Genomic DNA, 72089 nt, shown 5'->3' with positions numbered 1-72089 from the left:
CCCTTGTTAAGGTCAACGTCATCATGAACTTTAACCAGTACCAGGACATTTCTGCCAAAAAGCTGGGTGCCTCTGCCAGGAGGCTGAAACTTGGCCGCAAGTTGATCTTCCAGCAAGGCAATAACACCAAGGACACATCAAAATCCACATTGACCACAAAATCATTTTTCAGTCTCCGGATTTGAACCCCATTGAAAACCTGTGGTTTGAATTGAAGAGGGCAGTCCATAAGCGCAGATGAAGTACATCAAGGATCTGGATAGATTCTGTATGGAAGAATGGTCTAAGATTACTCCCAGCGTGTCCTCCAATCTCATAAAACATTTTAGAAAAAGTCTCAGTGCCGTTATCCTCGCAAGGTGAGGTATCGAAAGGTATTGAAAACAGGAGTGACAATAATTTTGACCCCTATCTTTTTGAGAGAAAAATATATTACACGTTAAACAAAATCTCTTTCTCTGAGCAATTGTATTAACATAATATAATTTCCCCCATTTTTGAAGCATACAATATATCATTTATTTTATACAGTCTTTTTTGCTTATCTATCAAGGGTGCCAATAATTTTGGGCCTGACTGAATGTTTATGTACGTATGCCTATGTCTAGAGATATGGACTCACCTGTCCTCCAGTATGTAGGATAGGAATGTATAGGAATGTGTGTTTATGGCCCTATTAGCTCGTAGCTGTGTGTTAGACCAGCACAGGTCAGAGGCTAGGGTCCATGCACTAAAAGAAACAGAACATGGAGAAAACAAGACAAATCTGACAACAAATCATAAGAAAAAACAACATAACAAAAATCTACAATGATCAACATGAAAAATGAAATCATAATGATATTTAAACAACATTCCTAAATCATAATGCAAGAAAAAGTACAAATGTGAACATATTTCTAAACTATACAGTAAGGTGCAGCCCCTTGTGCCAGAAATCACTGAGCTGTATTTACTATGTTTAACCACAGGGAGGCATTGCAGAGCAAAAATAGGAGTGAATGGAAATAGCCTTAATCAATGGTCCAGAGTGAGATATTCCCTATTCCTTTGAAGGTTTATGTTTCTGCTGGGGTATGAACATCTGCTTCTGGATAACTTCTCTCTCACTCAGTCAATAGGCCTATTCACTACAATAAAGCTCTAGTTCCTCTCTGCCCCTAACAGATCAAGGATCAGCCTTCCGCAACCCAGTGCTAACCTTCACCATTATGAGCCAAACAACTAAACTGGCCCTGGATCATTGCTTAAAGATATACACTACACACAAACACATATTATGTAACTGTTCTACATAGCCTACATAAAAATCTGGTCTAAGTTGACTCATCCTCAGCCAGCCGAGACATACACTCCCCCAGGGTTAGCAGAGATATAAAGCCATATGAACATATTCTATATGCTTTGAAGAGTGTTGAGTGCGTCTGTGTGCATACACCAGTGGACACATTCCAGCCTACTGTATTTTGGTGTACGGCTGAGGAGCACACATTCCATTCTGGTATCCTCTTTCTTTGGCTCTCTCTGTCATTCTCTCGCTCCCTCTCTGTCCCCCTCTTCTATCTGTGTATACCATATCAAGCATGCAAGCATGCTTGTGTCTTGGCTTGTGAGTGTCTAATAATAGCCTAAACAATGTATATGATACAAGCAGCAAAGCCATGAATGGGGCTAGTGGGAGTCTGGTCATATCAGATTAGCAAATACAGTACACCAAGTACAGTGTGTGGTTTGTTTGTTTGTTTGTGTGTTTGTGTTTGTGTGTGTGTGTGTGTGTAAAGGTTGGAGTTGGCATACAATACATACGTTAGGTTACTGTCCCTTTTCGCACCCAGCCTTGACCCCTTCCATTTACTTACGGCACAAAGCAATCAATGCTTCAGTAACCCTACAGATCTCTTTACTTATTCAACTCTGTCATCAGGAGATATTCAGAAATCTCTGTCTTCCTCCATAACTATCATTCCTTGGCTATCTTATCTTTAGTGTCTGTCTACCCCTCACTTCTGTCTCCCTTCCTCCTTATCTTCCTTTCCTCTATCCCTCTCTTTCTTTTCCTCTCTCTCTACCTCTGTCCTTCCTTTTCCCTCCCTCCCTCCCTCTCTCCCCCTCCTGCAGATGGAGAGGGCCTCACCCCTGCAGATGGAGAGGGCCTCTGAGTTGCCGCACTGCTCTATGAGCTGGTTGCAGCTCTCCACCATGGTCTCCAGCTGGACCTTGTCACACGAGACACCCAGGAACCTCGCCAGCTGCCCCACCAACGTCCCCAGGTCCTGGAGAGAGAGCGGGGGGGAGCAGGAGAGGAGAGGAGAGGAGAGGAGAGGAGAGGAGAGGAGAGGGAGAGAGAGAGAGAAAGAGGAGGAGAGGGAAATGAGTCAAAGACACAAGAGAAATTCAAATAAAATAGTAATTATATTTAGTCACCTCCAAAATGATTGCCATTTTACATGCGTTACTAAATTTGTACACCCCAGTGAAACAGGAAGCCATGGAAGGCCACAATACAGTTCCTTAAAGGGGCAATCAGCAGTTGCTACATCCATTTTTGGACTTCTGAATTCGTAATATGTACCCATTGATTATTGAAGAATATAACTTATAAATGCCTTATGAGCTTAGTTCAACTGTCATACCCCATCAGAAACCAATATATAAACTTGTTTTACTCCATTTGTAAACAAATAAAATGTATACAAACACTATATAGCTTCGAAACATGATTAAAACTATAATTTTGATATCATGGATGGTCAGTCCTTGCATCCATAGCTTTGTCTATGAATTTGAGAGTGGTTCCATTTCTCCAGCCCCATCCCTCAGCTTTTTACCAAAACCAGGGGGCAGGGAAACCGCTTTGTTATTGTTTCTACTGTTGATTGCGCTTTAAGCTGAGGCTAAATTTAAAAAGTTGAATGTTAATGCAGATTTATAAAAATATATGTCTTTATGTCACGATCGTTGAGAGACGGGGTATGCGTACATGTTTATTAAGACGAATAAACACTTGACAAATTAACAAAACAACGAAAACGTGAAGTCCTATGGGCTATACACACAACAAGCCTAACAGAAACACAAGTCAAGATCTCACAACTAAGGTAGGCAACCAGGCTACCTAAGTATGATCCCCAATCAGAGACAACGAGCGACAGCTGCCTCTGATTGGGAATCACACCCGGCCAAACCCAGACATACACATACTAGATCTCCAACATAGAAATACAATCACATAGATCTCAACAGAAACTCACACCCTGACCCAACCAACAAGAGTTCTCTAGATCAGGGCATGACACTTTAGGGGTGCCAATAATTTTGACACCTACGTATCTATTTGAGAAAACATATTATTACTTGTTAAACAAAATATATTTCTCTGAGCAATATAAAATAATAAAACATTTGTATAAAACATTTCAAATTTTTTGGAGTATACAATATAGCTCAGTACTTGTATTATTTATTTTATACAGTCTTTTTTGCTCATCTTTATCAAGGGTGCCAATAATTTATGAGGTGACTACCAAATTATCTCTTATCACTCCCAAATGACATATGAGCTAGAAGTTGATAATGCCTTAATAATAAAGTGTTTAGGGCGGGTTCTATTCCATACACAACCCAGTCACACCACTTTGACAAGTTAGTCGGGCTGTATTTATAGGTGGGAGTGGGGTAAGTTGAGCCAAAATATAACAAAAATATAAGACATTATTGCTGGGATATGAGGTAACAGTGTTAAAAAAGTACAAAGTGTTTGTTAGGTGTTAAGCCTGTGTTAAAATATGCTTAAAATGACTAAAAGACTAAAAGCGATTGTGTTGAATTGTGTTTGGGAAATAAAGATAGACATGTTTTTAAAAAGGTAGTGGTCATATTTCATTCAGTACAGACATTTGTAGGCGGCTTAACATATCCTCTCCCACTTGTCCGGGTATGAGGTAAGTTGAGCCAAGATACTACTTTTTTTGGACAAGCTATGTTTTCAAAACTGTAATGTTTACATGTATTCTGATTATATCCAGGGATACACAAAATCCTGAAATCTATGTAGAAATCTTTGTTAGAAAGAATACTATATTTCCCTTGACGGAGTGAATGCTGAATGTAAAAAGTGGCTCAACTTACTCCACTCTCCCGTACTTCTCAGACAGAGTGGGGGTTGAACTCTGATTCAGAACATCTGATTATGTCATCTAAGACACGTGTACAGATCCTTCTATGCGTTATCTAGCGTTTATACATTGGAGTTTCATTGACTTGCAATAAAGAGGCTGAATTGATGTCTGCCTATGTGGAAGGGGATAAACTTTGACCAGTTCCTTTTTCTTTCTATAGAAACAGATGTTGTCTGTCACTTATATAAGACACTTGCTCAGCAAATACCCTTGACATACATGTTACAGTTTTTCTCAATCGTGTACAAGCCATTTTTGGATCTCTGTTGAAACGTATCTACAGCAGAACAGCAATGATCAAATGCTCAAATACATTTACAGAACTTCTGGTCATTTTCTTGCCTTAGTACCTGACTTGCATATCTTAGACCAACTTTTGTCATCAGCGAATACAAAAGTCACTGTTAAGTGTTTTGTTCGTAGAATATAACACATTGTTTTCGTTAGAAGCACACTGTGCTTATTTTTTATTTTTTTATTTTTATCAGGAATAATATTTCTGTATGACATTTGTTTGGTGTACTATGCATAAGAGGAGAGTAATAGCCCATAATTTGGCACCTTTGGATAGTTGTACTTCCAATTTCATCATGATTTATTGACTGCAAAGAAAATGTATTGATCTACTTGGATTTTTAATAGACAGACTAACTTTCTGTTTTGTCTGCTTGGACTCAATAGATATGTATGGTTGCGTTAATCATTTTGCAGGCAGTCGTGTTCTTTTGATCAATCTGAAATGTTTACAGTATAATATCATTTTGATGTATGTATTTATGCTTTGAGAAGGCAACTACATTTTGAAAAAAATGCATTTACTGTTTTGCAAAAGGCCACAGAGTTCTCTCTCTTTTGAACTTTATTTTGGAAATCGACAACATTGTTCCAAAACAAATGCTTGTACGCGATTGAGAAAAACTGTAACCTGTTTACTTTCCAAGAAAGGTAGGCTTCATGAGCTACTTGCCCCCAACAGTGAATAAGATCACGTCTTGGAAGGCTTGCTAGTGTATATACTGTATAAATGTTCATGTTTTCAAATGATCCCTAATAAGAACACGCTGTGTGTCTGTTCGTGTGTTGTGTGTGTGTGTATGCAAGCATGAGAGCATGCGTGTGTGTGTGTGTGTGTGTGTGTGTGTGTGAGTGTGTGTTTCTGTGCAATGCAGCCCTGAAGGGACCTTTGGAACAGCAAACAACACTATTGATTTGTCCTTCATTCTGCCCTAGTGAGAGTACAGTTACAGTTATGTTCCATAGACCGGAACTCTGGTTACCACGTAGCTCTGAGGGTGGTACGATTATCATAGGGGTTAGGTGGTATGGGTAAAGTTAGAGTGACATTGGTTTGGGATAGGATAGAGCAGGACCACCCAAAGTAGGGCCAAACTTGGCCTGCTAGAGGCTTCCAGAATTATCTTATGTATAATGGTGGGTTTTTGCAGCTCACTACTCACTGCACCATACCCACATTTTTGGGCACCTCTAGGATAGAGGGTGGAGGTTCTGGTAAGGTTTGGTGTTAGTTAGATCTATGGTAAACATTAGATATAGATGGGTGATGGAGGGAGAGAGAGAGGGGGAGGAAGGGAGGGAAAACAGTTTTTTACCTTGTACATGTCTTCATATTTCAGGAAGAGGACGTTTGAGTCCATGCGATGCTCCCAGAATTCCTGCACATGCTCAAACCAGGAACCATATCCCACTATGAGACAGAGAGAAAAGGGAGGGAGAGAGAGAGAGAGAGAGAGAGAGAGGTGGAGAGAGTTTAGTGAGTTTCCCCAGGTGACTAGGCTTTCTCTTCCCTCTTCACGCAACCTTGCCTGACCAATTACTTATTGACTAAATACTGCCAGGCCTCCCTGTTAGCCACCCATTCCTCATAGTCCCAATTAAGAAAGGTAGTCCAGTGTTGACAGAGGACACATGTTGAATAGTGACACCCCCTGCACACCGGGGCGGGTGAACCCTGAACTCTGACACTCACGCTTGTCATTCATGAAGCGTCTGCAGAACTCCTGGAAGGTTCCGCGGTAGCTCATGGTTCTGAGGGAGCGGTGGAACTGGTAGTAAGACACCACAAGATCTTTAGGGTTCCTCGCCATGTAGATCACCTACAGGAGAACCACATAGAACCACATGGACAATTAGGATTGAATACATGGAAACATTATACAAACATTATACAAACTAATTGAAGTGTACTCTAACCTTGGACTCTCCATTATGCATGGCTGTAGGCAGGAAGCGGTAGGGCAGGTGGCTTTTGATCAGACGAGGAGACGTCAATTCCTGGGAAAACATAGAGGAAACGTCATCACAACATTGGGAACAGAGACGGTATAAAACAAGAAGCAGAAAAACACCTAATCCATATGGTGCTGCATGTGGTGGGCTGAGTGTTTTGGTTAACTGTACCTGTCTGTTTTACAAGAAAGTGATTCAGGTTCAGGAAGTAGTAATACTCAGTGCTGTAGGCCTACCTGTATGATCTCAGGCCAGACTGAGGGTACTCCAGAAGAGTAGTAATACTCAGTGCTGTAGGCCTACCTGTATGATCTCTAGACCAGGCTGAGGGTACTCCAGAACAGGAAGCTGCTCATCAATGTTCATAAGACCAATCTCATCTGGGTCTGCCCCCTGACTCACCAGATACACCACCTCCTGAAGGAGACTGGTACCTGGGAGAGGGATAGAGGAGGGGGAGAGAAAGGTAGAAAGCAGAAAGAGAGAATCAAGAGGAAAGGGTAAATGGGTAGTTGTTTGTCAAAATGTAAAATTACACCAATGAGGCCCAAACTACACCATTATACTGCTATGTTTAGCAAACATTTACCAACATCACACCCCAAATGATCTACACTGAACAAAAAGTTAGTGAGTTACAGTTCATATAAGGAAATCTGTCAATTGAAATAAATAAATTAGACCCTACTCTATGGATTTCACAAATGGGAATACAGATATGCATCTGTTGCTCACAGATACCTTTAAAAAAAAGTAGGGGCATGGATCAGAAAACCAGTCAGTATCTGGTGTGTGACCACCATTTGCCTCATGCAGCGCAACACATCTTCACATAGAGTTGATCAGGCTGTTGATTGTGGCCTGTGGAATGTTGTCCCACTCCTCTTCAATGGCTGTGTGAAGTTGCTGGATATTGGCGGGAACTAGAACACGCTGTCGTACACGTCGATCTAGAGCATCCCAAACATGCTCAATGGGTGACATGTCTGGTGAGTACGCAGGCCATTGATGAACTGGGACATTTTCAGCTTCCAGGAATTGTGGTTGTGAGGCCGGTTTGATGTACTGCCAAATTCTCTAAAACGACGTTGGAGGCAGCTTATGGTAGAGAAATTAACATTAAATTATCTGGCAACAGCTCTGGTGGACATTCCTGCAGTCAGCATGCCAATTGCACGCTCCCTCAAAACTTGAGACATCTGTGGCATTGTGTTGTGTGACAGAACTGCACATTTTAGAGTGACCTTTTATTGTCCCCAGCACAAGGTGCACCTGTGTAATGATCATGCTGTTTACTCAGCTTCTTGATATGCCACCCCTGTCAGGTGGATGGATTATCTTGCCAAAGGATAAATGCTCACTAACAGGGATGTACATTTGTGCGCAAAATGAGAGAAATAAGCTTTTTGTGCATATGAAAATGTCTGAGATATTTTATTTCAGCTCATGAAACAAGGGACCAACACTTAACATGTTGCGTTTATATTTCTGTGCAGTATAATTTTATACCGAATGCTGCAATGCTAGTTTGGCCATTTTAGCTAGGCTAAACTTAGCTACGTAGCTAGCTAAGCTAGCACCAAAGCTAGCACAGTATCTGGATCTTTCCCTTGTCCTTGTCAACTGCAGTTTCAGATGAGTAGCACTCAGTGAGTCAGGGTTAAACCTGGTGAAAAAGTAGCTAGTAATCTTAATGGAGGTACCAACGCCAAATAGGAGAAAAGTGCAAGACATAAGATTTGTTTTGCAGAGAACTGTAAATGAATGAATGGCTAAATAGCTAGCTAGCTAACTACACTGTACAATTCATAAGACTGGTAATATGTACTCAGCTAGTTAGCTATACATATAAATCGATAATTTAGCTAATAAAAGCAGAATCTAATTAATATTAATAAGCTAAACCCATCATTGTTCAGGTCAGCCATTTTTGTCATATGATAATGGTATTTGGTCATATGATTATGGCACGGTTCAAAGACAGTCAATAGAGAGTGAGAGAGAGAGCACCACCCATGTTGAGGCAGGGAGAGGACGAACAGGTCATCAGGTGAGAATTTGGAATTTGAGTTATAAGGCAGTCTGGTAAAGCACTTTGCACAGCAATTTACATCGCACACAGATTGGAATTATCAGTTCAACTCCTCATCTTTGCTGACTAAGCCCAAGTGCTATAACAAAACAGTTGTTGTGTAGTTCTGATTTCCTATGGTTGTCATGGCAGGGGTCAGAGACATTTAGTGGAGAGAGGAAGAGATAGCACCGCCCATGTTGAGGCAGGGAGAGGATGAACAGGTCATCAGGTGATTAATTGGAATGTACTGGTGAGGAAACAATGATGAACACACACATTTGAATATTTAAATGTAGTCCTATAAGGCATGCCTTGTAGATGTATTATTGTTTATGTTTATTCCAGTAATGTAAAGTACTTAAGTAAAAATACTTGAAAGTATACTTAAGTAGTTTTTTGGGTATCTGTACTTTACTTTACTATTTATATTTTTGACTACTTTATACTTTTACTTCACTACATTCCTAAATAAAATTATGTACTTTTTACTCCATACATTTTCCCTGACACCCAAAAGTACTTTTTACATTTTGAATGCTTAGCAGGACAGGAAAATTGTCTAATTCACACACTTATCAAGAGAACATCCCTGGTCATCCCTATTGCCTGTGATCTGGCGGACTCACTAAACACATGCTTTGTTTGTAAATTATGTCTGAGGGTTGGCGCGTGCCCCTGGCTATCTGTAAATTGACAATGCAAATAGTCTGGGTAGCCATGATTAGCTGTTCAGGAGTCTTATGGCTTGGGGGTAGAAGCTGTTAAGAAGCCTTTTGGACCTGGACTTGGCGCTCCGGTACCGCTTGCCGTGCGGTAGCAGAGAGAACAGTCTATGATTAGGGTGGCTGGAGTGACAATTTTTAGGGCCTTCCTCTGACACTGCCTGATATAGAGGTCCTGGATGGCAGGAATCTTGGCCCCAGTGATGTACTGGGCCGTACGCACTACCCTCTGTAGTGCCTTGTGGTCAGAGGCCGAGCAGTTGCCAAACCAGGCAGTGATGCAACCAGTCAGGATGCTCTCGATTGTGCAGCTGTATAACTTTTTGAGGATCTGAGGACCCATGCCAAATCTTTTCAGTTTCTTGAGGGGAAATAGGCTTTGTCGTGCCCTCTTCACGACTGTCTTGGTGTGTTTGGACCATGATAGTTTACATGAGTATTTTATATTTCATAAATGTGCAAACATTTCTATAAACCTGTTTTCGCTTTGTCATTATGGGGTATTGTGTGTAGATTGCTGAGGATTGTTTTTTATTTAATCAATTTTAGAATAAGGCTGTAACGTAACAAAATGTGGAAAAAGTCAAGGGGTCTGAATACTTTCCGAAGGCACTGTAAGTATATTTTAGCAATTACATTTACTTTTGATACTTAAGTATATTTAAAACCAAATACTTTTAGACTTTTACTCAAGTAGAATTTTACTGGGCGACTTTCACTTTTACTTGAGTCATTTTCTATTAAAGTATCTTTACTTTTACTCAAGTATGACAATTGGGTACTTTTTCCACCTCTGGTTTAATCATATTTAGGTAATTGAAAGGCCTTCTATTTTGGCAATAGAAAGTAAGACAGTGTTTGTTGTCATGTTTGTTGTAGGGGACTGAGCCACAAGTCAGGGACCAGTTGAGCACAGATGACAGAGACAGAGCCACAGAACAAATAGAAGTTATCGACATCAGCACCAGCACAAAGCCAAATCAACCACATCCCAAGTTTATTGTAATCCAGAAGCGAGCTGACAGTTTTGTCATTTCAAGAGAAGTAGTTTCAAGACTTCCCCAGGCTGCATTACATTGCCTCTTTAAAAGGGGGTTTTATGCTTCCATGGCACCAAAGTTTTTCTCAATAAGAGGTCACTCAGACCCTGAATTTGTCAGCACAGGCTTTAGAAATTGGAAGTTTTCAGCTCATGCTAAAAGACTGCACAACAATCAAACCCTGTGGACTCACAATTATCTACTGCTATAGCCAGACAAGAAGAGGAAGCAAGACATTGTCTACTGAAGATTGTAGGTTCAGTGAAGTACTTAGCAAGACAGGCTGAGGCCTTAAGAGGCCATGAGGAAGAACATGGAAAAAAGACAAGGCAGAAGATGACACAGTTCTTCAGAGCTGGTTGAAGAGGCGCAACCATGATTACACTAGCCCTAAGATACAGAATGAGATTCTTAACTTAATGAGCAATGACATAATTTGAAAAATAGCCAATATCATCTGATCTCTTCTGATTGCTCAGTTTTCCTTAGTAATTGACGGACAATTGGCTGTCGGACATGCGAACAGTGAGTATTGTGGGCGGTTTCCTGATTTTTCATATCATCATACCGTCCTTCTGTCATTCCAGGATTTAAGGTATTACCAGTTTAGTACACAATGGGGCGCCAAAAAACGTAAAAAAAATACCATTGGGCATCTGTTACCAGAATTCTAACAAAATTAGCACAAGTAAAAGCGAATTTCCATGGAGGCTGCTAGCTAAATATGCTAATGAGCACAAACAAAAATAAACAAATTGCAAAGACAGGGAATCCAGCTCATAAAGTTATACATATATAGGTAGGAGATACCTAATGTAATTTTTGGTGAGTTTGGACATTTACAAGTGATTGTGAACAAGAGACATTGTGCAAATGAACAAAGTTTTGATGCATGCTTGTCTGCTCTGAAGGAGCATGTGTACAGGCTGTGTCTGTCTGGAATCGCTAGGGCAACGGGCCTGCCTGCTCTGCTCAGAGAAGATGGGGGAGGAGCAGACACCGAGAACAGAGGAGAAAAAACACAGAGGAGAAAAAATGGAAGGAAATCAAAATAGCAGTGGCAGCTGTACAGATAACTCATCCAAAGGGCTTTGACTTCTTAAAAATGCCAGAAAGCTTACACAATATGATGCCCCATCACCTTATTAATTCAGTAACTTACTTAGATAACTAGCAAGTTACATTTAGGGGTCATTTTTCACAGCAGGAAATGTACAAAATCAGCAGGGGATCAAATACTCTTTTCCCTCACTGTATATATATATATATATATATATATATATATATATATATATATATATATATATATATATATATAATTGCGAGAAAAAAAAACATATGGGGTATTGGAAGTGATGCAGACAATTACATTGATGGAAGTTACAATCAATCTGAAATATTAAAGCCCCTAAAAAAAAAAAAAAAAAAAACACGTGACTGGCTCAACCATTCTGGGGAACTATGATAAGCTTCATAATGTAAAATAATGTGACAGGTGAAATGAAGAATGCAATCTGCTTTATCTCCTAATGTATTGCACAAGTTGACTGCAGGTATTTACTTAAAAAGTAGCTACAAATATAAACATTTATTGAAAAACTTCAAAGAAATAGTTTAGATGGTGTTGATGGTATTGAAAAACCACCCAGTGGCTAATTCCAAATACCCCGGTATATGGCATATACGGTATACTGTCTAAGCCTACTGTCCATATTTTACCAGGACTTGGAAAATGTATCTGACAACAAAAGCTTTGAGGACATCGGGGAATTGCACATCTCCCGCCAAAAGGCCACCAAAAATTCTGAAATTTCCATCCCCAACTATATCATTTTCCGTCTAGATAGAACTGCCAAAGGGGGTGGAGTTGCAATCTACTGTAGAGATAGCCTGCAGAGCTCTATCATACTATCCAGGTCTGTGCCCAAACAGTTTGAGCTTCTACTTCTAAAAATCCACCTTTCCAGAAATAAGTCTCTCACTGTTGCCGCTTGCTACAGACCCCCCTCAGCCCCCAGCTGTGCCCTGGACACCATATGTGAATTGATTGCCCCCCATTTATCCTCAGAGTTTGTACTGCTTGGTGACCTAAATTGGGATATGCTTAATACCCCAGCCATCCTACAATCCAAGCTAGATGCCCTCAACCTCACGCAAATTATCAAAGAACCTACCAGGTACAACCCTAAATCCGTAAACATGGGTACCCTCATAGATATCATCCTGACTAACATACCCTCTAAATACACCTCAGCTGTCTTCAACCAGGATCTCAGCGATCACTGCCTTATTGCCTGCGTCCGTAACGGGTCCGCGGTCAAACGACCACCCCTCATCACTGTCAAACGCTCCCTAAAACACTTTACCCAAGGTACCCAAGACTTCTCAACAGCTTCTACCCACAAGCCATAAGACTCCTGAACAGCTAATCATGGCTACCCGGACTATTTGCACTGCCCCCCCCACCCCATCCTTTTTACGCTGCTGCTACTCTGTTAAGTATTTATGCATAGTCACTTTAACTCTACCCACATGTACATATTACCTCAACTACCTCAACTAGCCGGTGCCCCGCACATTGACTCTGCACCGTTACCCCCCTGTATATATAGCCTCCCTACTGTCACTTTATTTTACTTCTGCTCTTTGTTTTCTCAACACTTTTTTTTGTTGTTGTTTTATTCTTACTTTTTTTGTTTAAAATAAACGCACTGTTGGTTAAGGGCTGTAAGTAAGCATTTCACTGTAATGTCTGCACTTGTTGTATTCGGCGCATGTGACCAATAAAATTTGATTTGATTTGATTTGATTTGATTTAGCGAGCATGCCTTCCTAATTGACCTGGCCCAGGTATCCTGGATGGATATAGATCTCATTCCGTCAGTAGAGGATGCCTGGTTGTTCCTTAAAAGTAATTTCCTCTCAATCTTAAATAAACATGCCCCATTCAAAAATACAGAACTAAGAACCGATATAGCCCCTGGTTCTCCTCAGACTTGACTGCCCTTGACCAGCACAAAAACATCCTGTGGCGTACAGCATTAGCATCAAATAGCCCCCGCGATATGCAACTTTTCAGGGAAGTTAGGAACCAATATACACAAGCAGTCAGGAAAGCAAAGGCTAACTTTTTCAAACAGAAATTTGCATCCTGTAGCACTAACTCCAAAAAGTTTTGGGACACTATAAAGTCCATGGAGAATAAGAGCACTTCCTCCCAGCTGCCCACTGCACTGAGGCTAGGAAACACTATCACCACCGATAAATCTACAATAATCGAGAATTTCAACAAGCATTTTGCTACAGCTGGCCATGCTTTCCATCTGGCTACCACTAACCCGGCCACCAACTCTGCACCCTCTGCTGCAACTTGCCCATGCCCCCCGCTTCTCCTTCACACAAATTCAGACAGCTGATGTTTTGAAAGCGCTGCAAAATCTGGACCCCTACAAATCAGCTGGGCTAGACAATCTGGACCCTTTCTTTCTAAAACTAGCCGCCGAAATTGTCGCAACCCCTATTACTAGTCTGTTCAACCTCTCTTTCATAACGTCTGAGATCCCCAGAGATTGGAAAGCTGCCGCGGTCATCCCCCTCTTCAAAGGGGGTGACACTCTAGATCCAAACTGCTACAGACCTATATCCATCCTGCCCTGCCTTTCGAAAGTATTTGAAAGCCAAGTTAACAAACAGATCACCGACCATTTCGAATACCACCGTACCTTCTCCGCTATGCAATCCGGTTTCCGAGCTGGTCACGGGTGCACTTCAGCCACGCTCAAGGTCATAAACGATATTATAACCGCGATTGATAATAGACAGTACTGTGCAGCCGTCTTCATCGACCTGGCCAAGGCTTTCGACTCTGTCAACCACCGCATTCTTATTGGCAGACTAAATAGCCTTGGTTTCTCAAATGACTGCCTCGCCTGGTTCACCAACTACTTCTCAGATAGAGTTCAGTGTGTCAAATCGGAGGGCCTGTTGTCTGGACCTATGGCAGTCTCTATGGGGGTGCCACAGGGTTCAATTCTTGGGCCGACACTTTTCTCCGTGTATATCAATGATGTCGCTCTTGCTGCTGGTGACTCTCAGATCCACCTCTACGCAGACGACACCATTTTGTATACATCTGGCCCTTCATTGGACACTGTGTTAACAAACCTCCAAACGAGCTTCAATGCCATACAACAATCCTTCAGTAGCCTCCAACTGCTCTTAAACACTAGTAAAACGAAATGCATGCTTTTCAATCGAACGCTGCTGGCACCCGCCCACCCGACTAGAATCACCACTCTCGACGGGTCTGACCTAGAGTATGTGGACAACTACAAATACCTAGGTGTCTGGTTAGACTGTAAACTCAACTTCCAGACTCACATAAAGAATCTCCAATCCAAAGTTAAATCTAGAATCGGCTTCCTATTTCGCAACAAAGCCTCCTTCACTCATGCTGCCAAACATGCCCTCGTAAAACTGACTATCCTACCGATCCTTGACTTCGGCGATGTCATTTACAAAATAGCCTCCAACACTCTACTCAGCAAATTGGATGTAGTCTATCACAGTGCCATCCGTTTTGTCTCCAAAGCCCCATACACTACCCACCACTGTGACCTGTACGCTCTTGTTGGCTGGTCCTCACTACATGTTCGTCGTCAAACCCACTGGCTCCAGGCCATCTATAAATCACTGCTAGGCAAATCCCCGCCTTATCTTAGCTCATTGGTCACCATAGCAGCACCCACCCGTAGTCTGCGCTCCAGCAGGTATATCTCACTGGTCATTCCCAAAGCCAACACCTCCTTTGGCCGCCATTCCTTCCAGTTCTCTGCTGCCAATGACTGGAACGAATTGCAAAAATCTCTGAAGCTGGAGACTCTTATCTCCCTCAATAACTTTAAGCATCAGTTGTCAGAGCACCTTACCGATCACTGCACCTGTACACAGCCCATCTGAAATTAGCCCACCCAACTACCTCATCCCTATATTGTTATTTATTTTGCTCTTTTTGCACCCCAGTATCTCTATTTGCACATAATCTCTTGCACATCTAGCATTCCAGTGTTAATACTATTGTAATTATTCTGCACTATAGCCTATTTATTGCCTTACCTCCATAACTTGCTACATTTGCACACACTGTATATATATTTTCTGTTGTATTTTTGACTTTATGTTTTTTTACCCCATATGTAACTCTGTGTTGTTTTTATTGCACTGCTTTGCTTTATCTTGGCCAGGTCGCAGTTGTAAATGAGAACCTGTTCTCAACTGGTTTACCTGGTTAAATAAAGGTTAAATAAATAAAATAAAATAAAATAAATTCTCTTTGATGGGCTCGAACCTGTTGCAACATGGACATGATTGAGGAGGATTCGTGGCTAGGTGCGCTTGCACGTGGAAGGACTGTGCTCTCCTTGGTTTACCACATTGGGATGGAGATGCCTACACTAAGAGGCAGAGCTTTCCCAGCTACTGTTTGTGTGAGTGACTTTGACCCTATGAAAGTGGAACAGAAGGAGGCCTTGGGGATACAGCAGCGACCGTGGGACTGCTGTGTGCATGCGGACCGCACATGGTACTGCGAGAACATCCTCTTGGACTTCCGTGGTTTGAAGAAACAGTTAACATCAAAATAGAAATAATGAATGTATGTGAAAAGGTGGACTGAATGTTGCTTTTAAATGTTTTTGCATTGGAATGTTCTGTTAATGGCATTTTGTTCTAGGAAGAAACTAAAAACGTGCATATTTGATAGACTCAGGTAACGTTAGCTGTGTCCAGGATTTTTGTTTTGCATAAAATGTATCTCTGCAATTCTACTATTCAAGTATTGAATTCTGAAATAAGTAGGCCCATACCTACAGTGAGGGAGAAAAGTATTTGATCCCCTGCTGATTTTGTACGTTTGCCCACTGACAAAGAAATGATCAGTCTATAATTTTAATAGTAGGTTTATTTGAACAGTGAGAGACAGAATAACAACAACAAAATCCAGAAAAACGCATGTCAAAAATGTTATAAATTGATTTGCATTTTAATGAGGGAAATAAGTATTTGACCCCTTCTCAATCAGAAAGATTTCTGGCTCCCAGGTGTCTTTTATACAGGTAACGAGCTGAGATTAGGAGCACACTCTTAAAGGGAGTGCTCCTAATCTCAGCTTGTTACCTGTATAAAAGACACCTGTCCACAGAAGCAATCAATCAATCAGATTCCAAACTCTCCACCATGGCCAAGACCAAAGAGCTCTCCAAGGATGTCAGGGACAAGATTGTAGACCTACACAAGGCTGGAATGGGCTACAAGACCATCGCCAAGCAGCTTGGTGAGAAGGTGACAACAATTGGTGCGATTATTCGCAAATGGAAGAAACACAAAATAACTGTCAATCTCCCTCGGCCTGGGGCTCCATGCAAGATCTCACCTCGTGGAGTTGCAATGATCATTAGAAAGGTGAGGAATCAGCCCAGAACTACACGGGAGGATCTTGTCAATGATCTCAAGGCAGCTGGGACCATAGTCACCAAGAAAACAATTGGTAACACACTACGCCGTGAAGGACTGAAATCCTGCAGCGCCCGCAAGGTCCCCCTGCTCAAGAAAGCATATATACAGGGCCGTCTGAAGTTTGCCAATGAACATCTGAATGATTCAGAGGAGAACTGGGTGAAAGTGTTGTGGTCAGATGAGACCTAAATCGAGCTCTTTGGCATCAACTCAACTCGCCGTGTTTGGAGGAGGAATGCTGCCTATGACCCCAAGAACACCATCCCCACCGTCAAACATGGAGGTGGAAACATTATGCTTCTGGGTGTTTTTCTGCTAAGGGGACAGGACAACTTCACAGCATCAAAGGGACGATGGACGGGGCCATGTACCGTCACATCTTGGGTGAGAACCTCCTTCCCTCAGCCAGGGCATTGAAAATGGGTTGTGGATGGGTATTCCAGCACGACAATGACCCAAAACACATGGCCAAGGCAACATAGGAGTGGCTCAAGAAGAAGCACATTAAGGTCCTGGAGTGGCCTAGCCAGTCTCCAGACCTTAATCCCATAGAAAATCTGTGGAGGGAGCTGAAGGTTCGAGTTCCCAAAACGTCAGGCTCGAAACCTTAATGACTTGGAGAAGATCTGCAAAGAGGAGTGGGACAAAATCCCTCCTGAGATGTGTGCAAACCTGGTGGCCAACTACAAGAAACATCTGACCTCTGTGATTGCCAACAAGGGTTTTGCCACCAAGTACTTAGTCATGTTTTGCAGAGGGGTCAAATACTTATTTCCCTCATTAAAATGCAAATCAATTTATAACATTTTTGACATGCGTTTTCCTGGATTTTTTTGTTGTTATTCTGTCTCTCACTGTTCAAATAAACCTACCATTAAAATTATAGACTGATCATTTCTTTGTCAGTGGGCAAATGTACAAAATCAGCAGGGGATCAAATACTTTTTTCCCCTTACTGTACATACAGTGTATTTTATGTTAGAGAAACTAGGACGTTTCTTAGTGGGAGGGGACGTATGTAAGGATAGGATTGGATGTTCATCATTGATTAGTAATGCCTGACCTGTCTATAAATTCCTGTCTGTCACATGAGCTGATTGAGATGGTGGTTGCTTCTGGAGAATAAAGACACGTTTTACATTGCTCCTGTATGCTGCCTCTGTCTAGTCTTAACTTTCCTATAGTTGACGTTCCACTCTACAAACCCTGTAAATGGCGTGTTAGGGATGGATCAACATTTACATAATGGTTACCTGGAGGAAAATGGGGCAGGGTCATGCTTTTTCAATTTCAGTCAAGGGGAGGGTTTAGTATTTTTAAAATCTAGTCCAGGGTACGGTCATGTAATTTGTAATTGATGAAATTTCAATACTTCTGTGTTTTAGAATTAGTTGCTTATTAGGCTATATATCGATGTGTGCCCAATGCCGCCCTTCATCTCTGATTCTCCGCAGGGAGGGTAACATCAAGTGCTCCTATAGGCTATTTTGTGTGGTCTCAATCAAATGATCCATAGCCTATAGGCTACAAAGTGCATGCTCAGAGAAGCATAGAGCAAAGTTATATTTCTAAGATACACTATATATACAAAAGTATGTGGACACCCCTTCAAATTAGTGGATTCGGCTATTTCAGCCACACCTGTTGCTGTATGTGGTCCTCTGTAGCTCAGCTGGTAGAGCACGGCGCTTGTAACGCCAAGGTAGTGGGTTCGATCCCCGGGACCACCCATAAAAAAATGTATGCACGCATGACTGTAAGTCGCTTTGGATAAAAGCGTCTGCTAAATGGCATATTATTATTATTATTATTAAAATCAAGCACACCACCATGCAATCTCCATAGACAAACATTGGCAGTAGAATGGCCTTACTGAAGAGCTCAGTGACTTTCAACGCGGCACAGTCATAAGATGCCACCTTTCCAACAAGTCAGTTCAGTCAAATTTCTGCCCTGCTAGAGCTGCCCCTGTCAACTGTAAGTGCTGTTATTTGAAGTGGAAACGTCTAGGAGCAACAACGGCTCAGCCGCGAAGTGGTAGGCCACACAAGCTCACAGAACAGGACCGCCAAGTGCTGAAGCGCGTAGCGCGTACAAATCGTCTGTCCTCGGTTGCAACACTCACTACTGAGTTTCAAACTGCCTCTGGAAGCAACGTCAGCACAATAACTGTTAATCGGGAGCTTCATGAAATGGGTTTCGATGGCCGAGCAGCCGCACACAAGCCTAAGATCACCATGCGCAATGCCAAGCGTCAGCTGGAGTGGTGTAAAGCTCGCCTCCATTGGACTCTGGAGCAGTGGAAACGCGTTCTCTGGAGTGATGAATCACGCTTCACCATCTGGCAGTCCAACGGACAAATCTGGGTTTGGCGGATGCCAGGAGAACGTTACCTGCCCCAATGCATAGTGCCAACTGTAAAGTTTGATGGAGAAGGAATAATGGTCTGGGGCTGTTTTTCATGGTTCGGGTTAGGCCCCTTAGTTCCAGTGATGTGAAATCTTAACGCCACAGCATACAATGACATTCTAGACGATTCTGTGCTTCCAACTTTGAGGCAACAGTTTGGAGAGGGCCCTCGTGAACAAAGTGAGGTCCATACAAAAACCTTCTGGCCCGCAGCCCTGTGCTCTATCAAAATTCCTGTGTTGCCATGTAATGCTTACAAGAAGAAGAACAATTTCTAAAACTGCATATCTAAGACTCTGGTCTGTCCAAGAAGTGAGGGTAAACGGTAGACATGTTCTCTGCTATCCACTTCGTTTTAATTCTTATTTTGGGTATAGGGGAGGGTCACCTGTTTTTTTTTCAAGCATTCAGGGAGGGTATAGGTAATATATTTAGCTGAAGGGAGGGCCAATCATTTGCATTTCAGAGAGGTCTGATTTTATCCATGAAACCCTTATTATAAATAACATTCACTCCCTTACAGTAATAATATTGTAGGGAACAACAGCACTGATCACTGACTGCCAGCCTGCACCTGTTTCCAGGCTTAGAGAGCACAACAACCCATACTGCGCCCACCTCTCCTCTTCTCTCCTCCCAATCTCACTCCTGCAATCATACTTTACTCGTGCAGATGCATATATAGGCACTGCTGGAATCCTGTGTGGACTGTGAGGAAGAGACATTAAAGGAATAATTGCTATCTACAGTATGTCTCTGAAAGATTTGACTCCCACAATGAACTTGAGGGAAGATGGCTATTTACGCCCACCGAGTCACGTGACCAGGAGGACCCACCCGTGCCGAGAGTTCTGCTCCAGCACAGGTTGTCAACACACAAGTGCGTCACGCGCAAGCACGGCGCGTCAGCCCGGCCGCAGCAGCACAGCACTGCGCAAAGCAAGCTGGTTCTGACCGAAAGGGACGGATGTAAACATTAACCAGAGGCCTGAAAATACAATACATTGTGTATCCGCCGAAAACAAATGTCAACAGCGAATGGATGCGAAGTGCGCAGGCGTTTAACGCAACTCGAAGGTTCCCATATGATAAGTTATTAATTTCAGCAGCACATAACTCAGAATTAAAAGTCATTCAATGAGCTGCCATGACTGTCACGAAATCAGACTGTTATCTATTTGTGAATGTTCCTGATACACCCAGTATTTAGCCTGCTGCAGGCTATGTTTGGAGAGAGGTAAACATTAACGCCCTTCCCTACAGGCCAGTGCATCTCACAATGTTTAGATGCAACTCTGAACACCATGCAAGGATAAACTCATAAGGACTCAACTGGAGACGTTTGCGTTTATTACACACGACACGATAAGACGAAAGAAATGTAAAGCAACTATAGACCTACACCTAAGAACGTGCATCCTCAAGCCTACAGCATACTGCATCTCAGAGTACTGAGGGTACTGCACTAACGTATTGCATAGCGACAACACATGCCAATATTGTTTACCTGACTTGGGATACGTGACAATCCATATGTCGCTACTTCTGAGGGAGAAGTTCGCGATCTCCTCCATCTTTCCTCTGCAGAAGGGTGGAAGTCGCACTCCATCAAACTCGAAGTATTTGCTCTCAAACTCTATCGGGGTGCTTGGCGTGTCTGCTTCGCTCTCTGCCATCCTCAAAACGGGCGCCAAACGAAAATATATTTACAATCAATTAAAAGGTTATAACTAAATTTGTTTTGATAGCGATAATATGTCTTGAGTCGGGATATTTGGCTTGGCTAGGACGTGATCCGCGAGCGAAGTACGCCTTGACCTTCAGCCAATCACCTCGTAGCAAAGTGATGTAATGCGATGCGCTCATGTGATGCGCGCGCCTTCTCCTCAGCATCAGCACCAGTTCGCTGTTGCGGGCCACGCGCGTGCTCACTAGTCTTTGTAGCCGGAAGACGAATGCTTCCAAGCGTAGGCTGCATTAAGCATTGATGATGGTGCAGGTAGGCCTGTTGTTGTTTTTGGAATTTAAAATCAACAGATTCTACGTGAATGGCATTCTTCAGTAGCCCATGGAATCGTTCTTGTTTGATCCGGGTGTTAGACTGCTGTTAAATGAGCCGACGCCGCAAAACGCTGCCAAGCCATCCGCGCTTCAGTCGCCTCCTGAACTTTTCTGCGCGAATACACAACACTTTACGGTATCGCGAGTTTTCTGTTAGGAAAGCTGAGTCGGATGCACAGATAGAGACAAATCATACCAAGCAAACAGTTTGAAGCACACTTATTCAATCTTCCACAATAAAAATTAGAACAAATCATTTATTTCATTTTCGGGCCTTATCAAAAAATTTCTTTGATATCACGAGTAGAGCAATAGGCTGCAGTAGCCTACCTGGGGTGCTGTTTACCAAATGGTAAATTGTGAAAGCAAGATGTGTTTACAGCAATTATGTACTACAGTTGAAGTCGGAAGTTTACATACACCTTAGCCAAATACATTTAAACTCAGTTTTTCACAATTCCTGACATTTAATCCTAGTAAAAATTCCCTGTCTTAGGTCAGTTAGGATCACCACTTTATTTTAAGAATGTGAAATGTCAGAATAATAGTAGAGAGAATTATTTATTTCAGCTTTTATTTCTTTCATCACATTCCCAGTGGGTCAGGAGTTTACATACACTCAATTAGTATTTGGTAGCATTGGCTTTAAATTGTTTAACTTGGGTCAAACTTTTCGATTAGCCTTCCACAAGCTTCCCACAATAAGTTGGGTGAATTTTGGCCCATTCGTCCTGACAGAGCTGGTGTAACTGAGTCAGGTTTGTAGGCCTCCTTACTCGCACCCGCTTTTTCAGTTCTGCCCACAAATGTTCTATAGGATTGAGGTCAAGGCTTTGTGATGGCCACTCCAATACCTTGACTTTGTTGTGCTTAAGCCATTTTGCCACAACTTTGGAAGTATGCTTGGTGTCATTGTCCATTTAGAAGACCCATTTGCGACCAAGCTTTAACTTCCTGACTGATGTCTTGAGATGTTGCTTCAATATATCCACATATTCCTTCCTCATGATGCCATCTATTTTGTGAAGTGCACCAGTCCCTCCTGCAGCAAAGCACCCCCACAGCATGATACTGCCACCCCCGTGCTTCATGGTTAGGATGGTGTTCTTCGGTTTGCAAGGACCCCCTTTTTCCTCCAAACATAACGATGGTCATTATGGCCAAACAGTTCTATTTTTGTTTCATCAGACCAGAGGACATTTCTCCAAAGAGTACGATCTTTGTCCCCATGTGCAGTTGCAACCGTAGTCTGGCTTTTTTATGGAGGTTTTGGAGCAGTGGCTTCTTCCTTGCTGAGCGGCCTTTCAGGTTATGTCGATATAGGACTCGTTTTACTGTGGATATAGATACTTTTGTACCTGTTTCCTCCAGCATCTTCACAAGGTCCTCTATTGTTGTTCTGGGATTGATTTGCACTTTTCGCATCAAAGTACGTTCATCTCTAGGAGACAGAATGCGTCTCCTTCCTGAGCGGTATGACGGCTGTGTGGTCCCATGGTGTTTATACTTGCGTACTTGTCACGCCCTGACCTATAGACTCTAGTTGGTTTGGTCAGGGTGTGAATATATGTGTGGGTTTTCTATGTGGGGATTCTATGTTTCTATTTCTATGTTTGGCCGGGTGTGATTCCCAATCAGAGGCAGCTGTCGCTCGTTGTCTCTGATTGGGGATCATACTTAGGCAGACAGTTTTCCTGCTTGTGTTGTGGGATCTTGTTTTGTGCTCAGTGAGTTTGGCGCGCGTGTGTAGCCTTCCGACGTCACGTTTCGTTGCCTGTTGTTGTTTTGTATGTTTATTCGGGTTAATAAACATGGATGCATTTCACGCTGCGCCTTGGTCTGACCCGTCCTTCAACGACCGTGACAGTACTATTGTTTGCACAGGTGAATGTGGTACCTTCAGGCGTTTGGAAATTGTTCCCAAGGATGAACCAGACTTGTGGAGGTCTACAAATTTTTTTCTGAGGTCTTGGCTGATTTCTTTTGATTTTCCCATGATGTCACGCAAAGAGACACTGAGTTTGAAGGTAGGCCTTGAAATACATCCACAGGTACACCTCCAATTGACTCAAATTATGTCAATTAGCCTATTAGAAGCTTCTAAAGCCATGACATCATTTTCTGGAATTTTCCAAGCTGTTTAAAGGCACAGTGAACTTCGTGTATGTAAACTTCTGACCCACTGGAATTGTGATACAGTGAATTATAAGTGAAATAATCTGTCTGTAAACAATTGTTGGAAAAATTACTTGTGTCATGCACAAAGTAGATGTCCTAACCGACTTGACAAAACTATAGTTTGTTAACAAGAAATTTGTGGAGTGGTTGAAAAACGAGTTTTAATGACTCCAACCTAAGTGCATGTAAACTTCCGACTTCAACTGTGTATAAACCCTGGATTGCTGATGCGATGTATTGGCCAACAAGAGGCTTTGAAGCCACCGGTCGGCTATGTTGGAACTCCCCAGAAGGAGCAGTCCTCATAGGAATGAATGGAATTCTACAGTTATTTAAATAAAATGTTTCAAGGACAAAATTACATGTATTTAAGTATTTTGTTGTTGTAGTGGGGACAGTATCATATGAACTTTCTAAACATTATACTTTAAGGAAACGTTTTGTATATATACAGTGGGGAGAACAAGTGTTTGATACACTGCCGATTTTGCAGGTTTTCCTACTTACAAAGCATGTAGAGGTCTGTAATTTTTATCATAGGTACACTTCAACTGTGAGAGACGGGATCTAAAACAAAAATCCAGAAAATCACATTGTATGATTTTTAAGTAATTAATTTGCATTTTATTGCATGACATAAGTATTTGATACATCAGAAAAGCAGAACTTAATATTTGGTACAGAAACCTTTGTTTGCAATTACAGAGATCATACGTTTCCTGTAGGTCTTGACCAGGTTTGCACACACTGCAGCAGGGATTTTGGCCCACTCCTCCATACAGACCTTCTCCAGATCCTTCAGGTTTCGGGGCTGTCGCTGGGCAATACGGACTTTCAGCTCCCTCCAAAGATTTTCTATTGGGTTCAGGTCTGGAGACTGGCTAGGCCACTCCAGGACCTTGAGATGCTTCTTACGGGGCCACTTCTTAGTTGCCCTGGCTGTGTGTTTCGGGTCGTTGTCATGCCGGAAGACCCAGCCACGACCCATCTTCAATGCTCTTACTGAGGGAAGGAGGTTGTTGGCCAAGATCTCACGATACATGGCCCCATCCATCCTCCCCTCAATACGGTGCAGTCGTCCTGTCCCCTTTGCAGAAAAGCATCCCCAAAGAATGATGTTTCCACCTCCACGGTTGGGATGGTGTTCTTGGGGTTGTACTCATCCTTCTTCTTCCTCCAAACACAGCAAGTGGAGTTTAGACCAAAAAGCTCAATTTTTGTCTCATCAGACCACATGACCTTCTCCCATTCCTCCTCTGGATCATCCAGATGGTCATTGGCAAACTTCAGACGGGCCTGGACATGCGCTGGCTTGAGCAGGGGGACCTTGCGTGCGCTGCAGGATTTTAATCCATGACGGCGTAGTGTGTTACTAATGGTTTTCTTTGAGACTGTGGTCCCAGCTCTCTTCAGGTCATTGACCAGGTCCTGCCATGTAGTTCTGGGCTGATCCCTCACCTTCCTCATGATCATTGATGCCCCACAAGGTGAGATCTTGCATGGAGCCTCAGACCGAGGGTGATTGGGGGGGGGGGGGTGGATAGCCCTATTTGGTAAAAGACTAAGTCCATATTATGGCAAGAACAGCTAAAATAAGCAAAGAGAAACAACAGTTCATCATTAAGACATGAAGGTCAGTCAATACGGAACATTTTAAGTGCAGTCTCAAATCATCAAGCGCATCAAACTGGCTCTCATGAGGACCACCACAGGAATGGAAGACCCAGAGTTACCTCTGCTGCAGAGGATAAGTTCATTAAAGTTCCCAACCTCATCATTCTGCAGCGATACGCCATCCCATTTGGTTTGGGCTTAGTGGGACTATCATTTGTTTTTCAACAGGACAATGACCCAACACACCTCCAGGCTGTGTAAGGGCTATTTTACCAAGAAGGAGAGTGATGGAGTGCTGCATCAGATGATCTGGCCTCCACAATCCCCCGACCTCAACCCAATTCAGATGGTTTGGGATGAGTCAGACGGCAGAGTGAAGGAAAAGCAGCCAACAAGCGCTCAGCATATGTGGGAACTCCTTCAAGACTGTTGGAAAAGCATTCCAGGTGAAGCTGGTTGAGAGAATGCCAAGAGTGTGCAAAGCTGTCATAAAGGCAAAGGGTGGCTATTTGAAGAATCACAAATATAAAATATGTTTTGATTTTTTAAACACTTTTTTGGTTACTACATGATTTCATATGTGTCATTTCATAGTGTCTACAATGTAGAAAATAGTAAATATAAAGAAAAACCCTTGAATGAGTAGGTGTGTCCAAACTTTTGACTGGTTCTGTATATTTTGTGTGTTTAGCTCACATTATATAATTTAAAAGTATGCATTAAGGTGTCTGTAATAGGATAAATGTGGCAAATACGTATGTAAATGTCTTTCTTATAATATGTTTATTTTATTTTCCCACACCAGATACAAACATACACATACGAACAACAACTTACAGACGCACACAAACAACGATTACATCTCATCTGCCCAGACCCGCATGCTCACACCCCCATCCCTACTGGCTGTATTATTGTTTACCACATGGCCTTCTATTGTACCAATTCGTTTCTCTGTTGCCCATGCTATTTAAATAATAAATCATTCGATTTTTCCATTGTGTTAATGATTGCGGATTGATTGATTTCCAAGTTTTTAGTATACGTTTTTCAAGATGAGTGATGAGAAGAGAATCGTCCAGCCCATTGGGTATCTCACTACACCCCATATGCCATGACTTGAAATATGCAGACAGACAAATTAAAAGTAAATTAACGTAATACGTCTGACAGCCAACTTTCTAACTCAACCCATAACTTTTCGACTTTATAGCATTCCCAGAAAGCTATTGATCTACTAGTGGCACACATCTGACAAAATGTTTACCATTCATTTTTACTGTGTTAAAATTCAAATCTTTACTGTGTTTTACGTAATTTTACAGTGTTAAAATGTAATTAGAATCCCTCAAAGTTCACTGTAATATACAGTCGTGGTCAAAAGTTTTGAGAATGACACAAGTATTGGTCTTCACAAAGTTCGCTGCTTCAGTGTTATGAGATATGTTTGTCAGATGTTACAATGGTATACTGAAGTATAATTACAAACATTCCATAAGTGTCAAAGGCTTTTATTGACAATTACATTACGTTTATGCAAAGAGTCAATATTTGCAGTGTTGACCCTTCTTTTTCAAGACCGCTGCAATCCGCCCTGGCATGCTGTCAATTAACTTCTGGGCCACATCCTGACTGATGACAGCCCATTCTTGCATAATGCTTGGAGTTTGTCTTAATGTGTGGGTTTTTGTTTGTCCACCCGCATCTTGAGGATCGACCACAAGTTCTCAATGGAATTAAGGTCTGGGGAGTTTCCTGGCCATGGACCCAAAATGTCGATGTTTTGTTCCCGAGCCACTTAGATATCACTTTTGCCTTATGGCAAGGTGCTCCATCATGCTGGAAAAGGCATTGGTCGTCACCAAACTGTTCTTGGATGGTTGGGAGAAGTTGCTCTCGGAGGATGTGTTGGTACCATTCTTTATTCATGGCTGTGTTCTTAGGCAAAATTGTGAGTGAGCCCACTCCCTTGGCTGAGAAGCAACCCCACACATGAATGGTCTCAGGATGCTTTACTCTTGGCATGACACAGGACTGATGGTAGCACTCACCTTGTCTTCTCCGGACAAGGTGTTTTCCGGATGCCCCAAACAATCGGAAAGGTTATTCATCAGAGAAAATGACTTTACCCAAGTCCTCAGCAGTCCAATCCCTGTACCTTTTGCATAATATCAGTCTGTCCCTGATGTTTTTCCTGGAGAGAAGTGGCTTCTTTGCTGCCCTTCTTGACACCAGGCCATCCTCCAAAAGTATTCGCCTCACTGTGCGTGCAGATGCACTCACACCTGCCTGCTGCCATTCCTGAGCAAGCTCTGCACTGGTGGTGCCCAGATCCCGCAGCTGAATCAACTTTAGGAGACGGTCCTGGCGCTTGCTGGACTTTCTTGGGGGCCCTGACACCTTCTTCACAACAATTGAACCTCTCTCCTTGAAGTTGTTGATGATCCGATAAATAGTTGATTTAGGTGCAATCTTACTAGCAGCAAATCCTTGCCTGGGAAGCCCTTTTTGTGCAAAGAAATGATGACTGCACATGTTTCCTTGCAGGTAACCATGGTTAACAGAGGAATAACAATGATTTCAAACACCACCGTCCTTTTAAAGCTTCCAGTCTGTTATTCTAACTCAATCAGCATGACAGAGTGATCTCCAGCCTTGTCCTCATCAACACTCTCACCTGTGTTAACGAGAGAATCACTGACATGATGTCAGCTGGTCCTTTTGTGGCAGGGCTGAAATACAGTGGAAATGTTTTTTGGGGGATTAAGTTCATTTTCATGGCAAAGAGGGACTTTGCAATTAATTACAATTCATCTGATCACTCTTCATGACATTCTGGAGTATATGCAAGTTGCCATCATCAAAACTGAGGCAGCAGACTTTGTGAAAATTAGTATTTGTGTCATTCTCAAAACTTTTGACCATGACTGTACAGTAAACGATTTTTTTCCCAATCTGGTAGCTGGCATAATATGGGCATGTTATGCTTTGTAATGTTAATGATAATAAATTGTTGATGTACTAGTGGCACCCGTTACAAAATGTTTACCATCCATTTTTACTGTGTTCAAATGTAATTATGTTCCCTCAAAGTTAACTGTAACAGGACAAAACAAGTATTTTTCCCATCTTGGAGCTGGCATAATATGGGCATGTTATGCTTTGCAACGTTAATGATAATACATTATTGATGTACTAGTGGCACTTTCGCTGACAAAAAAGTTAACCATCCATTTTTATTGTGTTAAAATTAAATTAGGTTCCCTAAAAGTTCATTTTAATACACAGTAATGAAGTATTTTTCCAATGTTTTAACTGGCATAATATGGGCATGTTATGCTTTAATATGGGCATTTTATGGTATGAAATAGTCATCACACTGGATTAATGATCTACTAGTGGCACACATCTCAAAACATGTTTTCCAGCCATTTTGCCTGTGGAAAACTTGAGTTATATGCAAAACTGCTACAGTAAGTGTAGGCCTATCTTTTTTTATTTAAAGGATTCTTTCTCGCTGATGAAAGATAAGGGCCATATGTTTCGAAAGCCGTATCACAAGCGATGATTATTGACGTTTCTAAACGTTAAAACACAGCATCGGGATTGTAGTTCACATGAGGCAGTCATGGAGGAAGCTAATGGCTTTGAACTTTAGGGAGGAGGCAGAATGCTGCCTAGAGTTTTCTAGCTACATACGGGAGTAGCCTAGTCTACAATAACTTTATTGGATATGCCGTTGTTATTTATTTCATTGATAAATACAATTGTAAATGAAAATATCCATATTTGGTGATACAGCACAGAACTTTCCCCAACCCCAAGGCATTTTATTATTTTACTTTCATTTCACACTTGGTGAAACAGGGTTTATTTTATATTGAAATAGGCCTACATCATGAAAGGCTACAGCACAGAACATGAACATTGAATGCCTAGTATGCTACATTTTCACAGCACAGAACTTCCCCCAACCCTCTACCACTACAACAAGACAATAGCATTGGGCAGGCTATAACGTTCTCCCCCTTCACACCTCCACTTCCACTGAGCCAAATGGGGAAGGGTAGTTCATTTAGTGAAAAGAAGTATGAATGTTGTTAATTAAGGATTTTCTGATTTTGAAATGTGGCAACATTGTTACAATATTGCCACATTAAATCGATTGTTATTTTAGTCAAGAAGATAAGATGAGCCAGACCAACCAACCACCCCCACTGAGGTGGATCAGAGATGGCAACCTCCTCCTTACCAGGTGGATGGACATTACAGTACTACTCTGTGCACCACAAGACTAAGAGATGGTACAGGACCCTGTTTTTCAATTTCATTGACATTGCTGTGACCAACTGCTACATCATGTACAAGGAACTCTGCCTATAAACAGTATATTAGTTGGGGCTTTCCCTGTGCAATACACATGAAGGTCAGTAGATGGGAACCTAGTCCCACTAATGAGTGTGGGGTCACTGGGGTGACCCTCTGTGACATTAGGAAGGCTTTCACCTGTGGCAAAACATTTGAGGGACAGACGTGACAATTCTATGTAATTGGGCTTTTTGTTCTGTTGAAAGACGGATGTGGACAGTAGTCCAAAAAATGTACACTGAACAAAAAAATAAATGCAACATGCAACAATTTCAAAGAATTTACTGAGTTACAGTTCATATAAGGAAATCAGTAAATTGAAATGAATTCATTAGGCCCTAATCTATGGATTTCACATGACTGGGAATACAGATATGCATCTGTTGGTCACAGATACCTTAAAATAAAAGGTAGGGGCATGGATCAGAAAACCAGTCAGTATCTTGTGTGACCACCATTTGCTTCATGCAGCATGACACATCTTCGCAAAGAGTTGATTGTGGCCTGTCGAATGTTGTCCCACCCCTCTTCAATGGCTGTGCGAAGTTACTGGATATTGGCGGGAACTGGAACACGCTTTCGTACACATCGATCCAGAGCATCCCAAACATGCTCAATGGGTGACATGTCTGATGAGTATGCAAGCCATGGAAGAACTGGGACAATTTCAGCTTCCAGGAATTGTGTACAGAGCCTTGCGACATGGGGCCGTGCATTAGCATGCTGAAACATGAGGTGATGGCGGCGGATGAATGACATGACAATGGGCCTCAGGATCTCGTCACGGTATCTCTGTGCATTCAAATTCCCATCGATAAAATGCAATTGTGTTCGTTGTCCTTAGCTTATACCTGCCCATACCATAACCCCACCGCCACCATGGGGCACTCTACTCCCAACATTGACATCAGCAAAGAGCAAACCCAAACGATGCCATACACACTATCTGCCATCTACCCAGTACAGTTGAAACCGGGATTCATCCGTGAAGAGCACACTTCTCTAGCGTGCCAGTGGCCATCGAACATGAGCATTTGCCCACTGAAGTCGAATACGACACCTAACTGCAGTCAGGTCAAGACCCTGGTGAGGACGACGAGCACGCAGATGAGCTTCCCTGAGACGGTTTCTGACAGTTTGTGCAGAAATTCTTTGGTTGTGCAAAACACAGTTCCATCAGCCTTCCTGGGGGTTGGTCTCAGACGATCTCGCAGGCGAAGAAGCCAGATGTGGAGGTCTTGCGCTGGCGTGCTGACACGTGGTCTGCGGTTGTGAGGCCGGTTGGACGTACTGCCAAATTCTCTAAAACGACGTGGTAGAGAAATTAACATATTCTCTGGCTACAGCTCTGGTGGACATTCCTGCCATCAGCATGCCAATTGCACACTCCTTCAAAACTTGAGACATCTGTGGCATTGTGTTGTGTGACAAAATGGCACATTTTAGAGTGGCCTTTTATTGTCCCCAGCACAAGGTTTACAGTGCCTTGCAAAAGTATTCATCCCCCTTGGTGTTTTTTCTATTTTGTTGCTTTACAACCTGTAATTTAAATTGATTTTTAATTTGGATGTCATGTAATGGACATACACAAAATAGTCCAAATTGGTGAAGTGAAATGAAAAAAATTACTTGTTTCAAAAAATTCTAAAAAATAAGTAACGGAAAAGTGGTGCGTGCATATGTATTCATCCCCTTTGCTATGAAGCCCCTAAATAAGATCTGGTGCAACCAATTACCTTCAGAAGTCACATAATTAGTTAAATAAAGTCCACCTGTGTGCAATCTAAGTGTCACATGATCTCAGTGTATATATACACCTGTTCTGAAAGGCCCCAGAGTCTGCAACACCACTAAGCAAGAAGGCACCACCAAGCATGCGGCACCATGAAGACCAAGGAGCTCTCCAAACAGGTCAGGGACAAAGTTGTGGAGAAGTCAGATCAGGGTTAGGTTCTAAAAAATATCTGAAACTTTGAACATCCCATGGAGCATCATTAAATCCATTATAAAAAAATTGAAAGAATATGACACCACAACAAACCTCGCCAAGAGAGGGCCGCCACCAAAACTCATGGACCAGGCAAGTAGGGCATTAATCAGAGAGGCAACAAAGAGACCAAAGATAACCCTGAAGGAGCTGCAAAGCTCCACAGCGGAGATTGAAGTATCTCTCCATAGGACCACTTTAAACCGTACACTCCACAGAGCTGGGCTTTACAGAAGAGTGGCCAGAAAAAAGCCATTGCTTAAAGAAAAAAATAAGCAAACATGTTTGGTGTTCGCCAAAAGGCATGTGGGAGACTCCCCAAAAATATGGAAGAAGATACTCTGGTCAGATGAGACTAAAATTGAGCTTTTTGGCCATCAAGTAAAATGCTCAGGAAGGAGACACGTTCTGTCTCCTAGAGATGAATGTACTTTGGTGCGAAAAGTGCAAATCAATCCCAGAACAACAGCAAAGGACCTTGTGAAGATGCTGGAGGAAACCGGTACAAAAGTATCTATATCCACAGTAAAATGAGTCTACGGTTTGACTACGGTTTGCAACTGCACATGGGGACAAAGATCGTACTTCTTGGAGAAATGTCCTCTGGTCTGATGAAACAAAAATATAACTTTTTGGCCATAATGACCATTGTTATGTTTGGAGGAAAAAGGGGGTGCTTGCAAGCCGAAGAACACCATCCCAGCCGTGAAGCACGGGGTGGCAGCATCATGCTGTGGGGGTGCTTTGCTGCAGGAGGGACTGGTGCACTTCACAAAATAGATGGCATCATGAGGAAGGAAAATTATGTGGATGGGCTATTGAAGCAACATCTCAAGACATCAGTCAGGAAGTTAAAGCTTGGTCGCAAATGGGTCTTCCAAATTGACAATGACCCCAAGCATACTTCCAAAGTTGTGGCAAAATGGCTTAAGGACAACCAAGTCAAGGTATTGGAGTGGCCATCACAAAGCCCTGACCTCAATCCTATAGAAAATGTGTGGGCAGAACTGAAAAAGCGTGTGTGAGTTACACCAGCTCTGACTCAGTTACACCAGCTCTGTCAGGAGGAATGGGCAAAAATGCACCCAACTTATTGTGGGAAGCTTGTGGAAGGCTACCCAAAACGTTTGACCCAAGTTAAAGAATTGAAAGGCAATGCTACCAAATACTAATTGAGTGTATGTAAACTTCTGACCCACTGGGAATGTGATGAAATAAATAAAAGCTGAAATAAATCACTCTCTACTATCATTCTGACATTTCACGTTCTTAAAATAAAGTGGTGATCCTAACTGACCTAAGACAGGGAATTTTTACTAGGATTAAATGTCAGGAATTGTGAAAAACTGAGTTTAAATGTATTTGGCTAAGGTGTATGTAAACTTCTGACTTCAACTGTACATATTGCTTTCACAACTGAACATTTGCTCAACAGTACCCTCTGCAGCCACACTCTACCCATGATTTCAAAGTAATTTTGATAAAGTGAAAATGAAATTAACGATTTGTGTCCTTCAAACTGTTTGCTTGGAATGATTTGTAGCTATGGGCTCTATCTGTGCTAGAGAGCGACTTTCGACCAGAGAGGAAGGCGAGCAAGAGGGATTTGCATTGAACCCCCTTTTGTTTCTTTTCTTGCACTGGCTCTATGCACACTCACTGGACTCTACCCACACACACACATACTACACTGACACTCCAACACACACATACATGTACACTACATACACTCACACACACAAAACAAACACATTCATATTGACGCCACACACACACTCACACATAGACACACGTTCACACTCTTTCCATACGCTGCTGCTACTCTGTTTATTATCTATCCCGATTGCTTAGTCACTTTTACCCCTACCTACATGTACATATTACATCTTACCTCAACTACCTCGTACCCCTGCACATTGACTCGGTACCGGTTGGTACTCATTGTATATAGCCTCATTGTTGTTATTTTATTGTGTTACTATTTCCTTTTTTTATTAACTAATTTGTCTTACTTTTTAACTCTGCATTGTTGGGAAAGGGCTCGTAACTAAGCATTTCACGGTAAAGTCTATGCCTGTTTTATTCGGTGCGTGTGACAAATAACATTTGATTTGATAACTGGGCCCCCAAATCTTTGTTTTTGATCACCAAGCAAGGGTTTTTTGTATGGAGTTCATTGAGAGTGTCGAATTTGGTCAGCAACAAAAAATAACAGCTTATTTGCTACTATGAGGCTTATTTTGTAGTGATGGAAAACAGAGGCTTTTTTAAGGTTTGGCGCTTTCACCCAATTATGCCGGAAAACGGTACTGCAGATTCATTTTCTGTTCCCAATGGACATTAGTGACATCTGCTGGTCAGCAATAAATAGCAGCAAAAACCATTTTGTCCACTGTTTTAATCAAAACTCCGTGGTGCAGCAGTAAATCGTTGGCTTTAGTAGCCGATAGTCAGTTGGAATACCATATTTGCATCTTACATCATGCTTCCCTTTTTTGCCTTCAAGTTTACTCTTTTTCAAAAACTGAATCTATGGCATTATTGTAGGATGCTTAAGACAGAATATTATACTATACTAAAGAAAACAAATTATTTGAACATCAGTGCAGAAAGTGTGGTTTCACATAAAACAATTTTCAGAATAGTGTGTCTTCAATGAGATGAATGCTGTAGCGTTAAGATTTCCCTTCACTGGAACTAAGGGGCCCTAGCCGAACCACGAAGGAAACAGCCCTAGACCAATATTCCTCCTCCATCAAACTTTACAGTTGGCACTATGCATTCGGGCAGGTAGCGTTCTCCTGGCATCCCCAAACCCAGATTTGTCTGTTGGACTGCCAGATGGTGAGCGTGATTCAACACTCCCAGAGAACGCGTTTCCACTGCTTCAGAGTCCAATGGCGGCTAGCTTTACACCACTCCAGCCGACCAGCTGGTGTTGCACATGGTGAACTTAGGCTTGTGTGCTGCTGCTCGGCCATGGAAACCCATTTCATGAAGCTCCCGACGAACAGTTATTGTGCTGACGTTTCTTCCAGAGGCAGTTTGGAACTTGGTAGTGAGTGTTGCAACCCGAGGACAGACGTTTTTTTTCGAGCTACTTGCTTCAGCACCTCGGGTCCTGTTCTGTGAGCTTGTGGCCTACCACTTCGCTCCTGAGCCGTTGTTGCTCCTAGACTTTTCCACTTCACAATAACAGCACTTACAGTTGACCCAAGGCAGCTCTGCTGGGGCAGAAATTTGACAAACTGACTTGTTGGAAAGGTGGCATCCTATGGCGATGCCACGTTGAGTCACTGAGCTCTTCAGTAAGGCCATTCTACTTCCAATGTTTGTCTATGGAGATTGCATGGCGTGTGCTCGATTTTATACACCTGTGAGCTACGGGTGCGGCTGAGATAGCCGAATCCACTAATTTGAAGAGGTGTCCACTACTTTTGTATATATAGTGTACATTTATTTCCAATGAAAGCTGCATTTGCCTTGCAGCATTTCATTGCAGAGGCTGTTGCAGTGCGTTCTGTGTGGTGCATAAGTTGGATTTATCAAAGGCATGCATCAAATTGTATGTGTAGATGGCTTGACAGAAGTGGTAGCAGAAGATGAATGTTGAACTTTTGTTGCACACATATCCCGATGATGCTTTCGCGCAAAACACTGTAGGTGTGATCGAGGCGTTAGCAGCTTAACGATTTCGATGCATGCCTCCGAGCTCCTGTATCAAATGTCCTTATTTGATCGAATATAAGTTTAGCAATGAGTAGGTTGTTACGAGTATACTGATATAAGTAGGGCACGTGACATCCCGGCAACTTTGCGAAAGAATACTTTATATCGGAGTTGTGCCTGTTGTTCACACGCTTATCTCATTGGCTAGAATGGTCCGACCTGATCTTTTCTCCGCGCTCAGTTCCTCAACCTGAAAACACGCGATACCGTAAAGTGTTGTGTATTCGCGCACCAAATTCAGGCGGTTACAGTAATAACAGGCAGGTGAAACAAATATACAGATTAGAATATAATATACATGAATTAATAGAATGCATAGATTTATTAATATAATGCATCTCTATCTCATTTATTTCCAATGCAGAATGTGGGGCGTGGCTCCACCTAAAATAAGACTCTGCCTCGTTATGCGGATTGGCCAGACCTGCCCTGTTCTAGAACCGGGTAGTTCTGCGCTCCCGCGATTCTCGAAACTTGACTGTCAGTCTCTTCGTACGTTGCATTGAGGAGTGGACTGACTAGTGTGCGCTAGTTTGAGCCGTCCTCTATTCCTATATCTTTCGAGAACTTGTCAAAAAAGTAAACATTTTGGTGTGATCATAACTATCGCATTTACCCAAACTTGTAGGTCGTCGTTAAAGACTGTCCACCAGGGATGTTCGACCTAACGAAGGAATGGAATCTGTCGTTTGCTGGCTGCGGGTTCCTGGGGATCTATCACATCGGAGTGGCCAGCTGCCTTTCAGAACAAGCGCCTTACCTTATCAAAGGAGCAACCAAGATCTACGGGGCTTCGGCCGGTTCCCTCTCCGCCTCGATGCTCGCCAGTCAAGCATCCATAGGTAGGCTACAGTACACTACGCTGGCCCTTGATTTCACCGGTCCCTGTCATCAATTGATCGCCTGGATGGGGACTTTTACGCACAAGGAGTACTCCTCTCTTTCATGTGTTTAGGGCAATTTTAGATTAGCAGTCAAATTAACTTTCAAGAATAATAACTTGTGGTCTTGACACATGGGGTGAAATTAATTTTACAATGCTGGAAACTTTGCTCCTATGTAATAGATAGGTGATTGTACTGGTGTTATAAGTTGAATTTAGATTTTTAAAATAAGCTACATTTTTGTCATGTTATAAACTGCAAATTATTTATAATTACATGGTCAGAGCCAAAATACCTGCCTGTGTAGAAATATGGTAGCCTACCATTCATTGATCATACCACACTATTGATAGATGCCATCTGAGTCAGTTATAGGACTATTGACCTATTGGTTCTCTGGATCAGCGGCCTCCCAATGGTACTGATTGATCTCGCTGACTAGGGGCACACACACAATCACGATTAAGAGCAAATATAATCCTGCATCACATATAACTGATTTAGAGAGTAGCTCTTAGCTGAGTCTCTGTGTGATACCAGGCCTTTTCACTTTCTCTTAATTTTCAACCCAATAACCTTATAGTCAAGAGACGAAGGAGTAGCCTGCAAGGTTTCTTGGAATCAGTCCATACCTGTCCCAGTTGTATCATGTCTACATGGGAAAGAGAGAGTTAAAGAGGGTGAGAGATTGAAAGAAAGAGTGAAAGAGGGAGACTTATAGAGTGAACAGTCAATATAGGGTCATGAACCTTTTACCGCGGTGGGCTAAAACGTGTCCACACAGACCGTTTCTTGGTAGTCTTAAACAAATCTACTTTGAAACAAACGTATACACCTCACACATGGTTATGGGCTTACATTGAAGAAGACACCTGTACCATGTATGATATAGAGTTGAAATGTATTCAATTTTGAGTTTGCATCCCAATATGACACTTTATATACAGTATATCACAGAAGACTGAAATATAACAAAACGCCTAGTTTGTTTATTGATCTGTACACTGAGGGTGACTATTCAAATATGCTCAGCTGGTCAATATCCCCCTCCAGTGATTCCCCGACATCTTGTCAACATGTGCCCTGAAAATCGCTGCAGATATCTTCTACCAATCTGACTGTATGTGCTTTTATCCATACCAAGGCTTTTAGGTGTCAAAAACCTCTCCAAAATGTCAAATTGTGTCAAATCTTTCTACAGCAATTTTATGGATAAAATGACATTCTTTGATGTTCATGAGTGTTTGTGTTTAGGCCCGGTGGCCAAAAACCTCTCCAAATACATTTACGGTTTTAGACCTATTCTTCAAAATATCTTACAGATATCTTACAGGCCCTTTCTCACCCTCACTCATCATGCTACAAGCTGACAGGCACAGACCATAAAAGCCTCCAGCTCACTCAACTACACCTCCCCGTCTCCAGCATGGAGCAGATAAGGATGTGGCTCCACTGAACTGACCAATCAGCAGTGAGGAGACTTGATAGGCAATGTACTCTTGTGACCCCTTCAACACCAACTGTTCTATCACCAACAAGTACATCACCCCATCTAGTGGAGAGGTGTCAATTGCACAGGTCATGACAGTTTAGCTGTATTGAACATGTAGCTGTACCGAACACAGGCCCACAGCCCATTTGAACTGTTCCAGCTTTACTCAATGTTGATGCTATACAGACACTACAAATACAGAGCAAAGGACAGGCAAGGGAAATACAGGTAGCCTTCGTTCATGCCACAGTAAAGGGGATGTACAGATACCTATAGATTTTTATGTGCATGCAAAGGGGAGCTCTGGTCAGGGACACAGCTGTGGTGAGTAGTAATACTTATTTTTTTGTAATCCGGGGAGAGGTTGCATCACAGAGATTCCTGAAAGGTGAAATACAATTGTGTAAATGTTTAGTATTTTTGGTCTCTGAATTTAAAAAGCCCTGGATAGCCTAAAGACACTATAAACAGGGGCCCTTGTTGGGACCACAATTGCTTGGCAGCATATTCAGGATTTCTTTCAAAAGCGAGTCAGTTGGCTATAACAATTGAATAAACTAGATATTCAAAATAGTGTTGTGCTAGCATAGGCTATAAAGCGCTAACACAGCCAGCCAAAAGTACCTGTGGTAGGTGAGGATGGAGGAGAGTGACTGGTGTGGATCAATTGATTCATCCAGGAGAGAGGTTTCATATGAGCAGGGGTTTGAACATCATTCCTGAAGTAAAATAGATGGCGCCGACAGACATGGCAGCTCTGCTTCTAGCTCCAAAGCAACTTTGCAGTATGTTGTTTTTTTGTGTGTTATTTCTTACATTATTAGCCCAGAACGTTGTTTGTGTTATTACATACAGCCATAAATAACTTTTGGATATCAGAGCGGCGGTAACTCACCAGCATTATGACCACAAATCAAATCAAATTGTATTTGTCACATCCACCGAATACAACAGGTGTAGATCTTACCGTAAAATGCTTACCGTATTTTCCGCACTATAAGGCGCACCGGATTATAAGGCGCACCTTCAATGAATGGCCTATTTTAGAACTGTTTTCATATATATAGGGCGCACCGGATTATAAGGCGCATAGAATAGAAGATACTGCAGTCAAACGTTTGACTGGGGTTGCGTTATGTATCCACTAGATGGAGCTGTGCTAAAGGGAATGTCAACAAAACAGTCAGATAAAGTCAAACTTTATTAAGCGTTCTGACAACTCCGTTCACTCCCATGGTAACGTTGTTCAAACGTTAATGTGCATATTAACAATATCTCCCAGCCTTGCTCACTCTTCTCCCAAACGTGGAGGGGAACTTTTCCCTGATTCAGTAAACACGTAGTAAAATAAACTCGAATTATTCTTCTTCAGTGTCCGAATTGAACAGTTGGGCGACTACGGCATCCAACCTGCCCGGCTCCCTCTCGTCATTATCCGAGTCAGTGTCGCTGCTGTTGCCTGGCAGTTCAGAGATTATTCCTGCCTTCGTGAAAGCTTGGACCACAGTTGAGACTGATATACCAGCCCAGGCATCCACGATCCATTGGCAGATAGTGGCGTAAGTTGCCCGGCGCTGTCTCCCCGTCTTGATGAACGTGTGTACGCCTTCTGTCATCCACTGCTCCCACGCAGCTCGCAGTCTAGCTTTGAACGCCCTGTTGACACCAATATCTAGCGGCTGGAGTTCTTTAGTTAATCCACCCGGAATGACGGCAAGCTCCGAATTAGTTTGCTTCACTTGTTTTTTGACAGCATCGGTGATATGGGTGCGCATGGAGTCGTAGATCAATAGGGACGGAGCTGTGTGGAAAAAGCCACCCGGTCTCTTGACGTAAATTTCTCTCAGCCACTCACTCATCTTTTCCTCATCCATCCAGCCCTTCAGGCTAGCTTTGATGACGACGCCGGCTGGAAAGTTTTCTTTTGGCAAGGTCTTCCTCTTGAAAATAACCATGGGTGGAATTTTCTGGCCATTAGCCTGGCAGGCGAGAACTACAGTGAAGGATGACTTCTCATTCCCTGTGGTGCGTACAGACACCGTACTGGTCCCCGTTTTCTCCACAGTGCGGTTCACGGGAATATGAAAGGTGAGTGGAACCTCGTCCATGTTGGTGATGTGCTCTGGCCGGATCTTCTTTTCAGTGATCTTCTTTTTGCAGTATGCGCGGAAAGTGACCAGCTTTTCTTTTCTTTTGGCAGTTGCTGCGAGACGGTAGTTCGTGTGCGGATGGAGAGATTACGTCTTTTCATAAAACGAAAGCACCAAGAAGGACCGCCTCGAAATTCATCGATGATCATGTCCCGTGCTAGCGCTGTTGCCTTCATTCGAATAGTGACTGTAGAGACGCTTCTACTTGCTGCTCTCTGTTCAACAACCCACTGTTCGAGTTTGTCCTCTAACTGTGGCCATCTCGCTTTGTTCCCTCGGAAACTCTGTTTAGTCTTCTTTACTTGGCGCAGGTCATCTTCTTGCTTCCTCCACTTCCGTACCATTGATTAATTAATGTTGAATTCTCTCGCTGCTGCTCTATTCCAATATTCTACTGCGTGACCGACAGCCTTGAGCTTGAACTCTGCGTCATAAGCGTGTCTCTTGAAAGGTGCCATTTTGGGGTCTTTATACACACACAAGTGGTGTGGGACTGTGAGTAAGCACAGTACCTGTGTTTACTGACTACGGTAGCCGTAATGCTGCAAGCGGTGCGGCTTTGTAGTTTACCAGTCGTACTGAAACATTTCATTATTATTAAATTGTTTTTATTGTTTTTTCATACTGAAACATTTTGACAGAGCGCCTTGAGCGCCGTGTACAACCAGTATGGATCAACCAATTAACCAATTGTTCCATATATAAGGTGCTCCGGATTATAAGGCGCACTGTCGTTTTTTGAGAAAATTAAAGGCTTTTAAGTGCGCCTTATAGTGCGGAAAATACGGTACTTACAAGCCCTTAACCAACAATGCAGTTCAAGAAATAGAGTTAAGAAAATATTTACTATATAAACTAAAGTAAAAAATAATAAATTACAATACCAAGGCTATATTCAGGGGGTACCGGTACTGAGTCAATGTGCGGGGGTACAGGTTAGTCAAGGTAATTTGTATATGTAGGTAGGGGTATGACTTTCCCAAACTACGACTTTCCCAAAATATTACTTTCCCAAATTGGATACATTGTTCGTACCCCCCAGGGCATTTTAACTTATCCCAGAGGCTGCTCCAAGACGCCGCCGGCAGAGAAGAGGTATTCGGAGTGGACTTCTAGTCCGACTCAGGAGGCGTGCACACCATCCACCGCTTCCGAGTATATTACTCGCTAATGTTCAGTCCCTGGACAATAAAGTAGATGAGCTCAGGGCGAGGATCTCCTTTCAGAGAGACCTCAGGGACTGTAACATACTCTGTTTCACGGAATCATGGCTCTCTCCGGATATACTGTCCCCGCCCATATAGCCAGCTGGGTTCTCAGTACATCGCACAGACAGGAATAAAGAACTCTCCGGGAAGAAGAAAGGCGGTGGTGTATGTTTCATGAATAACTACTCATGGTGTGATTGTGATAACGTGCAGCCCCCCCTCTGTACTCCCTGTTCACCCATGACTGCGTGGCCACGCACGCCTCCAACTCAATCATCAAGTTTGCAGATGACAACAGTAGTAGGCCTGATTACCAATGACGAGACAGCCTACAGGGAGGAGGTGAGGGCCCTGGCGGAGTGGTGCAGGAAAATAACCTCTCCCTCAACATCAACAAGATGAAGGAGCTGATCATGGACTTCAGGAGACAGCAGAGGGAGCATGGCCCTATCCACATTGACGGAGCCGCAGTGGAGAAGGTGAAAAGCTTCAAGGTCCTCTCCATACACATCACTGACAATCTGAAATGGTCCACCCACACAGACAGTGTAGTCAAGAAGGCGCAACAGTGCCTCTTCAACCTCAGGAGGCTGACGAAATTAGTATTTTACAGATCCACAATTGAGAGCATCCTGTTGGGCTGTATCACCGTCTGGTACGGCAACTGCACTGCCCGCAACCGCAGGGCTCTCCAGAGCGTGGTGCGGTCTGCCCAACGCATCACTGGGGGCACACAGCCTGCCCTCCAGGACACCTACAGCACCCTATGTCACATGAAGGCCAAAAAGATAATCAAGGACATCAACCACCCGAGCCACTGCCTGTTCACCTCTCTATCATCCAGATGGCGAGGTCAGTACAGGTGCATCAAAGCTGGGACAGAGAGACTGAAAAACAGCTTCTATCTCAAGGCCATCAGACTGTTAAATAGCCATCACTAGCTGGCTACCACCTGGATACTCAACACTGCACCTTAGAGGCTACTGCCTGTTTGACATAGAAACTCCAGATTTTCAGCGGGAGTTTTCAAATACGGTTGATGAATTATGAAAATATGAAGAATATTAATAAATAGACGCCAGTGGGCCACTAGAGTGCGCTAAAGCAGGATGAGACAAAAGAAAGTATTGGATTGTTGTGAAAATTGGCAGAAGAAAGATCTAGGTTACCGTTCATGATAACAGTTCGTATAGGGTCACCCACGAGCTTTGGGGATTTTAATTTTGGGAAGGAGGGGGAGGGTTGGAGTCCCTCCGGAGGGCGGGCCCCCCAGATAGTACAGTTGAAGTCGGAAGTTTACATACACTTAGGTTGGAGTCATTAAAACTTGTTTTTCAACCACTCCACAAATTTCTTGTTAACAAACTATAATTTTGGCAAGTTGCTTAGGACATCTACTTTGCGCATGACACAAGTAATTTTTCCCACAATTGTTTACAGACAGATTGCCACTTATAATTCACTGTATCACAATTCCAGTGGGTCAGATGTTTACATACACTAAGTTGACTGTGCATTTAAACAGCTTGGAAAATTCCAGAAAATGATATCATGGCTTTAGAAGCTTCTGATAGGCTAATTGACATCATTTGAGTCAATTGGAGGTGTACCTGTGGATGTATTTCAAGGCCTACCTTCAAACTCAGTGCCTCTTCGCTTGGCATCATGGGAAAATCAAAAGAAATCAGCCAAGACCTTAGAAAAAAAATTGTAGACCTCCACAAGTCTGGTTCATCCTTGGGAGCAATTTCCAAACGCCTGAAGGTACCACGTTCATCTGTACAAACAATAGTACACAAGTATAAACACCATGGGACCACGCAGCCGTCATACTGCTCAGGAAGGAGACGCGTTCTAGAGATGAACGTACTTTGGTGCGAAAAGTGCAAATCAATCCCAGAACAACAGCAAAGGACCTTGTGAAGATGCTGGAGGAAACAGGTACAAAGTATCTATATCTACAGTAAAACGAGTCATATAGACATATAACCTGAAAGGCCACCCAGCAAGGAAGAAGCCACTGCTCCAAAACCGCCATAAAAAAGGCAGACTACGGTTTGCAACTGCACACGGGGACAAAGATCGTACTTTTTGGAGAAATGTCCTCTGGTCTGATGAAACAAAAATAGAACTGTTTGGCCATAATGACCATCGTTATGTTAGGAGGAAAAAGGGGAAGGCTTGCAAGCCGAAGAACACCATCCCAATCGTGAAGCACGGGGGTGGCAGCATCATGCTGTGGTGGTACTTTGCTGCAGGAGGGACTGGTGCACTTCACAAAATAGATGGCATCATGAGGAAGGAAAATTATGTGGATATATTGAAGCAACATCTCAAGACATCAGTCAGGAAGTTAAAACTTGGTCGCAAATGGGTCTTCCAAATGGACAATGACCCCCAAGCATACTTCCAAAGTTGTGGCAAAATGGCTTAAGGACAACAAAGTCAAGGTATTGGAGTGGCCATCACAAAGCCCTGACCTCAATCCTATAGAAAATGTGTGGGCAGAACTGAAAAAGCGTGTGCGAGCAAGGAGGCCTACAAACCTGACTCAGTTACACAGCTCTGTCAGAAGGAATGGGCCAAAATTCACCCAACTTATTGTGGGAAGCTTGTGGAAGGCTACCCGAAGCGTTTGACCCAAGTTAAACAATTTAAAGGCAATGCTACTAAATACTAATTGAGTGCATGTAAACTGAATATGTCATAAGCCATTTTATTTATTTATTTATTACAGGAAATTAGCTTTAAAGCTGCAAAATTCTCTCTCTGCTCCCCATGCACCGAATACAACAAGTGTAGACTTTACTGTGAAGTGCTTACTTACGAGCCCTCTCCCAACAACCAGAGTTAAAAAGTAAGAACATTTGCACCAAAAAAAGGAAATAGGAACACAATAAAATAACGAAGCTATATAAAAGGAATACCTGTACCGAGTCAATGTGCTGGGGTACGAGGTACTTGAGGTGATTGAGGTAATATGTACATGTAGGTAGGGGTAAAAGTGACTAGGCAATCAGGATAGATAATAAACAGATAATAAACAGAGTAGCAGCAGCGTGGGAAAGTGTGTCTATGTGTGTGTGTGAGCGTTTGTGTGTGTGTGTGTTTGTGTGTGTCGCTGTAGTATGTGTGAGTGTGTGGGTGAGTCCAGTGAGTGTGCATAGAGCCAGTGCAAGAGAGTCAGTGCAAAAAAAAGGGGATCACTAAAATAGTCCGGGTAGCCATTTGATTAACTATTACACTACCTCAGTATTTTCTTATCACCAATAGATTTTCTTTATAGGAACTCTGTGTACATACCAGTCATTAGATCCATTCCATCAAAGTGTAGATACGATGAACACACATAACTAGCTCAGTACAGGTGCAGAGCAGTAAATAAGTGAAATCAGTGGAGAAATTGTTTTTGTGAGCTACGGATCACTGTTTAATTCCCTTGAGAATCAATTTTCCTTTGAACAAAACAATTATCCAATTCCTCCCAATGGAAGGCCCTAACACACTGTCTCGCCATCCCTCCCCTCCTCTAGCTAGGTGCTGTGAGGATGTGATCGAGACGGTCAAGGAGGCTCGGAAGCGTAACCTGGGTCCCCTCCACCCCTCATTCAACCCGCTCAAGAGCATCAGGTCGGGCCTGGAGCGCGACCTGCCCGCCGATGCACACACACTCGCCTCCGGGAGGCTGTGTGTGTCACTCACTCGCGTGTCTGATGGACAAAACGTCATCGTGTCCGAGTTCAAGTCCAAGGAGGAGCTCATCCAGGTGAGTGTGCCTCGCTCAACCCACCTGGGCTGCTATTCACAAAACATAGGAGCACTGATCTAGGATCAGTTTGGCCTTTTTAAATCATAATGGATAAGGAGGTGGCACCTGATCCTAGATCAATACTCCTACTATGAAACGCGTTGTGAATATGGGCCCTGAACACCCCTGAGCACTTGAGAGTTTTTCCATATCCCATATTTATCCCATACATATTTGTCCTTTCACCTACTGGCCTTGCCATTGACTTTTTACATAAGTTGTATTTAGTGTAAACTGGGTTGAACTGTGTAACATCTCTTTCTCTGGTGTGTCCACAGGCAATACTGTGTAGCTGTTTCATCCCCATATACTGTGGCCTGATCCCCCCATCCTTCCAAGGAGTGGTACGTTTCCTTGAACACTGTTTCCTTATTTTCTAAGAAGAAGCAGCAGATGTTGGACTTGGTTTATTATGGTCTCATCTTTAAGATGCCTTTATTGCTCAGGTCATAGTCATAAGGAGGCTATAGGTTCAAGTGTTACACGATGTTTGGATTTTTCTGTTTGCATGTCTGTCTGTCGGGTCTGTGCATACACTCTGGTACTTGTCCATTTGTCAGTCTACCCTACCCTAGTAGCTAATCAGCCCGAGGACCATTTCCCTTGGCAGGTCAGTGGTGTATTATATACACTACATGACCAAAAGTATGTGGACACCTGCCGTTCGAACATCTCATTCCAAAATCATGGGCTTTAATTTGGAGTTGACCCCCCCTTTGCTGCTATAACTGCCTCCACTCTTCTGGGAAGGCTTTCTACTAGATGTTGGAACATTGCTGAGGGGACTTGCTTCCATTCAGCCACAAGAGCATTAGTGAGGTTGGGCACTGATGTTGGGCGATTAGGCCTGGCTCGCAGTCGGCGTTCCAATTAATCCCAAAGGTGTTCGATGGGGTTGAGGTCAGGGCTCTGTGCAGGCCAGTCAAGTTCTTCTACACCGATCTCGACAAACCATTTCTGTATGGACCTCGCTTTGTGCACGGGGGCATTGTCATGCTGAAACAGGAAAGGGCCTTCCCCAAACTGTTGCCTAAAAGTTGGAAGCACAGAATCGTCTATAATGTCATTGAATGCTGTAGCATTTAGCTTTCCCTTCACTGGAACTAAGGGGCCTAGCCCAAACCATGAAAAACAGCCTCATACCATTATTCCTCCTCCATCAAATTTTACAGTTGGCACTATGCATTGGGGCAGGTAGCATCTGCCAAACCCAGATTCATCCGTTGGACTGCCAGGTGGTGAAGCGTGATTCATCACTCCAGAGAACGGGTTTCCACTGCTCCAGAGTCCAAAGGTGGTGTAAAGCTTTACACCACTCCAGCCGACGCTTGGCATTGCGCATGGTGATCTTAGGCTTGTGTGCGGATGCTCGGCCATGGACGAACAGTTATTGTGCTGACGTTGCTTCCAGAGGCAGTTTGGAACTCGGTAGTGAGTGTTGCAACCGAGGACAGACTATTTTTACGCACTACGCACTTCAGCGGTCCCGTTCTGTGAGCTTGTGTGGCCTACCACTTCACGGCTGAGCAGTTGTTGCTCCTAGACGTTTCCACTTCACAATAACAGCACTTACAGTTGACCGGTCAGCTCTAGCAGGGCAGAAATGTGACGAACTGACTTGTTGGGAAGGTGGCGTCATATGATGGTGCCACATTGAAAGTCACTGAGCTCTTCAGTAAGGCCATTCTACTGCCAATGTTTGTCTATGGAGATTGCATGGCTGTGTGCTCGATTTTATACACTTGTCAGCATCAGGTGTGGCTGAAATAACCAAATCCACTAATTTTAAAGGGGTGTCCACATACTTTTGTATATATAGTGTACTTCCAGACTGGCTTCTGGCTTCAGCAGATTGGGACCAGGGAGTCCAGGGTGGCTCCATTCTAAACTGAGTCACTAGGACATAGGAGCACAGTCCTCCAAAACATAAACTACCATATAACACTGACCGATTTAGGTATTCTCTCTCTCTCTCTCTCTCTCTCTCTCTCTCTCTCTCTCTCTCTCTCTCTCTCTCTCTCTCTCTCTCTCTCTCTCTCTCTCTCTCTCTCTCTCTCTCTCTCTCTCTCTCTCTCTCTCTCTCTCTCTCTCTCTCTCTCTCTCTCTCTCTCTCTCTCTCTCTCTCTCTCTCTCTCTCTCTCTCTCTCTCTCTCTCTCTCTCTCTCTCTCTCTCTCTCTCTCTCTCTCTCTCTCTCTCTCTCTCTCTCTCTCCTCTCTCAATTCAATTTCAATTTAAGGGCTTTATTGGCATGGGAAACGTGTGTTAACATTGCCAAAGCAAGTGAAGTAGATAGTAAACAAAAGTGAAATAAAATATTAACAGTAAACATTACACTCAGAAGTTTCAAAAGAATAAAGACATTTCAAATGTCATATTATGTATATATACAGTGTTGTAACAATGTGCAAATAGTTAAAAGTACAAATGGGAAAATAAATAAACATAAATATGGGTTGTATTTACAATGGTGTTTGTTCTTCACTGGTTGCCCTTTTCTTGTGGCAACAGGTCACAAATCTTGCAGCTGTGATGGCACACTGTGGTTTTTCACCTAGTAGATAAGGGAGTTTATCAAATTTGGGTTTGTTTTGAATTCTTTGTGGATCGCTGTAATCTGAGGGAAATATGTGTCTCTAATATGGTCATACATTTGGCAGGAGGTTAGGAAGTGCAGCTCAGTTTCCACCTCATTTTGTGGGCAGTGTGCACATATCCTGTCTTCTCCTGAGAGCCAGGTCTGCCTACGCTGCCTTTCTCAATAGCAAGGCTATGCTCACTGAGTCTGTACATAGTCAAAGCTTTCCTTAAGTTTGGGTCAGTCACAGTGGTCAGGTATTCTGCCACTGTGTACTCTCTGTTTAGGGCCAAATAGCATTCTAGTTTGCTCTGTTTTTTTGTTTGTTCTTTCCAATGTGTCAAGTAATTCTCTTTTTGTTTTCTCATGATTTGGTTGGGTCTAATTGTGTTGTTGTTGTTGTTGTTGTTGTTGTCCTGGGGCTGTGTGGGGTCTGTTTGTGTTTGTGAACAGAGGCCCAGGACGAGCTTACTTAGGGGACTCTTCTCCAAGTTCATCTCTCTGTAGGTGATGGCTTTGTTATGGAAGGTTTGGGAATCGCTTCCTTTTAAGTGGTTATAGAATTTAACGGCTCTTTTCTGGATTTTGATAATTAGCGGGTATTGGCCTAATTCTGCTCTGCATGCATTATTTGGTGTTTTACGTTGTACACGGAGGATGTTTTTGCAGAATTCTGCATGCAGAGTCTCAATTTGGTGTTTGTCCCATTTTGTGAATTCTTGGTTGGTGAGCGGACCCCAGACCTCAGAACCATAAAGGGCAATGGGTTCTATAACTGATTCAAGTATTTTTAGCCAGATCCTAATTGGTATGTCAAATTGTATGTTCCTTTTGATGGCATAGAAAGCCCTTCTTGCCTTGTCTCTCAGATCGTTCACAGCTTTGTGGAAGTTACCTGTGGCGCTGATGTTTAGGCCGAGGTATGTATAGTTTTTGTGTGCTCTAGGACAACGGTGTCTAGATGGAATTTGTATTTGTGGTCCTGGCAACTGGACCTTTTTTGGAACACCATTATTTTTGTCTTACTGAGATTTACTGTCAGGGCCCAGGTCTGACAGAATCTGTGCAGAAGATCTAGGTGCTGCTGTAGGCCCTCCTTGGTTGGTGACAGAAGCACCAGATCATCAGCAAACAGAAGACATTTGACTTCAGATTCTAGTAGGGTGAGGCCGGGTGCTGCAGACTGTTCTAGTGCCCTCGCCAATTCGTTGATATATATGTTGAAGAGGGTGGGGCTTAAACTGCATCCCTGTCTCACCCCACGGCCCTGTGGAAAGAAATGTGTGTGTTTTCTGCCAATTTTAACCGCACACTTGTTGTTTGTGTACATGGATTTTATAATGTCGTATGTTTTTCCCCCAACCCCACTTTCCATCAATTTGTATAGCAGACCCTCATGCCAAATTGAGTCAAAAGCTTTTTTGAAATCAACAAAGCATGAGAAGACTTTGCCTTTGTTTTGGTTTGTTTGTTTGTCAATTAGGGTGTGCAGGGTGAATACGTGGTCTGTCGTACCGGTAATTTGGTAAAAGCCAATTTGACATTTGCTCAGTACATTGTTTTCACTGAGGAAATGAACTAGTCTGCTGTTAATGATAATGCAGAGGATTTTCCCAAGGTTGCTGTTGACGCATATCCCACGGTAGTTATTGGGGTCAAATTTGTCTCCACTTTTGTGGATTGGGGTGATCAGTCCTTGGTTCCAAATATTGGGGAAGATGCCAGAGCTAAGGATGATGTTAAAGAGTTTAAGCATAGCTAATTGAAATTTGTGGTCTGTATATTTTATCATTTCATTGAGGATACCATCAACACCACAGGACTTTTTGGGTTGGAGGGTTTGTATTTTGTCCTGTAGTTCATTCAATGTAATTGGAGAATCCAGTGGGTTCTGGTAGTCTTTAATAGTTGATTCTAAGATTTGCATTTGATCATGTATATTTTTTTGCTGTTTGTTCTCTGTTATAGGGCCAAAAAGATTGGAGAAGTGGTTTACCCATACATCTCCGTTTTGGATAGATAGCTCTTCGTGTTGTTGTTTGTTTAGTGTTTTCCAATTTTCCCAGAAGTGGTTAGAGTCTATGGATTCTTCAATTACATTGAGCTGATTTCTGACATGCTGTTCCTTCTTTTTCCGTAGTGTATTTCTGTATTGTTTTAGTGATTCACCATAGTGAAGGCGTAGGCTCAGGTTTTCTGGGTCTCTATGTTTTTTGGTTGGATAGGTTTCTCAATTTCTTTCTTTGGTTTTTGCATTCTTCATCAAACCATTTATCACTGTTATTACTTTTCTTTGGTTTTCTGTTAGAGATTTTTAGATTTGATAGGAAGCTGAGAGGTCAAATATACTGTTTAGGTTTTCTACTGCCAAGTTTACACCTTCACTATTACAGTGGAACGTTTTGTCCAGGAAGTTGTCTAGAATGGATTGAATTTGTTGTTTCCTAATTGTTTTTTGGTAGGTTTCAACACTACTTTCCTTCCATCTATAGCATTTCTTAATATTATTCAGTTCCTTTGGCTTTGATGCCTCATGATTGAGTATTGCTCTGTTCAAGTAGACTGTGATTTTGCTGTGGTCTGATAGGGGTGTCAGTGGGCTGACTGTGAACGCTCTGAGAGACTCTGGGTTGAGGTCAGTGATAAAGTAGTCTACAAAAATAAAAATAAAATAATGACAGTACTACTGCCAAGAGATGCCAAGAGATGAGCTATAGGTGTACCTACCATAGGAGTCCCCTCGAAGCCTACCATTGACTATGTACATACCCAGTGTGCGACAGAGCTGCAGGAGTCGTGACCCGTTCTTGTTGGTTATGTTGTCGTAGTTGTGCCTAGGGGGGCATATGGGGGAGGGAATGCTGTCACCTCCAGGTAGGTGTTTGTCCCCCTGTGTGCTGAGGGTGTCAGGTTCTTGTCCAGTTCTGGCATTTAGGTCGCCACAGACTAGTACATGTCCCTGGGTCTGGAAATGATTGATTTCCCCCTCCAGGATGGAGAAACTGTCTTCATTAAAGTATGGGGATTCTAGTGGGGGATATAGGTAGCACACAGGAGGACATTTTTCTCAGTTGAGATAATTTCCTTTTGAATTTCTAACCAAATGTAAAATGTTCCTGTTTTGATTAATTTAATGGAGTGAGTTAGGTCTGCTCTATACCAAATTAGCATACCCCCTGAGTCCCTTCCCTGTTTCACACCTGGTAGTTTGGTGGATGGGACTATCAGCTCTCTGTAACCTAGAGGGCAACCAGTGGGTCCGTCTCCTCTATACCATGTTTATAGAGGAGTCTGTATAGACACATGCATGTCACTGAGTTAAAGCAGTTAAAACCCACACGTCACTGAGTTAAAGCAGTTCTGCATGGAAGAGTGGGCCAAAATTCCTCCACAGCGACGTGAGAGACTGATCAACAACTACAGGAAGCATTTGGTTGGAGTCATTGCAGCTAAAGGTGGCACAACCAGTTATTGAGTGTAAGGGGGCAATTACTTTTTCACACAGGGGAATTGGGTGTTGCATAACTTTGTTTATGAAATAAATATGTAATTGTTGTGTTATTTGTTCACTTATGTTCCCTTTATCTAATATTTGGTTTTGGTTGAAGATCTGATAACATTCAGTATCACAAATATGCAAAAGTAGAGAAAATTAGAAAGGGGGCAAATACTTTTTCATAGCACTGTATATAAGACTGGCGTAAAAATTGATTAATTCTCCAAATAGTAATGTCAGATTGTTTGGTCATGAGTTGGCAGTGTGGAGAGGCTGGCTAATGGTAAATCTTGTACTGACATGTCTAATATGCCCTCAAGAGGGGAATTTCCTTGAATATGTCGTATCATATTAGATTTCAGTGATAACCGAGTTAGGTTATAAATGACATGTTTTTTAGCAGAAGATAGGTGGAGGCAGTCAACAACAAATATTTATAATATATTTTCCAAATACTATTATTTACTTACTTTCTCCTCAAAAGACCTAGGGGTCTCTGTCAGTGCTTTAAAGACCTATGTGCTATATCTATTTCTGTCTCAGGCACGGGGCTGTTGAAAGAGAGCGACCCGGCTCTACATATTTTACTGGTTTGTGACTCACTGACACCGCCCCCCGGTTAGAGGGGAATAAAGCAGCCCAAGCGTTAACACACACAGGAACTTTAAATCACACACAGGAGAAGATGTACATGGGTATGGTTCTGTAATGGACAGAAATAGAGAGGTAATACATATGCTATACAGGAGATAAATACACTGGCCTGAATATATATTTTCAGAGTACGATAGAATGGGATATGGGATAAAACAACAAGGACTGTGTCTAATAATGACCTAATAAGCATGTATTATATAGTAACACCAGATTAATGACTAGCATGGTGATGACACAGTAAGAATAATGGCAAGGATTGTATATTATACAAATAGTATGCTATTGCACAGCAACACACAAGAGCAAGGACTCATCATTGCATACAATATCAGAAGTAACATAATAACTTGAATGAGAACTACATGGAATACTACTACTCTAGCACATACTACAATGATAACAGCGACATCAACTTACTTTGTAGTCACGAATCGTATGCGCATATGTTCACCCACACTCACAGACTGGAATAACACAGTTTAGGTACGGCAATATTTACTCCCTTGGAGAGCATGGGGTCAGGCTGGCTAGCCAATCAGGGCCTGGAGAGACTGCATGGCTAGAGCTTGCACAGGGTTGAGACACATGGCTATTGTCTGATTGGCTGAAGCCATAAACTGGAGGAGATATCATCTCTCTGGTCGGGGGGTGAAAGGGTGAGGATGGGTGAGAGAGACAGCGTGGCTCCAGAAAGCAAATAAACAAATGCTCACACAAAACAGTGATATAGCGCCCTTGGCAGGGGGATTCTGTAACAGCTGTATTGATGTGTCTTGCCCCTTAGAGTGAATGCCAGACAAATCTTCTCTAAGTTCATAGCCTTTATAAGCGATGTAGAACAGTCATCTCTGTCAGCCCTGAGACATCTTGACCACAGTATGCCTGGGGTCTTGCTCTGTGGAGAGGCTGTGGTCCTGATGTAAGTAAATAGTCAAACAGCCTTGTTTATAATTGAGCATGGGTCCAAAAACACCCAAGTATTCTCACTTTCTCTCCCCCTCCTCCCTCTCTCCCCCCCTCTTCTCTCTCCAGCGTTATGTGGATGGGGGGATCAGTGACAACCTTCCACAGTCAGTGCTGAAGAACACCATCAGCATCTCGCCGTTCTCTGGCGAAAGCGACATCTGTCCCCGGGACACCTCCTTCAACTTCCACGAGCTTCGTCTCAACAACACCTCCATCCGGTTGAACCTGGGCAACATGTACCGCCTCAGCAAGGCCCTGTTCCCCCCAGAACTCAAGGTACACACTTAGCACCTTTTTTTCTATCTAGAACCTTAAATGGTTCTTCGGCTGTCACCATAGGACTCTTTGAAGATCCATTTTTGGTTCCAAGTAGAACCCTTTTGGGTTCCATGTAGAAGCATTTCCACAGAGAGCTGGAACCAAAAAGGGTTCTCATATGGGGAAGCCGGAAAACCCTTTGCAATCCTTTTTTCAAAGAGCGTAGGACTCCCGCTATGACTGCTTACCAATGTGTTATTTATGGGTTATGAATGTGTTATGTAGGCCCTGTTGCCAAAGGTAGGATGGAGGATCAGGATGCTCCTTAGTCCCATTCATTAGATGGGTTGTTTATGACTACTTGTAAATGCCTTATGTATGGTTATGAATGTGTTATGAAATGTTTGGGTTACGGTATGTAACCCCGGTTCTCTGAAGGAGATGAGGGAGACATCTCACTATGGGACACACCCTCTTCTGCGGGTCATTGGTTGAAACCTTATTCAAATAACGCCTAACAGGCCAATCAGAGCTTTGTTGGTGTACGCGTCTATATAACACCCTGCACTGCTCTGGTTTCCTCATTATAAGAACTACCTCTTACACGAGTCGTGCAAGAGGGGCAATCTGGTGAGATGTCTCCCTCATCTCCTACAGAGAACTGGGGTTACATACCGTAACCCAAAGTTTTCTTTCAGTCGACTCGTTTCGACATCTCACTATGGGACACTTGCAAAACGCCCGATTGCCAATAGTCTGTTTCCTGAGAAGCCTGTTGTGGTACATGGTAATGTACCTGATCCATCCTACTCAGCTCCAGCACCAAGGACTGTGTGCCAGGGAGGGTGCAGTAACGTCCAGGCGATAGAACCTCACAAAGGTGTGAGGGGAAGCCCAACTAGCCGCTGCACAAATCTCCAAGACGGAGATGCCTCTGAACAGTGCCCATGATGTGGCAATTCCTCTAGTGGAATGTGCCCGGACACCCAGGGGAGACAACTGCACACCTTGGTGATAGCCTCCACTACCCAATGGGAGAGGTGTTGTTTGGGCAAAGCCCTACCCCGAGCAGGGTTGGTGAAGCAAACAAACAGTTGGTCACAACTCCGGAATGACCTAGTCCTGTCTATGTAGATGTGCAGTGCGTGCACCGGACACAACATGTTAAGGCACCGCTGCTCTGGAGAAGAGAACGGTGGACGGTGGAAGGGGAAGAGGTCAGTGGCTTGACTCATGGAAATGACCTTAGGAATGAATGCGGCGTTCATTCCTAACCTTGGAGTAGTTAGGGGCAAATTGAGTGCATAAAGGATGAACCGGGAGCGCATGAAGGTCGCTAACGCGCTTGGCCGTGGCGAGCAACAGGGCCGTCTCATAAGAGAGTCTTAAGATCCACTGTCTCCAGGGGTTCAGAGTGATTGCCTGTAAGTGCATCCAGAACAATGCAAGTGGCTTGGAGACCAGATGGAGACAGCGCGCTCCCTTCATAAAACAATGAACCAGGGAGTGAGCCCCGATCGTCATCTCACCTAGTCCTAAATGACAGGCTGAGATCGCCGCCAAGTAGATCTGAATGGTGGAAAATGCCTTGCCCTTGTCAAACAATTCCTGTAGGAAGGAGAGAACGGCAGGGATGGAACACTGAAAGGAGACCAACTCTCGTCTCTAACCCAACCTCTCGAATACCCTCCACTTCAGGTCGTAAAGATCTCTTGTAGAAGGGGCTGTGGCGCTCTAAATTGTGGCAACCACGTTCGGAGGCAAGCCCGCCAAGGCTAAGTTGGACCTCTCACGGGCCAGCCCAGAGATCCATCAGCTCAGGATGAGGGTGGAATATTTCACTCTGCTCTTGGGATAGCAGATCCCTGCGCTGTGGGAGGCGCCATGGTTACGCGTACAGGAGAGGTACAATCTCCGCCAGCCATGGCTTCCCGGGTAATGCGGAGCTATCACAATGAGGGATAGACCATTTTCTGTACGAAAACGTTGATATGGGCTGTACTCATAGAGTCTGACCATACGCCGTTCACCATATGCCCTTCGTGGACTGCCCCCATCCCTGTAGTGATGCATCCGTTGTCACTACTTTGCGCATGACGACTCTCCCAGTAGGGCAGCCCTGCGTCAAGAGGGATGGGTCTTTCCAGCATTGAAGTGCCGATAGACACTTTGCAGAGAGAAGCACGTGCCTGTGCCGGTGGAGAGACGGGTCCAAGCGGAGTGGAGTGAGGTCACCCAATGCTGGAAGTCTCTCATGAGGAGGAGACCAAGCGGAACTGCCACAATCATGGAGGCCATGAGCCCAAGAAGCCTCAGACACATCCATTACGTGACTGATGTTGTTGGGCAAAACACTGAGAGGCAGTGGCGAAAAGATGTCTCTTGTCTCCATGGTGAGGGCTGCTCAACAGGCTACAGAGTCCAGAGACAATCCCAAAAATACTTTCTGCTGGGTTGGTAAGAGCGAGCTTTTGGCACGATTTATCCTGAAGTCTAGAGCGAGCAGGTATACAACAGCGGGCTGTGTGCTCCGCTGCCCGAGCCCAAGTGTCCGCGTAGATCAACCAGTCAGATCAACCAGTCGTCGATGGTACGTCAGGACTCTTAAGCCGCTCTCCCGTAGGGGGGCTAGGGCGGCTTCGACACACTTCGTGAATGTCCGTGGGGCAAGGGACAGACCGAATGGTAAGGTGAGATATTCGTAGGCTATGCCCTCGAAGGGCCGATCGAAGGCGAAACTTAGAAATCTCCTGTGTGCAGGACAAGCATCCTTGAGGTCTACTGTGGTGAACCACTCGTTAAGCCGAATCAAATCTAACAGCATGCGATACGTTATCATTCAAAATTTGTAGACTTTCAGATGCTTGTTGAGGTGCTGTAAATCCAGGATCTCCTTTTTTGGGGGGGACCAAGAAATAACGTCTGAATAAGCCCTGGTGAGCTTCCTCCCTCAGCACCACGCATACGGCTCCCTTGGCCAACAGAGACTGTATCTCGTCTCTGAGGACTTTGGCTGCTTCCTCCTGTGCAGTGGACTTCACTATTCCCATGAAACGCGGGGGGACCCCTGCGAATTGTAGTCTGTACCCCTGGTCTACGGTGCGTAGGACCCAAGGGGAGACTGCACATGCATGCCATTGCTCTCTGTGAGGAGCAAGGGAACCCACCTGTCCACTGGGGGTCCGGGGAGCCCTGTGGCAGTCACCCCACTGGGGCAACTCTGCATGTGGCAACCTGTCCCGTGGAAGGGACGTGGGCCCTGCCAGGCCTGGTGGCTGGACAAGGACGCCCTTGAGAGGTTGATTGTTTTGCATGGGAACATTCTGAACCATCACCCTCGGCCCGTGGGCCTGGATGTGATGGGAACTCTTTATTTGAGAACTATACTTGGGGAAGAGTAGTGTTGACCCGCCCCAATGGGTCAACAGTTTTTACCCCTTTTTCTACCCAATTTAGGGATATCCAATTGGTAGTTACAGTCTTGTCCCATTGCTGCAACTCCCGTACGGACTCAGGAGAGGCAAAGGTCGAGAGCCATGCGTCCTCCGAAGCACGACCCTGCCAAGCCGCACTGCTTCTTGACACACTGCTCGCTTAACCCAGAAGCCAGCCGCACCAATGTGTTCGGAGGAAACACCGTAGACCTGGCGACCGAAGTCAGCGTGCATGCGCCCAGCCCGCCACAAGGAGTCGCTAGAGCGCGATGGGACAAGGATATCCCGGCCAGCCAAACCCTCCCTAACCTGGACGACGCTAGGCCAATTGTGTGCCACCTCATGGGAACGAACTGTAGTGACGCCTCTAGCACTGCGATGCAGTGTCTTAGACCACTGCGCCACTCGGGAGGCCAGAATTTCCCTCAGTTTTATGTGGTTAAAAACAACTGCTTATGTCATAGTTAATTATCAGCAATAACATGATTGCTAATCAGTCAATGATATAGTGACAGTTATAACAAATGACATGATGAATGGGATCATGACCTGTATCTTGTATGGTTATATATCTGTTGTTATATGATTAACAAAGTCTCTGTCTTATGGGTATCGTCTCTCTTATATAGGAGCAGTATATTAATTCAATATACCTCTTTCATATGATCCCCTACCTCAATATCTAAGTGTTTTCTTTGACAGGTCATGGCAGAGATATGTGAGAGTGGCTACAAGGACGCCCTTCGCTTTCTTGAGGAGAACCGTGAGTATTACTATGTTGCCTTTGACAGTAATAGTGGGCTGTGCTAAGATCATAAGCTACTGTGACATAAATGCAGTGAGCATCAATAATGTCAATTGTATAGGGTTCAACAGGAAGTATGGAATAAACCAGTACTTATTTCCATTTACATTATGGTAAACCAACACTTATTTATGGTGTAATATTTGTATAGACGGGTTGGCTGACAACATCACGAAAATGCACGCACATCCATGGTGTGGGAAGCCGTGCTTTATTATGATTCTGAGCGAATCGTAGGTGGCTCGTTTCAGCTCGTTTTATCTTGATACCATGTCTTGTTTTGAGGTGTTTTGACTGATTTCATGTCAATGCTAATATGGCTAGCTAGCTAACCAACAACTGTAACAATGTATTTGAGAGACAACAAATGCTCATTGTACAAATGTATTTATGGTTTCAATAAACATTGAGACAAAATATAGTTTACATGTTGTCAACAATCTAAGCCAACCCCGTCTGTTTTGCCCCATAGTTGCCACGCGTCGGTTTTGTTGCGAAACAACCAACCCGTCTATGCTGTATTACAAAGAATATTAATGTATTGTTTATGATGTCAGATCTGCTGAAGCTGGAGTGTCCGACAGCCGGCCCCAACCCATCAGAAGCCACCTGCTGCTGCAAACCCATCGCCATGGAAACCACTAAGAACTGGATGTTCTGGCGAGTCAGCCTCCTGAGAAAGCAACACTGGTGGTTGGATGAGCAGACTGTTGACAACCTGCCTACCGAAATCAAGAAAGGTAGATAGGAGGTCAACCTAGACCAGGGATGGGCAACTGGTGTCCCGCGCCCCTTTTGTAGGCCTGCGAATCAATTTCCTATTTTTTTTGTGTATATACAGTACCAGTCAAAAGTTTGGACACACCTACTCATTCAAGGGTTTTTCTTTATTTTTTACTGTTTTCTACATTGTAGAATAATAGTGAAGACATCAAACACATGTAGTAACCAAAGAAAAGTGTTAAACAAATCAAACTATATTTTATATTTGAGATTCTTCAAAGTAGCCACCCTTTGCATTGATGACAGTCAGTTGGTAGAGCATGGCGCTTGCAACGCTAGGGTTGTGGGTTCGTTTCCCATGGGGGCCAGTATGAAAATGTATGCAATCACTAACTGTAAGTCGCTCTGGATAAGAGCGTCTGCTAAATGACTAAAAAAAAAAAAAAAAAAAAAAAGACAGCTTTGCACAGTCTTGGCATTCTCTCAACCAGCTTCATGAGGTAGTCACCTGGAATGCATTTCAATTAACAGGTGTGCCTTGTTAAAAAAGTTAATTTGTGGAATTTCACATCTCAACATCAACTGTTCAGAGGAGACTGTGAATCAGGCCTTCATGGTCGAATTGCTGCAAAGAAACCACTACTAAAGGACACTAATAAGAAGAAGAGACTTTCTTGGGCCAAGAAACACGAGCAATGGACATTAGACCGGTGGAAATTTGTTCTTTGGTCTGATGAGTCCAAATGTGAGATTTTTGGTTCCAACCGCTGTGTCTTTGTGAGACGCAGAGTAGGTGAACTGTTGATCTCTGCATGTGTGGTTCCCACCATGAAGCATGGAGGAGGAGGTGTGATGGTCTGGAGGTGCTATGCTGGTGACACTGTCAGTGATTTATTTCGAATTCAAGGCACACTTAACCAACATGGCTACCACAGCATTCTGCAACAATACACCATCCCATCTGGTTTGCACTTATTGGGACTATCATTTGTTTTTCAACAGGACAATGACCCAAAACACACCTCCAGGCTGTGTAAGGGCTATTTGACCAATGAGAGTGATGGAGTGCTGCATCAGATGACCTGGCCTCCACAATCACCTGATCTCAACCCAATTGAGATGGTTTGGGATGAGTTGGACCGCAGAGTGAAGGAAAAGCAGCCAACAAGTGCTCAGCATATGTGGGAACTCCTTCAAGACTGTTGAAAAAGCATTCCTCATGAAGCTGGTTGAGAGAATGCCAAGAGTGGTGTGCAAAGCTGTCATCAAGGCAAAGGGTGGCTACTTTGAAGAATATCAAATATATTTTGATTTTTTTAACACACTTGGTTACTACGTGATTCCATATGTGTTATTTCATAGTTTTGATGTCGTCACTATTATTCTACAATGTAGAAAATAGTAAACTACTGACAACATTTCTCCCAAATTCCAAATAAAAATATTGTCAACTAGAGCATTTATTTGCAGAAAATGACAACTGGTCAAAATAACAAAAAATATGCGGTGTTGTCAGACCTCGAATAATGCAAAGAAAATAAGTTCATGTTCATTTTTAAACAACACAATACTAAATGTTTTAACTTAGGAAGAGTTCAGAAATCAATATTTGGTGGAATAACCCTGATTTCAATCACAGCTTTCATGCGTCTTGGCATGCTCTCCACCAGCCTTTCACATTGATGTTGGGTGACTTTGTTTGATGGCTTGTGACCATCCAGCTTCCTCTTGATCACATTCCAGAAATGTTCAATGGGGTTCAGGTCTGGAGATTGGGCTGGCCATGACAGGGTCTTGATCTGGTGGTCCTCCATCCACACCTTGATTGACCTGGCTGTGTGGCATGGCACATTGTCCTGCTGGAAAAACCAATCCTCAGAGTTGGGGAACAATGTCAGAGCAAAAGGAAGCAAGTTTTCTTCCAGGACAACCTTGTACGTGGCTTGATTCATGCGTCCTTCACATAGACAAATCTGCCCGATTCCAGTCTTGCTGAAGCACCCCCAGATCATCACCGATCCTCCACCAAATTTCACAGTGGGTGCGAGACACTGTGGCATGTAGGCCTCTCCAGGTCTCCGTCTAACCATTAGACGACCAGGTGTTGGGCAAAGCTGAAAATTGGACTCATCAGAGAAGATGACCTTACTCCAGTCCTCTACTGTCCAATCCTTATGGTCTTCTGCAAACCTCAGCCTGGCTCTTCTTTGCATCTCATTGATGAAGGGCTTTTTTCTAGCTTTGCACGACTTCAGCCCTGCCCCTAGGAGCCTGTTTCGAACCGTCCTCGCCGTGCACTTCACCCCAACTGCCGTTTGCCATTCTTTTTGTAGGTCACTTGATGTCATCCTACGACTGTTGAGTGACATTCGAATGAGTTGGCGGTCATCCCGGTCTACACAAGAGTCGTTTTCGGCCTCTGCCGGTCTGTAGCTTTGTTGTCCCCAATGTCTGCTGCTTGACCTTGTTCTTATGAACCACCGTCTTTGAAATGTTAAGGATGGAAGCAACCTGACGCTCACTGTATCCCTCTGCTAGTAAAGCCAGAATTGAACCCTTCTTTTCCTCACTCAAAACTTTCTTTTTCAACTCTTTTGGCATGGTCAATAGTTATTTTTTGATTAATATTACTTTTGAGGTACTATTAGCACTGTTTCTGCCATCCAGCTGGTCCTATTGCAAGAGGATAGTGATGACCACAGCAGTGGTTTTTATACTTTTCCTCGTTAAATAAGATTTGGTTCAGGTAATCACCTAATCAGTACCTAATTCAGTAGAATGAGGTGTGCCTGTGTTGGAATTCAACAGACACTGGAATGGAATGGCTGTCATACATGTAGAGATGCTGATTTAAGAAAAATGTGCAGTGGTCTCTTAATTTTTCCAGAGCTGTATATATATATATATATATATATATAACACACACAAGTCGGGGTCTCGACTTACTCTCAAGAGTTAGTATAGTAGAATACAAAAGGTGCATTTTCAAAATTTGGTTGTGCATCAGCAGTTTTTCTCTTATGTCAGTCACTAACCAGGTTTCTATCCAACCATTTCATGCGGATGAATTACCTGACACGTGAAAAAAAAAGTCACGACAAGGCTGATGGAAACATGAAATGCCGGTACAATTTTATAAATGCCGACATGGTGGGATCTTTTTGTGTCTGTAAAATTAATTATGCGAGAAATGGTGGTGGAAACGTCTTAATGCGCAAATATGTATATATTAACCATCATATTGAAGTAAACTTGGAGTCACGCAATGATACTGTATGTTGTGTGGTCCTCCCACTATGACTCGGGAGGCAGGCAGTTTATTAGGCTGCAGATGAAATAAATTATGATTAACTTCACAGCGTGGTGAATGTGCAAGGTGAATGAGCTTGATACTCCTTTCCAATAAAGGGTCTTATTCTGGTGACAGGATGATCGATGCTTGGCTGTCGTTTGACAAATACAAATAATATCGCTCATCAATAATAATCTTGTAATGTAGGTAGCCTACCCGCACTGTATCTGTGAGCTGTTGGCTGAAGCGCATGTGCCAAGACCAGAGTGGGCACATTGGCTATATAACGCAACAGTTCATGTAACAAAACCATCAGTAGAGTTGAAAATGTGATGTAAACCCATTTAATTTACATTTACATTTTAGTCATTTAGCAGACGCTCTTATCCAGAGCGACTTACAGTTAAGTGAGTGCATACATTTTCATACTGGCCCCCCGTGGGAATCGAACCCACAACCCTGGCGTTGCAAACGCCATGCTCTACCAACTGAGCTACATCCCTGCTGGCCATTCCCTCCCCTACCCTGGACGACGCTAGCTAATTGTGCGCCGCCCCATGGGTCTCCCGGTCGCAGCCGGCTACGACAGAGAACTTGTCATCACCACCAGCCTTTGTCATCACCACCAGCCTTTTATCCGCAAAAAGTCTGTTTGATGCGCATATTGTTTTATGCAGATTTTAGAATATTCACACCAAATCTGTCGCAAATTTGATGGAAACTTAACTACTGACAATCACTCAATTAGCCCATGTCAGCAATGTTTTGGGGGATTGGTACATTTTAGTCATTTAGCAGACGCTCTTATCCAGAGCGACTTACAGGAGCAATTAGGGTTAAGTGCCTTGCTTAAGGGCACATCGACAGATTTTTCACCTAGTCGGCTCGGGGATTAGAACCAGCAACCTTTCGGTTACTGGCACAATGCTCTTACCCACTAAGCTACCTGCCGCCCCAGTTTAGCCATTTATCTAAAATTGCAGTAATCGTGATCATGATCGAATTACCAATCGGGGACCCCCATTGATTTTGTTAGTCTCTCAGATATCATATTAAAAACTGCAAAATGTTCTCTACGCCCCATGGCAAAATGTATAGAATTACAGGAAATTAACCTTTAAACTGCAAAAAAAATTATCCACTTTCAAGATGGGGGCTGCTTTAATGTTTTGCTTGCAAGGTGGGGGGCCCCCCCAACAAAATGTCACACCCCAAAAGGCTAGGGCTGGCTCTGACTGCATGTGTGGGTGTGGACGTGTGTATGCAGACCTGCGAGACACTGCGGCCCATCATGATGAGTTCAGATTTTTTGTGGGCCCCACCCCCATCAAAGTTGCCCATCCCTGACCTAGACTTTCCAATATTTTCTGCTCGAAGCTGTTGTTATCTAATTATAACATTGTGTTGTCACTGTGCTCTTGTCAGTGACGTGTGGTTGTTGTGTGTATCTGATAGTCCTCTGAGGCTGTGCGAAGTGTAACATATTGTGTGTCTATGACTGTAGTGTTCTGTGAGGCGTGCCAGCAGAAGCCTGGTCTGTATGCTAAGGTGTCCGAGATGCTGCCGGTCAGAGTGGCCTCCTACATGCTCCTGCCCTGCACACTACCTGTGGTGTCAGCCTACTCAGTGGGCAAGAGGTAAGACTACATCCTACACCACTAGTGCTACCTACCACAAAGAAGCCCTCAATGAACTCAATGTGGCCACAGTAGCTCAAACAGCAACAAATGTAAATGATGACAACAGTAATGCAAACAAATCAGCTTCTAAAAAGCCCTGAACTAGCCTTAAGCATAACTAGCCTTTAGCATACAGTAGCCAATACCTTCAAACTAGCCCTGACAGAAACCACTGACAACAAAGTAGTCATTAGCCCACCACAGCAACCAAATAACACTGTGAATGCAAACGAACTAGGAATGCAAACAGGTTTGGATTAGTAAAGAATAGTGCTGGAGGGAATAGCCGCCATTTTACAGGCTCCTGACCAATTGTGCTATTTTGTGTACTTGTTGCACTGAACGCTACTTTTTTGGTACATCATGTTTCCGCCATTGTTTCCTATGACAGAAAATAGCTTTTGACATCAGAACTGCTATCACTAACCTCGATTTGGACGAGTACTTCTACTTCAATGAGTCGGAGGCGAAAGACATATTGATTATCCCGGACCAGGTCCAAATCCCCGACACTCGATGAAGGACAATACGGCGCTATAGAGGCCGGCATGCGGGATACCTGACGAGACTACGTCGGAGAGTGGATAAATCGCCTCTACCCTCCGTTCTATTGGCGAACATGCTATCACTGGAAAATAAACTGAATGAGCTCCATTCGAGACTATCCTATCAACGTGATCTGAAGAACTGTAATATCCTATATTTCTCAGAGTTGTGGCCAAACAAGGACATGGTAAATATAAATTTAGCTGGACAGAACGGTGGCGTCGGAGAAGCTCAGGGGAGGGGATTTGTGTCTCTTTGTTAACAACAGCTGGTGCGCGATCTCTAATATTAAGAAAGTCTCGAGGTTCTGCTCGCCAGAGTTAGAATACCTCATGATAAACTGTAGACCATACTATTTACCGATGCTGGCACTAAGACTGCACTCAACGAGCTGTATAGGGCCATAAGCAAACGAATGAAAATGCTCACTAAGAGGCGGCGCCTAGTGTCCGGTGACGTTAATGCAGGAAAACTGAAATAGGTTTTACCTCATTTCTACCAGCATGTCAACTGTGCAACTAGAGGCCAAAAAACTCTAGATCACCTTTACTCCACACACAAAGATGCATACAAAGTTCTCCCTTTTCTCCATTTGGCAAATCTGACCATAACTATATCCTCCTGATTCCTGCTTACAAGCAAAAACTCAAACAAGAAGTACCAGTGGCGCACTAAATATGGAAGTGGTCCGACGAAGCGGATGCTAGCTACAGGACTGTTTCGCTAGCACAGACTGGAATATGTTCCGGGATTCATCCGATGGCATTGAGGAGTTTACCACATCAGTCACCAGCTTCATTAATAAGTGTATCGACAATGCCGTCCCCACAGTGACCGTACGTACGTACATACGTACCCCATATCCCAACCAGAAGCCATGGATAATAGGCAACATCTGCACTGATCTAAAGGCTAGAGCTGCCACTTTCAAGGAGCAGGACACTAATCTGGACGCTTATAAGAAATCCCCCTACGCCCTCCGACAAACCATCAAACAGGCAAAGTGTCAATACAGGACCAAAATCGAATCCTACTACACCGGCTCTGACACTCGTTGGATGTGGCAGGGCTTGCAAACTATCACGGATTACAAAGGGAAACCCAGCCGCAAGCTGTCCAGTGACGCGAGCCTATCAGACAAGCTAAATACCTTCTATGCTCGCTTCGAGACTAGCAACACTGAACCATGCATGAGAGTACCAGCTGTTCCGGACTAATGTGTGACCACGCTCTCCGTTGCCGATGTGAGTAAGACCTTTAAACAGGTTAACTTTCACAAGGCCGCAAGGACAGACGGATTAACAGGACACGTACTCAGAGCATGTGCTGACCAGCTGGCAAGTGTCATTTTCAACCTCTCCCTGACCCAGTCTGTAATGCCTACATGTTTCAAGCAGACCACCATAGCAGGTAGCTTAGTGGTTAAGAGCGTTGTGCCAGTAACCGAAAGGTCGCTGGTTCTAATCCCCGAGCCGACTAGGTGAAAAATCTGTCGATGTGCCCTTGAGCAAGGCACTTAACCCTAATTGCTCCTGTAAGTCGCTCTGGATAAGAGCGTCTGCTAAATAAATGTAAATGTAAATGTAAATGTCCCTGTACCCAAGAACGCCAAGGTAACCTGTCTTAATGACTATCGCCCCGTAGCACTCACATCTGTAGCCATGAAATGCTTTGAAAGTCATGGCTCACATAAACACCATCATCCCAGACACCCTGGACCCACTCCAATTCGCATACCGCCCCAAAAGATCTACAGATTATGCAATCTCTATTGCACTCCACACTGCCCTTTCCCACCTGGACAAAAGGAACACCTACGTGAGAATGCTGTTCATTGACTACAGCTCAGCGTCCAACACCATAGTTCCCTCCAAGCTCATCACTAAGCTAAGGACCCTGGGATTAAACACCTCCCTCTGCAACTGGATCCTGGACTTCCCGTCGGGCAATCCCCAGGTGGTGAGGGTAGGCAACAACACATCTGCCTCACTGACCCTCAACACGTGCATGCTTAGTCCCCTCCTGTACTCTCTGTTCATCCACGACTGGCAGCGCACGACTTCAACACCATCATTACGTTTGCAGGCCTACCACCGTCGTTTGCTGACGATACGACGGTGGTAGGCCTGATCACCGATGACGATTAGACAACCTATAAGGATTAGGTCAGAGATCTGGCAGTGTGGTGCCAGGACAACAACCTCTCCCTCAACGTCGAAAAGACAAATACGCTGATCGTGGACTACAGGAAATGGAGGGCCGAGCACGCCCCCGAGCACGCCCCCATCGACATCAACAGGGCTGTAGTGGAGCAGGTCAAGAGCTTCAAGTTCCTCGGTGTCCAGATCACTAAGGAATTATCATGGTCCACATCACACCAACACAGTCATGAAGAAGACACAACAATGCCTCTTCCCCCTCAGAAGGCTGAAAAGATTTGTCTTGGGCCCTCAGATCCTTATAAAGTACAAAGGGTAGTGCGTACGGCCCAGTACATCATTGGGGCCGAGCTCCCTGCCATCCAGGACCTCTATACCAGGCGGTGTCAGAGGAAGGTCTCCAGCCACCGAAGTCATAGACCATTCTCTCTGCACCTGCATGGCAAGCGGTACCGATGCACCAAGTCTGGAACCAACAGCACCCTGAACAGCTTCTACCCCTAAACTATAAGACTACTAAATAGTTAGTTAAAATAGTTAACCAATAGCTACCTGGAATATCTGCATTGACCCATTTTGCACTAATCTCTTTTGACTCATCACAATGACTCTCTGTGTTGTCCCTCTCCTGTGCTCCAGGTTTGTGGAGTGGATCCCAGAGCTGCCTGCAGACATAAGTTGGCTAGCTGGGGTGGCTGGGGATGTGGCTGGTAGCGTGTACAGACAGGTCTGGAGAGGAGCACCAGCAGACATAACCAGGTGAGAGACATGGAATTATTACTACTAGGTTATATTATGGATGGATGGAGTCTACTTGTAGATTTGTATGTCTGTCATACAGTATAAATAAAGTCTAATGGCCTTGTGTGTTTTTCTTTTTGCAGTGATGGTTCCCTGAGGAATTGCATGAGCCTGCCCCCACCCCTGGATAGTGACAGACACAGGGAGAGAAACGGTCACCTCGCCGGGTTCGCTCTCTCTGCTCTCAACTTCCAAAGCCACTACTGGAACATCCTCAGCCCCCACACGCCCAGCCCCTCCCCAGGACAGATCTGCTTCAGTGTTCATTTTGGCACACTTTTTTAGATTTATTCTAGTCTTAGTCATTTTGACTAAAGTATCATTAAGTCACATTTTTGTGATTTGAATAATGATTTAGTCATTGATAAAATGACAAAAACAGTGAGCCATTTTAGCCAACTAAATGCCCTTTCCTTTTAGTCATATTTTAGTCACATCACATTTATATTACCTCATTAGCCACGATTCCATCCACAGTTTTTATGGGAGTAAAGTCATATCAAAGATTTTTATAACTATCCCAAGATAGACCATAACTACTGAGATGGTAGGCTATTCAGTAAATACATTGTTTCATCTCACATGTCCAAGCAGGAATGCATGATTCCAGATACAATATTTTGATGTGGAACCTAATCCAGTGATTGTCATGAATTGAATTGACAATAGGGTTTTGTTGTTATAATTTTACTGTTAAAATAGGGCTCCTGAATTTTCTGAATTTTTTTCAATAGAGCTGAATTTGCTTAATTCTGTATGTGCACTAATATCATAGGCTAATTTATTTGGGGGCTTATACACCACGAGGAAGTGAAAACTCAAAACACATTAGCCAGATCGCTAACACTAAATATAATACCCACTGCTAGTAACGTTAGTCATGTATTAATCTACAAGTAAATGTAATGTCCTACATTTTTTTTGCTGTTGTAGCCCTGCTACCCTATGCACTCGCAATGGATCAATGCACAATTGCGCATTTCGCGGGCTTCGTATCTTAAAGCCATATTAAATATCTTCTTTGTAAAATAGTTGCTATCGAGCTCAATATTAAGAGATGACCAAAATAAAGTATACCCACAGAAATCTGAGAACACTAGTTGCTTCTAAAGCTGTGTATCCCACAATTTGATTTTTAAATGTTATATTGAAATGTTATACAATCAAGAAGCCTTTTTTCTCTCTCCCGGAGTGCACATCAAGTGGCTTGCTCATCACAGCAGCAGGCCCCAGCGGAACAGGCCCAGGGGCTGGGCAAATACTTTCATTACAGGAATCATGAGGATAATAATGCACTTTACTGTTTGACCAAATCATGGTTTTAGCCACCCCAAAAATAGGACGTTTTGAAACTTTTGAGTGAGGTGACCATGTAATGAATGTTCAGCTCGCACGCGACCAATTACAAATTTAACTCACACAGCCAAATCAAAGGGTTGCAAAATGCCATTAAATGGTTGCAGTTTGGAGCCCTGCCCCTTGACATACTGTTGCTATATTGTAATCAAAGTTGTGTCATAAGTAGTGGTCTGATACTGTAGGTTGCAGCAAACTACAAGCCAGCATTATCAATCGGTTATTAGCCTATCTGAGCCTCAGAGGAGACTGGTGGGAGGAGCTATAGGAGGACGGGCTCATTGTAATGGCTGGAATGGAATAAATGGAAAATATCAAACATATGGAAACCACATGTACCAGCTCAAATTACCTCCCACTGGGCCTGTTTATATTGTATAGGAACTGAAAGGTGGTTTAAGATGGGCAAAAGATGGTCATGTGATCGAATAGCTTTGGGATCCAGAACTGTTGCTATAGACACGCTAATGACTCAATCATGTATTTTGATCACTCCACCAATCATATTTTATTCTATTGTACACATTGGAAAACAATGTACCAGCTCACCACCAAAGACCTCTGCAAATGAATTCCTTTTTGGGAATTACACATTTTATAAATCACTTTATCTAGTTTTACCAGATAACATGTTGTCACTATCTATCAACCTACCTACCTACCTACCCCTACCTACCTACCTACCTACCTACCTACCTACCTACCTGTGTTCAGTCAAATGTAGCTTTCATTCCTCATTCCAGACGGACTGTTGATTTTATTTGACATTGACTTCTTGACTATGAGCTGTGCTGTGTTATTTTGTTTGTATTAGACAGGACTGAACTATGAACTACTGTGATGAGCTGTGAGGTCAATCAATTTGAAATCGCAATATTCTTGAAAGTTCCTTTCAGAACTTCTCTCAATGTTGACCATTGCTTTTGCACAATAACTTTACGTGCATAGGATTCACAATTTTAATGGCATAATCAAATGTCAAATGTAAGTTATCACACTGCCCCATTTATAGTAGGCTACATACTGTAATTATATTTGTAACGTGTGTAACACGGAAAACCTCTGCCTACCTGTGCCTAGGACGGCAGGTATCCTAGTGGTTAAAGCGTTGGGCCAGCAAACGAAAAGTTGCTGGTTCAAATACCTGAGCCGAGAAAGTGAAAAACCTGTTGATGTGCCCTTGAGCAAAGCACTTAATCCTAATTTGCTCCAGGGGCGCCATACTACTATGGCTGACCCTGTAAAACAACACATTTCACTGCACCTATACGGTGTATGTGACAATAAAACATTTTTTAAATATACTTTACTGTTGTTATTTCACATTAAGGCCCTTATCTTAATAACATAAAACACAACAACGTTTTTTATGATGTGACCTTCTGTTTTTAAATATACTGTAACTGTTAAAATCCTACTGAGGTGCCTCATCATTGGAAACTGTGCATAATAAGTAGGGGAGAGTGGGATAAGTTGAGCGAAAGCGGTAAATTAACCCTTGTTTCTAGGAAACCATACACAATATTAATTATTTAACTAAATATTTCAGAAGACGCCATCATTTCATGGAGTCTGAAGGAAGAAACCACATGGAAAGAGTGATAAGCAAGTTAAGTTAAAAAAGATTTTCACCAATTAATTGGTGTTCGAGGTTTCATGATGCTTGTATCTAAACCAAAGTACGTAGATCATTTTAAGATTGTTCTATACATCAGTTGGGGACTCAATAACCTTCAGTATGAGATCCTAAACCTAGCATGAAAGTGCATCCTTGTAGCTGTGTGGGCTAATATAGTCAAGATGTTTGCCTTGGGGTAAGTTGAGCCAACGACCATGGGGTAAGTTGAGCCAAGAGTTGAGCAAATGACAAGTTGAGCAAATGTAAGCATTTTCTTCCCAGGCATAATGCAAGGCATTATCTCTGGGATATGAGGCAACAACAGGGCCTGGCCTACTGTATGTTAAAAGTGTTTTAAAAAGTACAAAGTGTTTGTTAGGTGTTAAGGCTGTGTTAAAATATGATTTAAATGATTTTTTTAAAGGTCTATTGATTGAATTGAATTGTGTTTGGGAAATAAAGATTGACATGGTTGTGTTAAAATATGATTTAAATGATTTTTTAAAAAGTCTATTGATTGAATTGAATTGTGTTTGGGAAATAAAGATTGACATGGTTTTAAAAAGTGGTAATATTTAATTCAGTACAGAAATGTGTAGTTGGCTTAATTTACCCAGGGTAGCCCAAAGTGTACTAAGTGTACTTCTACATGCTAAAAAGACCCCACAGTTTACTAAGTGTAGCCTGATTGTAAGACATAATTTGAGATGTATTCTACACACTTACAATGTATTGGTAGTAGCGACACAGAGGGCTATTAGCAAATAGTATGAAGTACAGCAGAAGTTAATTAATAATATGTCACTACACTCTTAGAAAAAAGGGTTTCAAAAGGGTTCTTCAGCTGTCCCCATAGGAGAACCCTTTTTGGTTCCAGGTAGAAACCTTTTTGGGTCCAGGTTTCTACCTAGAACCAAAAAGGGTTCTCCAAAGTGTTATCCTATGGGGACAGCCGAATAACCCTTTTAGGTTCTAGATAGCACCTTTATTTCTGAGTGTAGCATAAAAATTGTATTTGTCACATGCGCCGAATACAACTGGTGTAGACTTTACCATGAAATGCTTGCTTATGAGCCCTTCCCAATGATGCCGAGCTCAAAAATAATAATACAAATAAAACTAAAAGTGCACTTGAAGTATGGTATACTCTTCCAGTAGGGAGGGACCTACCTGAATTTGTCCAATAGAAACTCTCGTTTTTGTTGCAAAATGTTTACCGTTTGGAGTAAATGGTTTCTGATGCAAAACAGAACAACAGAAACGTTTTGCAACAGAATCGGTGTAATGAATACACCCCAGTTGGTCCTGTCTCTCGGTGAATCCCAAACTACCCTCTTTGTCATGTGTTGCTGACGAAACACCAAGGCTGACTTCCAGAGAGTCTCGAGGGGATCAATAAACCCATTAACTTCGGGACACACTCGTGACTTGAATAATGCAATTCATGTTCCACTTTTAAATAATAAAACAAGCATGAAATTCAAATGAACAAATACCCTCTGTCGTTTTACAAAATATAAATCTCAGTAATAGTTAAACATTTAATTTGGGAGGTATTTCATCTTTTACATGTGTCAAGTTTCGAAATGCACGAGTCATATAATTTGGCACGCCGCGCCATTCTTTAGTGTGAAATTGCGCAAACTCAAAAATAACGGGGTGTATGGAATTCCTCTTTGCCATGAAGCCGGCAGCGTTGCTGGCTCAGTCGAAGTGCCTACCGGAGACTCCAAGTATGGGTAACTGCATACTTGGAGTGTCTGAAAGAGGGCGTTGCAAAAAAAAGTGGGTGGATTAACAGAGATGGGTGTAACATCCAGTGGCGATTTTAGCATGTCAATCTTGGTGGGGCAAACAAAACAAAAAAATGTTTAGATGCATTCCAGCAAAGCAACTACACAACACAACACTAAACAAGCTTCTACCCCCAAGCCATAAGACTCCTGAACAGCTAATCATGGCTACCCGGACTATTTGCACTGCCCCCCAGCCTCATTTACTGCCTTTTTAAAAACATAGCTGATATGGCTGACTTGCTTAAACTAATGTGGTTTCTACTTACAATTGAGATGTACAAACTATGGCATAAGGGAACAATGAGCCAATAAGAGGCAATCCGTAATTTCGATTAAGACATTAATGAGCGAGCTAGGACAGATGTAGTCAATATAGCTATTTGTTCAGCACTTTTGAAATGTACAGCGACAGAATTCAGAACATGGGCCATTCTTACAGTATTCTCCTTGTACACCAAGTCAGAACTTCAGGATAAATAAAGGGGGCATATAAGCAGACAATGAAAGCTCTTACAATATTCGATGATTACATTTCTCTAAAACAGGCTATAGGCTACATGTGCATCACCAAGTCAGAACAGTAAGTTACGAGAGGGAAAGGGACCAAATTATTAGGGTGAGGCACATGGGCTACTAACAGCTTACTACACGACATACACTTAGTATTACTTTCTTAGCTACAGTATACATCTCCCTGGCAAATTACATAATTTATGCAGCACCATAAAATACATTTTTGGACTCACCTTGTTGTGCTGTGCTCACTTGAACAGGATGGTGGTGCGGCGGTCCTTCTTGTGGGCAAAATTTGTCATCAAACTTTGTCATCAAAGTCTAGCATTCTCTGGATTTATGGTGCTTTCAAGACAACTGGGAATCATGACGCCAGTGATCTTCTAGAAAGAGGCCCGAGTTCCTGACTTGGAATTCGGAGTTGGATGACCGTTCAAAACTTATTTTTCCAGTCGGAGCTCGTTTTTTTTCAGAGTTCCCAGCTTTCTTGAGCTCACTGAAGTCTGAGATTTCCCAGTTCCGAGTTTCCAGTTGTTTTGAACGCGGCAGAAGTCATGCTTAATTGACAGCATGGCCAATGTATTCAACCTTTTCTGGCCCATGGTGTTGAATGTTTATCCTTTTGAGGTTGGAAAAGAGACCCTTAAACCCAGACTTGGACCACACACCCTCTCCACTGAATAGCAGGCTAGTGATTGCTTTGCAAAGCTTGCAGTTAGCCACTCATTCATTCCTCATTGTTGAATTTGCAA

At 43.2% G+C, this 72089-nt stretch overlaps 2 protein-coding genes across 2 annotated transcripts in view; one reads left to right on the top strand and one right to left on the bottom strand.

The window, feature by feature from the left end:
- The window catches only part of LOC121575706 (sulfotransferase 4A1-like), a 26013-nt gene extending 4673 nt beyond the window's left edge, over window positions 1–21340 (bottom strand). The window contains exons 1-6 of the mRNA XM_045212363.1: window positions 20691–21340; window positions 6729–6859; window positions 6390–6470; window positions 6166–6292; window positions 5789–5883; window positions 2135–2273 (exon numbers count right to left, since the gene is read on the bottom strand). Coding sequence (XP_045068298.1) covers window positions 2135–2273; window positions 5789–5883; window positions 6166–6292; window positions 6390–6470; window positions 6729–6859; window positions 20691–20859 — 742 coding nt within the window. The 5' untranslated portion in view covers window positions 20860–21340. The remainder of the gene's footprint in view (window positions 1–2134; window positions 2274–5788; window positions 5884–6165; window positions 6293–6389; window positions 6471–6728; window positions 6860–20690) is intronic.
- A 14220-nt stretch (window positions 21341–35560) lies between these two features.
- Window positions 35561–69514, top strand: LOC121575707 (patatin-like phospholipase domain-containing protein 2). The gene is made up of 9 exons (XM_041888991.2): window positions 35561–35962; window positions 44388–44620; window positions 44941–45006; window positions 52424–52633; window positions 56752–56812; window positions 57412–57594; window positions 62374–62506; window positions 65893–66012; window positions 66138–69514. Exons 1-9 carry the CDS (start codon window positions 35776–35778, stop codon window positions 66337–66339), a joined length of 1395 nt encoding a protein of 464 aa, XP_041744925.1. The 5' UTR covers window positions 35561–35775; the 3' UTR covers window positions 66340–69514.
- The last annotated feature ends 2575 nt before the right edge of the window (window positions 69515–72089 follow it).

The sequence above is a fragment of the Coregonus clupeaformis genome, unplaced genomic scaffold (assembly GCF_020615455.1).
Source record: "Coregonus clupeaformis isolate EN_2021a unplaced genomic scaffold, ASM2061545v1 scaf0009, whole genome shotgun sequence".
NCBI classification, from domain to species: Eukaryota; Metazoa; Chordata; class Actinopteri; order Salmoniformes; family Salmonidae; genus Coregonus; species Coregonus clupeaformis.
Note: the sequence above shows the minus strand (reverse complement) of the source record. Positions and strands in the feature narration are given on the sequence as shown.

Bases quoted from the DNA above. Each gene is read 5' to 3' on its own strand.
- LOC121575707 (XM_041888991.2), top strand. From the start codon at position 35,776: ATGTTCGACCTAACGAAGGAATGGAATCTGTCGTTTGCTGGCTGCGGG. The intron at 45,007-52,423 runs GTACGTTTCCTT...TTCTCTCTCCAG, and splicing joins CCCCATCCTTCCAAGGAGTG to CGTTATGTGGATGGGGGGAT. The intron at 56,813-57,411 runs GTGAGTATTACT...TTATGATGTCAG, and splicing joins TCGCTTTCTTGAGGAGAACC to ATCTGCTGAAGCTGGAGTGT.